The sequence below is a fragment of the Lytechinus pictus genome, chromosome 5 (assembly GCF_037042905.1).
Source record: "Lytechinus pictus isolate F3 Inbred chromosome 5, Lp3.0, whole genome shotgun sequence".
NCBI classification, from domain to species: Eukaryota; Metazoa; Echinodermata; class Echinoidea; order Temnopleuroida; family Toxopneustidae; genus Lytechinus; species Lytechinus pictus.
The window spans coordinates 22,463,583-22,535,671 of NC_087249.1; the positions used below are offsets into that span (position 1 = coordinate 22,463,583).

At 36.6% G+C, this 72,089-nt stretch overlaps 2 protein-coding genes across 2 annotated transcripts; one reads left to right on the top strand and one right to left on the bottom strand.

The window, feature by feature from the left end:
- The first annotated feature begins 373 nt into the window (after positions 1-373).
- On the top strand, positions 374-9,316 carry LOC129262266 (small ribosomal subunit protein eS6-like). Its single transcript, XM_064100044.1, has 5 exons — positions 374-482; positions 4,503-4,634; positions 5,175-5,385; positions 7,785-7,934; positions 8,896-9,316. The coding sequence occupies exons 1-5, from the start codon at positions 477-479 to the stop codon at positions 9,132-9,134; spliced, it is 738 nt and encodes a 245-aa protein (XP_063956114.1). The 5' UTR covers positions 374-476; the 3' UTR covers positions 9,135-9,316.
- A 3,363-nt stretch (positions 9,317-12,679) lies between these two features.
- On the bottom strand, positions 12,680-37,200 carry LOC129262265 (regulator of nonsense transcripts 1-like). The gene is made up of 21 exons (XM_054900353.2): positions 36,757-37,200; positions 35,125-35,258; positions 34,666-34,755; positions 33,810-34,019; positions 33,228-33,440; positions 32,416-32,585; positions 31,725-31,820; positions 30,828-30,936; positions 30,245-30,452; positions 29,877-29,947; positions 29,441-29,588; positions 27,965-28,096; positions 27,467-27,610; positions 26,841-27,054; positions 26,001-26,118; positions 25,433-25,732; positions 24,657-24,831; positions 24,260-24,350; positions 20,877-21,265; positions 20,270-20,419; positions 12,680-18,537 (listed from the first exon to the last, which is right to left on the bottom strand). The coding sequence occupies exons 1-21, from the start codon at positions 36,952-36,954 to the stop codon at positions 18,430-18,432; spliced, it is 3,468 nt and encodes a 1,155-aa protein (XP_054756328.1). The 5' UTR covers positions 36,955-37,200; the 3' UTR covers positions 12,680-18,429.
- Positions 37,201-72,089: the final 34,889 nt, after the last annotated feature.

Below are 72,089 nucleotides of genomic sequence, written 5' to 3' on the forward strand. Positions count from 1 at the left end.
CGGCCCCTGTTTTGGTTGCTTGCTTACAAACACTCGTGCTTTCTAAGCAATCAGGTAAAAAAAAATCTCCACCACCATCATTACAAAAATCAAATTTTGTGATAGATTTTGACATGATTTAGAGAATAATATTTCACCCTTCACTCTTCCTTTCCTTTTTCTTGGTCGTAATTTTTTTTTTTTTTTGGGGGGGAGGGGCGCCTCACGCTCCCCCTCTCCCATCTATACGTCACTGCGGGAAACTAACACAGAAAAGTGAGCGCCACAGAAAAGTGGTATGCGCTCAGCACATAGAGATGTATAACGTTATTAGTATATAATTATATCTCTATGCATGGCTCAGCATAACTTCGGTTCCAAGCCTAGCGTGCCTGAAAGATAGGCTAGTAACATACAAAATTTAATACGGCTAGGCTGTGTGCAAGACTAATCTTTCTTTTCATGCAATGTCTACGTTCTTGTAGGCAACAATCAAGATGAAGGTAAATGAAATGAACTCTAACATTCATACTTCTTTCCCAATCTGACAAATATATTTAATAACATAATCTTATGTCCTATATGATTCCCAAGAAATGAAGTAAAACTGTGATTTTGTACCTACAGTATCTAGATTAAATGGATTTTACACCCTATCGCAGTCGAATGAACAGACGTTTCGTACTGGGCGCACGATTGGACGTGTGCTGCATTGCATTTGCAGCGGGATATTGCTGTTCTTCCTGTTCATGATTCATGAAATCATAAACTCGGAGAATAGTCGCTCACGTTGATATACATGTAGATCTAATGATGATACTGATTCAAATCTGTGTCATTGCATTAATGTTGTAACCCGCACCCGTTGCCGTACGGGTTAACCTGCCGGTATGCCCCCGATCGCGGGTTGCGGGTTCATTCTCAAACCCGCAGACCGTCAATCATACGAAAAAAAGGGAGAAGTAACGACGCATAATAAAAACATTAACAATGAAAATTGAGTTAGGATCATGTGCTTCTCATGTGGCGGATTCTTTCAGAGACGTAGATATTTCCTTTAAAAAAATGCTGGCATATTTTTGTCTTGTGAACAGTGAACAGGACTGAGTCTGAGACAGTTCGACATAAAAAATACATTGAGACATTTTTAAAGAAGAATTCATTAAAAAAACGAGAAAAATGTTATGAAAAGATGGGAAGAGCTTACGGCCATGTTTACGTCGCCATCTTGATTTCTTTGTCTTCCGCTTGGCGAACATTTTTCTAGTTTTTTTAATGAATTCTTTAAAAATGAAATCGATATCGCAGAAATGTCGGAAATGAAGTTGAATCCCATGTAGGGCCTACATGATTTAGGGCTAGGTCCTAGATCTTTTAGAGGGAAAGTAGAAATCTCAGGGGCGAAAGTTTCAGGTTTTGTGGCCGTATGTGCATGACTATGCCTAAGCGTCCCAGGCTTCAATGGGGAGTAAGCCTAGGCTTATGTAGAGTAGATGACTTACTCCCCAGCAGCCTCCAAGCTAGGTGTGCAGTGAATCAAATGTGACTGAGTTGTGTGATGTGTGTGTGACTGAGTGAGTGACCTTCGTTGTGACTCTCTGAGTCTGACTCTGTCATGTTTGTGACTGGTGGATTCAATGTCTGACCTAACCCAGCAGTAGAGGCGCATGGCCAATATTGGAGACTGTCTCCAATGTGGGAGATTATCTCCAATATCAGAGACTTGTGTAAAGAATTTGGGTATCCAATTTCAGAGACAGTCTCCAGTTTTGGAGACCAATTTCCTTTGTTTACATTTGCTGCAAAAGGATTACCTTGGCGGCAAATAAAAATGTGATAAGCAGATTCCTCATGAAAAATTACCCCTTTTCACTGTCTACTTTAAAAATTCACCGTCTACTTTTGTTTTGATAAGGATTTTTGTTGTCAATCACACACAAAACAAATGGGCATCTGACCTCAGTGAGACAAAATTTTGGGTGGAAAAAATTGTGCTTTTGTTGGTGGTGTTTCTTTTGTCCTTTTGCAAAGCAAGTCTCCAATGTGGGAGATTGTCTCCCCTATTGGAGAGAGTCTCCCATATTGGCCGTGCGCCTCTACTGCCCAGGGTGCTCCGCCCGCACAGCGGTCGGGAGCCCAGGGGCTTACCGTGTATTTGACCATACTCACGGAACTAGTGTGATTTATGGTCTAAATATTTCTCCAAATGTATTGTGAAAACAGAAATTATACACTTACCACGATTATTTGGGTGAAGGTCTAACGAGTGGCAGTTTCCTGACATCGGGGCTCAGACTGGAACCTCAAAAAACGAAAAGTTCTCTCCTTCTACCCCAGTCTCGATCGGCCATTTTGTTACGATTCATAACAAAAATGGCCGATCGAGACGGGGGTAGGAGAGAACTTTTCATTTTTTTGAGGTTCCAGTCTGTGCCTCGATGTCAGGAAACTGCCACTCGTTAGACCTTCATCTATATAATCGTGGTAAGTGCATAACTTCTGTTTTCAAAATTTATTTGGAGAAATATTTAGACCATAAATCACGCTAGTCCCGTGAGTATGGTCAAATACACCGTAAGCCCCTGGGCTCCCGCCCGCTGACCATGTGTCCTGTGCCTGGTTCTATCAACGACAATGTTATTAATGCCAGACATGCCAGAAGTTAAGTGCAATGGCTCTGGCCAGAGCCATTGCACTTAACTTCTGGCATGTCTGGCCAAGTACAATGGCTCTGGCCAGAGCCATTGCACTTAACTTCTGGCATGTCTGGCATTAATGTAAACAGTAGAGGTGCTGGTCAGAAAATTGGGATCGTCCTTACAGGGACTGTCACAGACTTAGTTATCAAGTCAGAGCTCCACACAAGAATTCAAGTTGATTCACCTGTCAAATGCCGACTTTAATTGAGTGAGCTTGTCAATGTAAACATATCAGGTTTCATAACAAGATTATTGGAAGACGGCAAGTTATGAAAAATAGACTGAACTGTGGGAATGGAATTGAGGTCACTGAATCTATTTTTAGCACTCTCAATCCCGGTAATTTCTGTCTATGTCCCGCAGGGCCAGGGGTTAGTGAAAAAAAACACGTCCCCATAAACAAGGACAATCTCATATCCTTGTTTTCTGGGACAATCCCAATTTTTGTACCAGCGCTTCTAGTCTACTGGTAAAAGACAAAAAATGGCTCTCAATTTTTTTTTAAATGGCTCCAAAACAAAGTAATTTCAATGCTGACACAGCCTGACTAAGTGAGTAAGTCTGTGTAGCTCAGTCATGCCTCGCCCTCGCCTCGTGGCATGCATGGCAGTGCCCCTTCTCTGCGCGCACCGCATTGTAATGTGTATCTGTGGGGGTCGTTGAAAGAAGGATCTTGACTTGAAAATTTGAGAGAATCTGTCACCTAATAAGCAGGGAAGATCAGCTTGTTGTAAACGGTCAGGTAAGTTTTGGGTAAATTTGCTGGCTAGCTTCAGGAATTTACCCAAAATTTACACGGCACTTCCCCGACCGTGGGTAGAAGCGCATGGCCAAAATGGGAGACTCCAATTCGTTTTGCTGCAAATGTAAACAAAGGAAATCGGTCTTCCAAACTGGAGACTGTCTCTGAAATTGGATACCCAAATTCTTTACAAAAGTCTCTGATATTGGAGATAATCTGTCTCACGGGAGACGGTCTCCCATATTGGCCGTGCACCTCTACTGACCGTTTACAACAAGCTGGAAAGATCACCTGCCATCCCAAAATTTAAATTATGCCTGCAAGCAAAAATTGTACTATCTGAACAGATCTAGATCTACTGAAAAACAAATCGCCCACTCTTCTCCAAAATTGTATGTTTTCATGCGTTCAGGAAACGACTTCAGTCACTTAACTGTCGCACGCGCACTCAATATGTCCTAAATAAAATTCCTTCGTTCCTTTTCCATCTGCACATAAATAATCTCACCACGGTACCACCTGACTTTTCTCATCTTTTCTACTGGATGATCTTTACTTGTCGTCTTTACTTTTACATCTTTAATGGAAAAACATTAACATTATCCTGAAGAATTTCCCTTGCATTTGTCGCTTCTATTAAATGCAATTTTTGTATAATTGTAGCTATGTATGCATGTGATCTAGAACTCAATGCAATAGTAATATGCAAGTTCTATGTACTATTTTATTTGCCAATGACAAATATTTTTGCAAAAAACAGTAACATTAGGAATATCATAATATGAACCATATTATGAACATTGAATTGTTGAAATTTAGTCAGTGGTTTAAAATAAATAAAACTCACTTTATGGTGTTTGGTATTGCACATATTGCTCTAAATGAAATGAAATAAAATGTTGATGAATCCATAGAACAAGCCAAAACTCTAGGACTTGCTATAGATGATGATGTAGGCATCCTTAATGGGTTAAGAGAATTTGTACCTCAAAATATTATTGACTTTGAATGATTATAATGCATTTTATGTTGGTGGTTTGATATATATTGCATAAAGTTTTCTGAAAACTTATCATTTTCAGCTGAATATAAGCTATCCAGCTGTGGGCACCCAGAAGCTCATCGAGGTCGATGATGAGCACAAGCTGAGGGCATTCTATGACAAGCGTATGGCCCATGAGATGAGCGCTGAGTCTCTTGGAGATGAGTGGAAGGTGAGTTCCTTTCTTTTTACCTGTTTATATGATTTTATTTTTATGGCATTCTCAAGATCTGGACTATTTTTTCATGCAATGAGATATAGGTAATTCTGCCCAAGTAAATTCTTATATGGGAAGTATATAAACATACATTTTGAACAATCTGGTCTAAAAAAGAGCTTTGAATTAAGTGAACATTGCCTTGTGGAATGTCAACATCATTTTCTCAGGCCTGACATATTGTTTGCCTAGACCTTAAGGAGATTATGAAAAGCCAGATTGAAAATGTGATCTTGAAAAGGTGATCTCGTTTTGTTATTTCTTATTCTAACAGTTTATTCATTTCCGGGGGGGGGGGGGGGGGGGGGGGGGGGATACTTGAGCTCTTCACCGGTTCCGTGTTGATATTCTGAATCAAACTTGTATTGGTCTTCGTGTTCAGCTACATGTATGTTCATATGTTGTGCGAACATTTCCTCATCACATGACTATATAACTGTTTACACAGCCTTGTTGACCTTTAAATGTTGTGCATGATCGGTCACTGTCTTTCAGGGCTATATTGTGCGCATCAGTGGAGGAAATGACAAGCAAGGTTTCCCCATGAAGCAAGGTATCCTGACCAATGGACGTGTACGTCTTCTCCTCAGCAAGGGCCACTCCTGCTATCGTCCAAGGAGAAAGGGAGAGCGCAAGCGCAAGTCTGTCCGTGGCTGCATTGTAGATTCTAACCTCTCTGTTCTCAACTTGGTCGTCATCAAGAAGGGTAGGTAACCAAATCGTCTGTTAAATCCAAGCAAAGTATAATATACAGTGCGTCCCACAAAAAACGAAACCGAGATTTATCGATGATTTATCATAATTTAATCATAAATACAATAGACAAATGACCTACCATTGTAAAGCTTAGAATCTCCTCTTTCATCTGAAATTACTTAGATTATTTCTCATTCATGCATGAGTGAGCAAAAACAATTTGAAGAGGGGATACCAAAAAGTCATTTGGCGGGCTGTATCTGGGTTTCAAAAAGAAAACCACATTTCTAAAAGGTTCAATATCTGCTCTTTAATTTGATACCTCAATTACAGAAAATGGTCAAGAAAAAAGAAAGTTCGGGTTATTTGAAATAAGGCTTGAATTTCAATAAATTCATACAGGCTAGCGTTCAAACTCACTCGACACTCCGTTTTGTTGACGATCAGCCATGCATGAAGTCTTTTGTTAACCATGCGATAGCTTCTGTGGGAAACCGGTGAAAACACGTTTATTTAATGAAATTATGGAAATACAAGCATTGTTTCGAGGGAGCATAACTTTTTTACTTCTTGACCATTTTTTGTGATCAAGGTATCAAATTAAAGAGCAGATATTGAACTTTTTAGGCATGTGATTTTCTTTTTACAATTCAGATACCCCCCGCCAAATGAGTTTTTGGTATCCTTTCTTCAAATTGTTTTTGCTCACTCATTCGTGAATGAGGAATAATCTAAGTAATATCAGATGAAAGAGGAGATTCTAAGCTTTACATTGATAGGTCATTTGTCTATTGTATTTGTGATTAAGTGATGATAAATCATCGCTAAATCTCGGTTTCGTTTTTTCTGGGACGCACTGTATAGAAGTTGGAAACTTTAACTTAGATACCCTGTGTTTTTTTTCTTTGTATGTTCTATTGAAGTCAATCAACAGACCGAATTTGAAGTTCAGTACTCAAACACTTCTAATGACAAACACAAAATTAAAAGAGGAGTTTATCCCAAATCTAACTTGTGATGAAGCTTATTAGAAATGCTAACCTTGAATGCCATTTATATGACACAATGAGAGGATTGTTGGGAAGTGGCCTTGTGCTATGTTTTGTGCTCAGGTTAGGTTGGGTTGATTAAAAAATCAAAAGTTGAAGGTTAGTTTTTATTATATTAGCAGGCCTAAAAGACAAATACCAGTTGTGGTAACGATCTCAAAATGAGTTTGAACAGAATCCAATGAAATTACCACCAAAGTGTTTGTATGTATAAATAAAAAATATGTGGCAAACAGCTCAGGAAAAAAATGTGTAATTGTCGAGAAATGAACAAAATAAGCACGGAATTCCATCCAATGTTGGGTATTTTTCGAAGCAATAATAATACACTGACCCACATGTGCTTTTCTGTGTTAGTGATCAGAATTATCGATTTTGAGCTAAGATTTCACGATTTTACAAAGATAAGTTTACATCAATGTACCAGATCAAGATGTATAATAATAGTTTGACAATTAACCTTGAATTAAAAGACTTTCTCATGAAATAATTGTTTGCTGCAACTTCTGTCTTCTACCTTTTAAGGGGCACTCCGTGCTGAAAATATTTATATCTAAATAAATAGAGGAAAATCCACAGAGCAAAATGCTGAAAATTTCATCAAAATCGGATAACAAATAATGTTATTGAATTTTAAAGTTTACCATTTTGAAAATAGTTATATGCACGTCATCATGAATATTTATTAATTGGGCTGATGTCATCCCCACTTTGCTTTTTTTAATGTTATTACATGAAATCATAATTGTTTCATTTTTTCATACATATATGAATAATGTGTCTCCTCTATAATGAAATGAGTTGCAGCAATTAATGTCTAATGAACTAAATCAGTTGACAATCCAATTTTTTCAGTTCTTGGTAGAAAAAATTTGATTAAACCTAATTTCATATAATAAAATACAAAAGAACAAGTGGGGATATGACATCAATTTGCTCATTGAATATTCATGAAGACATGCCTAGAACTTATTTTACCAGAATAATGTGAATCTTTAAAATGCCATAACTTTGTTATTCGTTGTCCGATTTTGATCAAATTTTCAGTGTTTTTTTATATTTTTCTTTATCTGTTTAAATCATATTATTTCCAGCCCAGAGTATCCCTTTAAATATATATTTAGGGAAAAGCAACTTTTCCACAACTTGCCTTTCTATTAAAGCAGAATTGAAAAAGTAAAGGGTGCACCAAATCTTCAAGGCTAATGAAAGGGGCATTTGAGGCCAATCAATAGGCATTCATTGCCTTGGCCTTCGATGGGCTTGGATTAATTTAAGCTGTGCATTAGTTATACTGCTGGGTACAGTAAGGTATTAGATTTCCTAAATATTAAAGTATGACCATCAATTTGCTTTACAGGCGAGGGCGAGATCCCAGGACTTACCGACAAGTCCATCCCCCGAAGGTTGGGCCCCAAGCGTAGTGGCAAGATCCGCAAGCTCTTCAACCTCACCAAGGAAGATGATGTCAGACAATACGTTGTCAGGCGCCCACTCCCAATGAAGGAAGGTAAGTAATAAAACAAATAATAGTTGGTGAAAGTAATTGGCAAACTAACACTTCTGAGGTGAGTTACAGTGTAGATGAAGAATCTTTCCAAATTGAAGATGAGGAAAGAAGAAAATGAAAAATTCATATCTTATTCGAAACAGAAATCTGAAATAGAAATACACTGAAAATTAATTCTGCCCAACATGTTATTTGAACGAGACAAGAAAAATTAAATGGAGCTGATTGTGATATGACTTGCTTGTTATAGTAAAGCGCCCTCTGTGCCGACAAGTAGTGTAGTGCATGATATGGCAGCCTCCTTTGCAGGAGTTGGCGATATTGGATGGAAAAATGAGTTGTGACATGCTAATCCTGCTTATGATATCATTATGGTTCACAAATCAATCGTGTTTAAATTTGGCTCATTTGGGAACATGAGAATCCAGGATTCTTTTTAGTTTTCTGTCTTCCGTCCGTCAGAATTATGGACTCAGAATGGTAAGATTCAATGGGAATCTGGAAAGAGGAGTTTCTGACAGGCTTGGCCATTTTGCCTATGTGGTACTAATCTTTCAGACAAAGCCTATTCTAAGTCCAATTTCTCCTTGATGAAACAAGCTCATGTATTCCCCAAGAGTTGGACCAAGTCAGATTCACATTAGTGAAAAAATAGTGTGCACATCATTGGTTTCCTCATGTACATACTCTCTGGAGTTGTTTGAAGCGAAGCAATACTTCTTTTTTTGAAATATGAGGTTTCAATTTGAGATGCATGAATGATAAAAAAAAGAAAAACTTAAGGCTCTCTGTTGAATTTTATGCAGAATCATTTAGGGAAGTTGGCATTTAAATTGAGGGAAGTTGGTTTTAAAAGAGGAATGTGGATAATAAATGATGGCTGGATAATCAAGGTCTGGTTAGAAATGAATGGGATGCTCTATAATATCGATACGGTTTTATCTGTATTCTCTAAATCCAGGGCAAAAGACTACCAAGTACAAGGCCCCAAAGATCCAGCGTCTAATCACACCAGAGCGTCTTCAACGTAAGCGTCACAACGTTTCCATCAAACTCCGCCGTGCTAAGAGGAACAAGGTTGAAGCCGCCGAGTATGCCAAACTCCTCGCTCAAAGGCAGAAGGAAAAGAGGGATGCCGTTCTCAAGCGCAAGAGGTCTGCCTCTCTTCGCGAGAGTGCCCGCCAGTCCCAGAGCAAGTAGAGAACAGACCCGCCCTCACACCCACAAGCAGAAAGACCATCACAATTGAAATCAAACAACTTCAAATGAACTGCTGGAAAAATACCAACCACATATCAAATATTCAGCTGTCCTTCTTGTACATGGACATAGTGAAAGAAATAAACAACTTTCATCAGCCTACATAGGCAAGCAAAAAATCACTTCTGGCTGGTATCGTGTATTTGTATGCCTCATTGGTATAGGAAGTATGCATGCTGATGAATAGTTTAATGCGAGAAGAGAGAAATTATAGAGTAGAAGAGGTAATGTTAGTGTAATGTTATGGTATTGAGGGTAAGAGAAAGATGTGGGTGGAGATATTCTACTAGTTTGTAAGATGTACAAGAAATGTGTCCAGAAAAGTATTGTAATTCCCTTTTTAAAGTCCCAGACAGATGAATATTTACTAATTCCAATAGCTTTGATAATAGATGGGGTGAACAAAAACATGAAAGAGAAAGTCAACCTTGAAATAATTTCAAATTGTTTCAAAGAAGAAGAATAAAACTTGTTGAATCAGACGTGCATATCGATGAGGTTTTCATGAAAATTCTAAAGAAATTACAGATACCTGATTTTGTTTCTTTTTAGTTTTAAAGGTAAATGCTTCTTTTGGTAACGATATCAAAATGAGTTCGTACAGAATCCAATGAAATGACCACCAAAGTGTCTGTATAAATAAAGCGCATGTGCCAAAGGATTCTGGAAGAAATTGTGTAATTGCTGAGAAATCAGCAAATAAGCACAGGATTCGGGTAGAGAGTCGGGGCCCGACGCTCAAAGCAATAATTATACACTGTCCCACGTGCGCTTATCTGTGTTGGGGAAGTTCAGTCTGAACATTTTTCAGCGTAGATTTCAAGATTTCACAAAGTTCAGTTTATGTAACTGTACCAGATCTAGATCCTCGATGATATACTGATAATTAAGCCTGGTTTTACAGACTTTCTCATGAAATCAGTGTTTACTGCAACTACTGGAATTTCTCTTTAACTTTGCATCATTCTCTACCATCCTACAATTTTCGTTGTCACGCGATCCGAGGCCAAAATCTGAAGGGGGCTATGATGCTCCCCCTCCAGGGAGTGACAAGAATCAAAATTTTCTTTCTTTTTCTAGAATATTTTTCATGTCAGGAAGACTTGAATCGATATGCATTGTATTTTGATGACTGACCCAACAGCTCCCCTATAGATAGATAAGGCACAAAGGAAAACATAATTTTTTTTACAATTGTCACAATCTAATCTAATTTGGAATATGATTTTCATAGATTTGAATAGCGATCTCATTTTCAAATGTCCATTTCTTTCTTATTCCTTGTCTGATTTCCTCTAAATATTTAACATACACTATCTTTTCACTTGTTTTATTTTTTCACAAATCGTTATAATGCCATGTTAGATTCCCAGTGTGTGAAAGAAGGAAAAGAGATTCAAAATGGTATGCATTTGTGTGTTGTTGAGAGAAGTGTAAAAAAGGAAGATGTATATGGTTAAGGTTCCCAAGTCTGCACAATCCCCCTTCTCTGCGCACTTGCGTGATTCCAGTAAAAGATACGCAACAACCACAAACTTTACACTTGTAATACATAGAAACATATTCATTAAAAAATCTGACTAAAAATGGCAAAATAATGATAATTGGGCATTTCATGCGACGTCCTCAAAATTCAGCCTTTCTCATCAAAATCCCTGAATCGTGTGGAAAGTGAATGGGTATGCAGACATGGGGCACGATTTTATTGTTCAGTCTAAAAATGACTTGCCAAGATTTTTTTCAAAGAAAATATTATTTCTCAAAAAAAATTATGAGATTTTTGGCACACTCATAAGAATACAGGGAACATTACCAACCGAAATTTTTTGTGAAATAATTAAAAAAATTATTAATCTAAAGTTAGATTGTTAGGTGCACAGACATGGGGCACACCATTGTACATGTACCATCTGAGAGATGTACCATCGGTCAGAAGACCCTGTTTTGTACATGTTGAATAGTGATGGTCACCCCTTCCCAGTGATGTACGCAGGGCGGGGGGGGGGGGGGGGGGGGGGGTTACAGGTGTTCAAACCTCAACCCCCTTACTTTTTTTTAAAGCCCAAACCCCCTTCCCCTAAGAATCCATAACCCCCCCTTAAAAAAATGATGACTTTTTTTTTTCTTGCTTTGTCAAACTACCTAAAATTTATGGTGAAGAACTTTTCAAAAATTTTGCGTACGCCACTGCCCCTTCCTCACCCTTACCCTCTCCTTTGCCACATTCAGTGTAATCCTCAACTTAACTTTCCTATAAACTCACTAGCCCATGATATCCATGTCATTTTCACAAAATTTGGCACAGTGACTTCAAAACCAATACAAGCCAAAAATACAACAAAAAAATATACAGTATATATATATACAGGTTTATGTGCTTATTTTTTTCATCGACCTTTGAAATTTGCCCGTATCGAGAGTACAGGTAAAACGGTGGAATAAAGAGAGTTGGGCCTCAGACCTCGAGGGAAAATATTGTTGAATTTAAATCCCCATTTCACCTACAAAGCCAATGCATACATCATCTGATTTTCCACTTGAGGTCAGAAATATATAACAACTTTTTTTTTCCGCAGGAGGCTGCAGCCTAAAGACCCCCCACCCTTCCAACCGACCGAACTTGGCTTAAGCATAATTATGATTAAAGAATTAGGATAAATAAACAGTTAAATTTTCTGGAATTATATCACAATCACAAAATTAGATTTTCATTAAAAAAAAAAAAAAATTTGCTCACTCACTTTGCTTCTAAATGAAATCTTGCTATATGCCTATTGCTGTCCCCCTTTAGATTTTCAGCTCATGACACCACTGAGCGTAACTGTTGCTAGCAACAATTTTGCAATTTTCATAACAGAAGTTAAACTTTGTGACAGATTTTGACATGATATTCCAAAAATAATATATTTCACCCTTCTGTTTTTTCTTTCCCTTTTTTTTGGTGAAAAAATGGGGGGGGGGGGGGGTTCCATGGCCCAAACCCCTCCCCATCTGTACAGCACACATTTCATCATCTTTGTCTTCAACAAAGGACCATAATTACCTTTACTCCATAATTGTTATGTTACCAAATTGTGCATATTGTATAGGTGAATGTCCAGTGTTGGCAGTGTAGTAGGTACATCACGTTTTAACAGCACATTTTGGTAACAATATATCCTGTCAGACATAGTTGCACAGTCGGCACATGTTGGTTACAAACTTCTTATACCAAAACATACCGTAACAAGATTACAGCACATTTTGGTAAATTGTACATTTGGGAAATTTACCAAAATGTGCTGTAACACACCCTCCTCATCTTTCTGCATCTCTTATGGCACTCACAAAAATGCAACACAATTCTTGTATTTTTTTTCCCGAATTAGCATTTAATCCCTTACATATGACCAAAAAAAAAATGAGAGAGAAAAAGGAAAAATTAAAGGTAATCCCTCCCAGGAAGCCAAGAGGGTGTTGTTGGACATAAATACGCACTGCAGACGCTGCCCTCTGACACCAACGTTATTTGACGCTGCCACAGATGCTTTGTTCTGAATGCAGGGAATAATTTTCCTGGTATCGCATCGCAATTTGCTCCACATTTTTGAAAGACTGCTATGCATAAAGTATTTTGTATAGCATATTTTTACATAGGACTGTACATTACTTTAATAGTTGAGAGCTTTTCTCTTATGACCAAAAATGCTACTCAACTTTATAAAGCAAAATTATTCTTTGGAATGCCTGAACTCTGACAATTTTCAGTTTGCGTATGCTTTGGATGCTGTTCAAAGATCCTGGCATGTTGGCTCTGCCTCCTGCTTTATGAAGCAATGCCATCAGATGTTTGGGCCAGCACTGATGAAGCCAAAAGCAGTGCAGTGAGTGTGTACGGTGCATGTGCTCTGCGACTGGCTGGTGATCAAGAGCTGCATAAAAATTACGTTGATGATCTTCGTAATTAAGATGGCATCAAGTAAAACAGGTAACAAAACCGTCCAACAGCTCCCTCTTGAGTTCCCGAGAGGGATAACCTTTGATTGATTGAAATGCCTCACAGGTCACTCAATGCATGGACCAAAGATATGCTTCCTCTTAACACAATACTATAAGGTACTGAGAAAATATTTTATATTTTGAAAAGTGAAATGGAATACACAGTACACATGACATGGGTAACATTAAAGTACCGGTATATTTCTGTGTAGTCTGTTGTTTTAAACCATCATACATGTACCTGTACCTAACCTGGCCCCTAATAAACATTCATTGATTGCTCTGCAAAGATTTCTTAAACGAAAACACAAATATCAGGGGGGGGGGTGGTATTCTTTTTTTGTAACATTTATGCCATCTCAGCACAAAGAGCTTGCTAATATCATTTCAAATTGGTATTCTCTATGATAAATTCTCTATGATAAATTCTCTTCCGTAAACTCTTTAAAAGCATAATTGACAGGAAGCGTGATTTCCCTTACTCCCCTAATCTTATGCTTGTGCTACAACTACATGTGGTTGTTCTTGGCATATTTTCTTTGAAAATATTCATTATTTCGAATGAGTTCTGTAAAACGCTGGAAAGGCTGCCATTCTGTCTCTAATGTCTTCGGGATGTCTCCTCTTGTAAAACAAGACTTTCTTTCAGGATCCAGCAAGAAATAACTATTGTTGAATGTTGACCGAGAAATAATGCATATTATGTTACAATAGCCCATACCTCTTTTGTTCATTCCAAGGAAGTCAACATCAAAGAAAAAAAAAAGAATTTCAGAATACCTTTCATCTTGATATGTTATCTTGTGCACAGAGAAATTTATGTGCATATTAATAGCTTTATGCCAATTTTAGCTCTGACATCTTGCACGCTCATGCATGCAAGAAAAGACAAATAATTTTCAGAATACGGCCCCAGGGCTTTACCTAATGATGTAAATATATCTTAAGATTAATTGGTATATGGTACATATACTGTACGTAGTTCACAATTTAAACACCTGTTGGTGTACATGGAAATATAGCTTGTGTGCCACATTGTCTGAATTAGCAGATCAGGATTTCTGAGCTCTTTGTTAATTGTATATTTCATACAATGGAGTCCATGATAAGCATTGCAAAAAAAATCTGCTACCCATCACATTATAAACAAAATTGCAAATCCCTTGTTTAAAAAGTGACGTTGAGACCAATAGTGCAGGTTTGATAAAAATAGGAAGCTTGAATTTAAATATTTAGTCGTCTTTTTAAGTTGCACAACATCATCACTTCAGCTATATTCCTGACAATTACATTTGTCAATAATCTTAAGTGTCTGTGTTGATGGTGGTGTTATACAGAATGATTGCCTTCCCAAGCTCCACCATCCAATTGAGATTGCTAACCTATTCAAAATTGCATGATTGATAGCTCAATATTCAGTTAGATGTTTCCAATGACCAGTTTATTATTATTTTTTGTTTGGTGCTGTCAGTTGTGCCATGCCGGTGTCAAAATAAGCCCTGCTCCTTCCAGCAATATAGGGTTAAACAATCTTCAAGTCTTGTTTCCAAAATATTTATACAGATAAAACTAACAAGGATCAACAGGTGTCATGGAAACAGCATCTTGATATTATCGATGAAAATTAAGCACAACAAATGGTAAAAGGTTTAAAAACAAAACAACCAGCAAGGCATTATTTGTATGTCCTAGGTTCTTTAAACTTCCAATACAAATAAAATGCTAGTGTGAATTAGGGTGCAATGATTATGAAATGCACAATGACCCATACTGCGATTTCTAAATTGCTTTTATAATTTGCACATAATGACAAGTGAAGTTTTTAGTTTCATTACATTGTACCATTTGGAAAATAGTTGTATTCAGTAATTGAAGCTTTAATAATCAAGATAAAATTTCAGTCTAAAAAATACAGAAAAAAATATGTGAAATTCCTAAAAAAAATGGAATCCAAACCAAACCAAAACAATAATATATGAAACATGACATTATACATGTATACTATCATTTAAAATATGAATTAATATACAGTTTGATTCAAACAAGAATAAATTTAAAGGAAATTTGTGAATGAACACACAAGTGTACGTCTACATACATCTGATGATCTCTAAGAAAAATATATGACTCGAATTATTCTGAATGGTACACATCCATTTTGAGAGTCATGAAATTGATTTATTCATCTTCCCAAAGAAAATTCATAAATGTGAATTGATGAAACTGTGATGATGAAACTAAGGTAGGCTACATTTACTCCAAGTTTATGTTGACTCTTTACTTCATTTATAAAGCTGCATTTTGCCCAAAATATTTGAAGACTTCCAAGATCTTATCCACTTTGATAGTAGATTCATGGTTAATTAAAAGCCCTAAAAATTAAAGAGAAGAGGCCAATTGTATGTCCCTTATAAATGTTAACAGCAACATGGTCCTTTGAATTACAAGCTGAATATGAAAATTAGCTATAAGAGCTCCACATTTCAAAATATACCAGTTAGTAAAAATGAGTTATTAATAATTCCCATTCAATATCTATTCACCGTTTTTTTTAACCAAATAAAAAACAAACAACTCCAACGTACAGTTCCTAATGAAATCAGACTTGCAAAGTTCTGCATTTGATAAATTCCTTACAAATGTAAAAAAATACATATGAACAGCTGGATTCTTATTCGGATGAACACTACTATTACTTCCTAAAAAAATGTGTTGGCATATGAATAACAAAGTATTTTACTATGAAGGTCGTTCATTCAGCTCTCACAACAGTAAAGTCTTGTTCACATTTGTCGCAGTTGGGAACAAACCAATGTGCTTTTTACAATGTGTAAATGTGTGGCAATGCATGTAACTAATAATTTGCACATACTCAAGGAGCTTTGTATCATTAACACAAAAGTTTTAAGCACAAACCATTTACCATTATTTGTAAAATAGTGCTGCGATTTTCCGCATCATATTTGAACAAGCATCAAAATATTCTAAACAGACTTCTCAACCACTACTTTAATTCATGGAAGAAAAAAAGAAAAAAATGTAAGAAAATAAGGTTTAATTTCTAATATGTACAGCAGTCCTGCTGATGTTTTTTTAAGAAATAAAGACAGCTACAACCCGACGACCACTCACTCTAACATTCTCAGATTATTGAGGAATCCACAATACAAATGTGAGTGGGACACCTCATACAAACTTTCATTTATCTCTTTAAGAGAGCATTCCTTGACCATCAACTCTTTAAACCTTTATCATCGATTGGTGCGATATGGTCTATAGATGCTAAACACTAACCAATTGCAGTTTGAATATAGTATTTTACTATTCTCACAGATGTTTTTACATATACGAAGGGGGGGGGGGGGGGAGGGGGTTTAATACTCCTATTGAAACAGAGTGCAGTCGTATGTAATCACAGGCCAATCCCTATCAAGTTGGGGGAATATACATTGTAGATCTCCCATTTTGTGACATTCTGTTGAAGTACTGTACACAATCGATGCATTGTACAGTTGATAAAGTCAGAAGTTATTTCAGCAGGGGAAGATATCTGTCCCTCAAGTTGATACTCGCAGAAGAGTAATTCTTTTCTACTTTCCATATATTTGAAGTCTGAATGAAACTTACTGTTTGGCAAGAGATTATGGGGACACACCAACTTCTTATCCCAAGTTGAAATATTTTGATAGCTGAAACAGTAATTGATGGAAAAACGTTATCCTTACCTTTTCTGCAATGAACAATATACAGTACTCAAATTTCAGGAACACGTATAACTGCAAAAAACGCTGACATCTCTTGAATTGGGGATAATCGTCCATTATTTTTTTTTCAACAGATCTTACCTTGCTGTAATGTGTATACACTATAGACCAAATCACAACTTTACACAATGGGACAGACCTTCAACTTCAGAACTCATTTCTTCGTTGGAATCATATAGGGCTGCATGTTGAAAAGGACATGATGTGAACTCTTTTTTCATCAAATGATACACAGTCATTAGTGCAATACTTAGCCAATATTGCAGTTTACAACTTCACATGCCATACAGATGTTAAAAACACATGAGAAGGTAAACTGTTTCATTTGAAAAAAGGCCACTCCCACATGGATTTGAATCAGTTTTGATAGGACATGTTCATCATCCCTCACACAGGTAACAACTAAACAGGAGACTTCCAATGATACACCTTTGATACAGGTCAGGTTTCAGTACTGAGCACACGGTACGCTCATAGCCTGTTTACAGGTAATCACTGGAATGGTTGTCTACTGATCAGTGTTGCGCTACTGGAGGCCGGCCTCGAGGACAATTAGAGTCTAAAGTCCTTGAACTCAGGGGCCCTTGGCCTTGCCTTTGGCCTAAGACAATCTGGCCTCGGCCTTCTGACCTTGTGCACAACTCTGCTACCAGATACATCCTTTACGTTTAGACTGAACACTTCATGGCACAGACACATGCTCAGAATTTGACTGAGCGTATGGAGCCTGTTGGAATGTGAATATACTCATCTTCTTATATAGGATTTCTATCCACATATGCTATTATAGCTGATGAAACTTGAACTGCCCATCCTAATTTTTTTTTCTTAAAAATACTGCTTAAAGACCTTATTCCAGTAGGATAAACAAACCCAACCCATGATTCATAGAGTGGGTATTTTAATAAGGTACCTGAACAAAAGTTGTCTATCAGGTTCAAGCCATGTAGAAATTCTCCTGGTCCACCATTATTTCCTTTTTTCAATGAAGAAAACTGGAGGATTAATAAGCAACAACCTGAGCAGAATTCTTGCCGACAGCTGCGGCATACTATGGCATACTTTTGTTAAGGTACATAACCCTCATATTTATTGTGACTTTCCTTTTGCTCTTATAGTGCTGATATCTACTGAATGCAGCCCTATATGATTTTCTTAGAAATGGCTCAGAATTGTTTCTTCTTTTCTATCCATCTCACTTCTTTTCCCTTCTCTTTCCACCTTTTTTTTTTCCTGACTGCTTCATTACCTGTCGTCTCTTGTTTATCCGCTGCTTATTTCAATAATTTTTTTACATTACACCAGCGCTTCCACATTTGTAGAGAGTGGGCATGTCTTTCACAGACAATGATGTTGATTCCTGGTTGCCTCATACTCTCCTCCGATCTTACGGATGATGTTGGTAGGTGAGCGATGATTCCTTTGCCTCAGCTTGATGGTATACACCTCTCTCCGCTATTCTCCGGGGGGATTCCCCCCTCTCTCCCTAGGAACTAATAACCGAAGCCCTGCATGTAGTTACGGTCTCCCTGGTAGGTGGAGTCCTGGGAGAGGGCGGCATCCAGCTGAGACTTGAACTCAGACTCGCCCATGAAGCTTTCCTGTAAAACACAATGGAAGTTCAAATTCAAGAAACCTTATTTTCATTATTTCATCCTACTTTGGTTCATACATGTTAATGTAAATGACAAGAATAGGGATGAAAAAATGCATTTGTGCAGAAACCACAAAATCCCATAAAAAGTTCACTAGAAAAACAATTTCCAGATTTTATCTGAAAGAGAAGATTTCAAGCTTTCAGTTGATGTATAACTTCATACAATTGGATAAACCTAACCCACTTTACAAGGAAGAGAAAGGTCACTTCCACAGAATGTTACTTTTTTTATAAATAAGGGTTAAAGTTGGTCTATTGAAACACACTTACCCTCCCACTATTGTGTAAAGGTGACCGAACAAGAATTAGGAATCAATATAAAGGCTTAATGAATAGAATCGTTAAATTGCCACAAAGCTGGTACACTAATTGAGCACATCCTGTTCTCTTTAATGTGTACAAGAACCAATACAACAGCTTACACAGTTGTTAATTAACAGCATTGAGAGATTACATCAGAAAGAACACCAAACTGCAACATAATCCCCAAAGATTATATGGGTCCAATGGAAAATAAAAAATACCTTTCTTTTGGGTTGGTAGGCACATATTTTTTTTCAGTACGCAAGAAGAAAACAATAAAATCTAATATTTGACCATTCTCGTCAAAACTACTATTGGTGTAGACCTGCCAACCTCTGGGAATGAAAAAGTGTATTCTGTAATAAAAAAAAGTGTATTTTTCCCCCAAAAAGTGTATTTCATAATAAAATGAGTGGTGCACTCGCTCATCGCTGCACTCAAGCTGCATGCAAGCTAAAATGCGCACTGCTCTTGCAGATGAAAAAAAAAAACATTTAAACAAGTGTATATCTCACCCTGGTTTTAACAAAATGATTGAAAAAAAAGTTACCTGAAATTACATTGATCTAATAACCGTATTTGTGTAAGTTTTATGAAATAGATATAAAGAGATGATTTTTCTCAATAAATTACGATTTTGTCAAAAATGTTTAATTTTTGTTTTATTTAATTTTTTACAAAAACATATTTTTAAAAGAAAAAAAGTACTGCCGTATTTTGGTTACAAAAACGTACTAAATACGCCAAAAACGTACTGGTTGGCAGGTCTGTTGATGTACTCTAACTGAAAACCATACTGTGCTACTTTTGTGGGTTTTGTGGTACCTGGTCATATCTGGTGTTGAAACCTATGAAATGACCCTTGCTATATTTAATGTATGACAAAATAAATCCCTTCATTGCCCTTTCCTGAACCGACTAAAATTGTTAATTACAACTTTGCATGAAAAATATAACACTGAATTTCAACGGAAGACATCACAAGAAGTTAATTTCAATGAGAATAAGACAATGATGGCTGTGCCATCATGCGACGTCAACCTTCTATAAGTAACATATTTGCCAAAGTCATGGACTTTTCTAGACCAGGGTTCTGTTACACAAAGGTTAGCGATTAATCGTACGCTTGAGTTTCATGATTAATTGTACATTTTAGTCAATGCAATCAACTGTAAAAACATGTTCTATGATTATTAAGCCCTGTGTTACTGGCCCCTGAATATGCAAACATGATGTTTACATCTTCAAAGTCAAACTGATTTTGGGCAGCTTCACCAGTATCAATAATAATAACAATAATAAGCAAATGTGGAGGAAAACAATATCCTACACTAAAATGGCAGGAAAAGGGGAAAGAGGATAGTGAAGCATACCTGAGAAAGCTCTGGTTGAGATAGCCCTGGTTGAGAGAGACCCATTTGAGAGAAGCCTGGTTGAGATAGTCCTGGCTGACTCATGGGCTGAGACATGGACATGTTGCCCTGGGTTAGGACACCCTGTGAGAAGGACTGCGACACATCAGGCTGCAAAGAGATCAAATATTCACATTCCAATCATTCTTAGAATCTTGCTGACAAATATCGATTATAAGGTAGCATTTGCAGGATTTTACAAACTCTTTGACCCATGATATGGGAGTACAACCGTGAAAGTTCAAATGACTTTGGGATACAATTCTAGCACAAGGTAGAACTGGGTTTCAGCCACTGTTTATAAAAGAAAAGTTTGGTGAATGTTGCACTGATTTGGATGACAGGGCATTGCAAATTGTTCTGTCTAATAGCATAAATTAGCATCCATTTTCATAAACACACTTTTAGAAGAGAAACCACAGATTTTGACCTCAGTAAGGGCTTCGACTAGTAAGCTGGCTACTGAAATCATGGACTTTATAAATTGGGAGAAACATTGTTCGGAAGTTGTCGTAATAGACATGGTTCATGAAATAACGCTCTGGTGAGTATCAAGGTAGTTAGTTACCTGGCTGTTCTGGGTGCTGTTGAGAGAGAGGTTGTACTGCGACATGTTCTGACTCCCGCTGTTCCCACCGGCTTTACCCTGTCCATTGCTAGCTGCATTATTCTGCTGCTGCTGACGCGGATGCTGCGAACCTTGGTAACCACGCCCCTTCTTACGGCCTCCTCCTCCTGGGCTGCCGGAGAAATTGGGTCCTCTGTTGGGACCTGGGCCACGGGCATTGGGTGGAGGGGGCTGGTTGAAGAAGCCAGGGGCCCCTGGGGGGATGGGTGGGGGCATGAACATGTTGACGGGGATGGGGAAGTTGGCTGCAGCGATGCGGGACTGGTTTGGTTGGATGTAACCCATCTGGTCATGGACACGTCCATGGTTGGCTGGGAAGTGAGATGGACCTGATGAAAATCAAGAAAGAAAGGAGAATGGCATTCTTCACATTTTGTTTCAGTTCCATCAGTTAAACATTTACATGATCGATAAACAATTTTCAGTCTTTCTGGTGCTGAATAAAATATCATCAACATGTGCCTACATAGAATTTTTGTCAGATACATAAGTGTCCATAATCCTGATTGATTTGGATATGCACTGTGTGGTATGCACATATTTTGTTGCCAAGCAATTTATGCAATACAGTGCGTCCCAAAAAAAACTATACACTTTTGAAATGGCTGCCAAATAAAAAATATAGCACTTTGGGGGAAAAGACTTATATATATGGAAAGCCAATAAAGTCAACTTTCAGATGACACCAAAAAGTTGGAAAATTATTCATGCTTGAGCGTGCACTGCCCACTGAAACAAAGGGTATGAAAATTAGGGTGGGCCGGAATTAGCCTTCCAATTTCTTTCAGGTTTTTTGTTTGGTACATGCAAAGTTAACCCTAACTAGGCCGGGCTTTTTTGGCTGTTCTGTGGCCGGGGGGGGGTTGATTCAACCCCCCCCTGAGATCTCGGCCGCCGATCGCGCGAGCGCCGCAAAAATTTGCACGCTGGTAGTGTGCGATGTAATCTACAAGGCTGTATGGTAAAATTTTCAAAAATAATGAGATTTTATTTTATATGAATTAATTATTCTAATTTATGCATAAATCATACTTTTTTCTCTAATTCACTAAATAAAGCTCCTAGAATGCTAATTTTTGGTGAAAATATTCTTTGCAGCGTTCTTAACAATGGCAATGGAAAAAAACTTCGGTTTGGAAATCAATTTCTTATGTATTTTATTGTTTTATGAATTTCTTATGTATTTCTTTGTTTTTCAACCTTTTGTTTTTCTTTGTTTTTTTCACCAGATTTATTGCACAACCTTTTTGAAGCATAATTATGCTAAAATCAATTGCTTTCAGCTGTTTAAAGTAAAAATAATCATATCTTTATGAATAAGATGAGAAAACTCAATTTGCATTGACTTTGTACACAAAATCACGTTTTGGAACAATTTTTGGTCTGACATGCACTTACAAAATGTTGCGTAATTTCGGAACCGTGTACCCGGGCGTCGCAAATTTGGTCTCAAAAGATGCGCAAGACTTAAAAGTATAAACTCTGCGAGTGGCGCGGTCAAAAAATTTCGCGCGTCAGAATGATCGCAGAAAATGTTGAGGGGGGGGTTGATTCAACCCCCCCCCGGCCATTTTAGGGTTAAGGGTTATTTGGTAAATTAAAGATCAGTTGTGATCAGTTTATTGTTTGTGAAAATTTAATGCGTTATTAAATTGAAATTTAAAGCATGAGTGATTATGAATTGCAATTTTTAGTGCAGCATTTTGTCTTTATCATGTGGATCTCAACAATGTGTTCATGACAGTCAGGAGAAGAGGGGGCAATATGACTTAGGTCGGCGAAGTACGTTGATGGGATAAAGGTCAACAGAACATTTAGCAACCCCTCTCTCCATCTCAACCCCCCTCCCTCCACCCGCTTCTCTCCTGAGAGACCAAGCTCGGCTAGGCTGGGCAGGAATTAGCCTTACAGTTTTTTAGAGTGGTTAGTCCTTTGGAACTTGCTAAGCTAAATTAATGAGTGAGATAAGTTTTGGTTTCTTAGGCAAATTACTAAGTTACTAAATTGCATGAGTTACTAAATTGAAATTTAATCTTGAGTGAACAGCAATTGTAATTTTAGTGTAGCATATTCATCTTGTGGACCTCAGAAGTGTGTTCGTGAGAGTCAGAGTAATGCGATGGTACATGTTACAAGTAAGAGGGCGAGATATGCTAAGACTTGGTTAAAAGGGCATTCCTCTTCCTTTTGTCCTTTAAAAATTACAAATTAAAAGTCATATGTAACCTCCCCTCTCCACCATTTCCCAGCCCCCCCCCCCTCTCTCTCTGTCTCACTTCCTGGATTGTAGCGTATTCAAAACTTATAACTGCCAAGTGACCGGTGGCTGATGGTCAGTTTTGTTATTGAATGATTACCAAGAAATTTAATGATTATGATGATTAATGAAATAATTAATTGAAAAAAAATGAATGTTTGATTGATCACATTGCACATTGAATGAGTTGATTTACTGATAAATTGTTGATTAAATTATTGATAGGAACAAGTTGATGCCCCGATTCAGAATGAATCATTAAATCAACATTCTGCTCTGGACTTCACGCGTACATGACAAGAGCCATTGGTCTCTCAACAGGAGGGGAGGGCGGGAAAGAGGGAGGGGGCAGGGGCTGAATGTTCTGTTGAGCCTTATTCCATCAACCTACTTCTCCCACTTAAGTCCTATCTCACCCCCTATTCTCCCGACTCCCATGAACACATTGCTGAAATCCACATGATAAAGTTGATATGCTGCCCAAAAAGATATCCAAATAATAAAGTTGAAATGCTGCCCAAAAAGTGTAATTTGTGTTCACTCATGCATTAAAGTTCAATTTAATCATTCATAAAATTTGCTTATGCAACCAAAACTGGTCACGGTTGATCATTAATTTATCACAACGCCCTTAACTTTGCAAGTTCGAAAGGATTTGCTGCCTCTCAAAAACTGACATAAATTGGAAGGCTAATTCCAGCCCACCCTAATTTTCATACCCTTTGTTTCAGTGGGCAGTGCTCGCTCAAGCCTGAATAGTTTCCCAACTTTTTGGTGTCATTTGAAAGTTGACTTTATTGGCTTTCCATATATGTAAGTCTTTTTCCCGAAAGTGCTACAATTCTTTATTTGGCAGCCATTTCAAAAGTGTATAGTTTTTTTTGGGACGCACTGTATAAAAGACTTCTCTACAGCAATAACCCCGATACCAGAAAATCAATATATTCAATATGACCAGACATGACACTGGCTACAAAAAATTTCAGGAAATTAAAAAAGTAGTACATGTTCATTCCGAAAACTAGTGAAGAGGAAAAGAAGACCTGAGAAAGCATTGTAAACTAACCTCCATTAGACATCCTGGACCTGTCAAAGACACCACCAGGAGCTAGGGCTTCCCTGGCATCAAACATGGCCATACTCATATAACGACCTCCCTACACATGGATGAAAATAATGGTGAAAACAAATAATTGTGACATCATAACATTTATTACAACATAAGGTGGAGACGATTGGGAAACATAACAAATCTAATCTAAGAAACACACTCAACAACGTAAAATTATTTGGATCGTGGTTGCGAAAGAGGATTACTGTGTTGGCAATTTTAAGTCTCTATGGCTTTCAGCTAATTTTGATATCCAGTTCCACGGTGAAAGGAATATACTATCGTATATTAAAAAACATTAAAAACGATTGCTCACTACCTGAGTTTGGCTATACAATAATAACGGGCTTACCGGGTTGGATGGGTTGATGAGCTTGCGAGGTTTGCTGAACTGGATCAAGCTTTCCTTGAGATTGTTGAGTGGACCTTCCACCAAGACCTTCTGTTCCTTGTAGTATGTTAGGAGATGGTTCCACAGGGGATGACGTGACAATACCTTGGGGTTACCAACAATTATCACTCCATACCTAAAGGACAAATCAAAAATTGTTCGGGAGCGTATTCATCAACACTTGTCATCTGACAAGATATCTGATATAACAGCCTTCCTTTAGTTCCATTGGATGAGACGCAAAGGTGTCTGACTGCTATTATGGTCACTTTCAGATAAATCACAACTACATCGGATAAAACATCTGACTTTCATGAAATGTTCCCCTGGACTTCAATATGCAGGGGTGTGAGTGGTCACAAATAAAAAGATCTGAAAAAAGCTGAAGAGTGTTGAAAAAATCTGAAATAGAAAGAACTCCCATACTTTTTGTACAGAGGAAAGCCAAAAATAAGCTGAAAATCAAAACCAAAAAAATCTGATCTCTCACACCCCTGAATATGACTGCAAAGAATGTAGTATAAATCTAAACCCAACACAGGTGAAAAGACTTACAAAAAGTGTTCCTATACAGGTGAGGTTAAGAGATAGAAATATGTGGCAGTGTCTCATTTCTAGCCAGATTAATGGAACAATAAAGAGAGAAAGGACCAACGTGAAATGAACCAACGTCAGTTACCATCTTGTAAAATGTCCAACATAAACTGATAATCTCAAAAAGCTTTCAGGAAACTTACCTTCCACGAGTTAGGGCGACATTTAGACGTCTTGGATCGTTGAGGAATCCGATGCCTTGGTGATCATTGGCCCTGACGCAAGACAGGATAATGTAATCCTTCTCACGTCCCTGGAAGGCGTCAACACTGGCAATCTCCACCTCTTGGTAGAGCTTGACGTTGAGGGGACCGCTGTACTGCATGAACTGTACGATGAACGCACGCTGGCCCTCGTAAGGCGTGATAATCCCAATCTGTTCTGGCTTGACACCAGCACGCAGGAATCGGGTTGTCAGCTTCTCAACATTAGCCGCTTCAGTCCTACACAAATGAAGTTAAGAGATACAATTCATCTTCCAATATAAATTACTAGCAAAAAGAAAAATGGCTATACGTTAAAACCTCAAAAGTTGTATATTGATCATATGATACATATATATACAAGTTTAGACTATGACATAGGTTAACCCTTACCATCAGGCTATTTCTGGTCAGGTTATCAGCAGGGGGGAGGGGATTATGTTTCTCTTCAAAACAGAATTTACACGTGGTCCTGTGAGTTTAATTGATATGATATGGCCAAGTTTACCTGTTGAGGTAGGAGGTACCAGAACTGGCAATCTCTTCCTGCCCTGTGGTAGCATAGAAGAACATTGGCTTGTCAGGTTGAGGGAATGGGAAATCCACTGCACGGTTGATCCTCTCAGCTGTAACAGAACAAACAAAAAAAATGGGTGAATTTTAAAACTTTTTAGAGACTGAGCCCGCACATATATGTGGATCCTCTATCACACAGGGAATTTCAAAAATACAAATGTGTCAGCAGGCTCAATGAAGTATGCAAATGTGTGGCTATGAACCAGTGGAGTCGAACATGACCGGTGTTAAGCCAATGGCAAACCTCACTTCTAATCAATATGACAATGAAAAATAATATAAAAGATAGTTTTCAGAATATGGCCTGCGATTTTTAGGGGAAGATTGTCCTTATACAGTATTTTACTTCTTCTGATTTTTCTTTCTAAAGTATTTATCAATATATGGGCCACTGCAATACACATAGAATGATATGACTGACAGCAAGTGAGTTATACATTCATACACTAAATATTTATATAGTGCCTTACCATTAACACGCCCAAAGCACTTTACAATAATGACAGAAAAAAGTAAATTCTGCTCTCCAAGTGCTTACAAAGAATATAAAGGGGATATTATTGAGAAGACAGATATGGCTTTAGCTTATTTTTGAATATTCGTAATGAAGAACACGAACGGATATTGATATGGAGACTATTCCAGATATTGGGACCAGTGGAGCTAATACGTTGCTGACCTTTTTTAAAGTTTATTTTAGGGATTGCGAATCAAAAGGAACTGATGTAGAACTAATGAATTGAATGTTATTATTGTCATCTCTGACTGATACCTGCTGTTACTCCATTCTGAAGGGAGCCCTCATAGAAGATGTTTGATGGGAATGCACTGAGGGACGGGTGCATGCGGTACTGGACCTGAAGTCTGATTGGTCGGATTCCAAGGACAACTAGACGCTCAAAGAGAGATTGGCACAGGCCAGCGTTAGCTGCCTTCTTGCACATGACAACGGGACCAAGCTGGCAATGATCACCAACTAGAACAAGCTGAAAATGAAATGGCAATTAGAAATAGTGCTGGTCAAATAAAAGTATCATCATTCTTGCGATATACTGGATCAAATAAGAATTATCTGTATTAGAATCGAAAGCATGAACTCAAACTTACAATATATATTGATGCTGCATTGCAGCCAATACTGATATTGCATACTGCCAGTTATACAAATACAAACCAACTGTGTGAGACTGGTTAAGTGAAGTTAGTTCAATACATCCCTGTCTTTCTACGAAAGCTATGAAGGTGAGTTGCATTGCTCTCATTTCTTTAAATTCAGATGTGTACAAATGACATTTCGGAATTCAAGTAACTGCACTATTACCCAAGAATCCTACACTGCCGGCCACATTGTGAGTAAAATTTCAATTAAACTGACAAAAACGAAGATGAAATAAGTACCTGTCTAGATCCAAGAACAGCAGGGATGAGGCACTCTGGCTCAGTGGACTGAGTGCTCTCATCAATCAATACAGCACGGAACCTAAAACGAGCAAAGCGTGGGTCACCAGCTCCAACACAGGTGCAGCAGATCACATCAGCATTCTAGGGAGACAGAAAGATGGACCGATGAACAAAAGAAGGAAGAAGAAAGGAGGGAATAATTGCAAATGTAGTTAAATACATAATTACATACATACAAACAAATAAATAATAAAGTAGGAAGAAAAGAAGGCACAGAGGAAAGAAATTTAGAGAGAGATATAAAAAAAGAAAAAAAAAGGAAGAATGAAAAAAAAAAGAAATAGAAAGTTATACAAGCTACTGTTATTCACTACTGAAATATTTCCACTTAAATCAGCTACGAGCAAATACATGTATGTCAAGATTTCTTTTATTTGCTAGTCATTACAAATTCATGAAGGTTTGATGCAAATCTTGTGAAAGAGCAATGCATACCTGTAGTAGCTCTCGCTCACAGTTTCTCTTGAGAGTTCGGTACCTCTTCTCATCATTGCTTGACAGTTCTCCCATCTCGTCCTTCAGAGCTTGGAGCTTCTGCATCTCTTCTGCTCCCTCCATGTTACGCACCTGATGGTTAGTAACAAGATCAGCATTAAAAGTTCATCTCAATGAATGGTCAAAGCTACTCCATGGATTACAGTCTGCTTCTCATTGTCATTGTAATCAATTTAGCAATTCCATAAAATATGTACGTCCGACCGCTTCTATGTGGGACCTTCGTGCTATTTTCTGTCTCTGATTTCTTGTTCTTTGACAGTCTGTAATGTACACAAAGGACCATGACTTGGTCAGTTTATTAAGTGAAGTAAAACTTGAGAAAAATGGGGGTCGGACGTACAAAAAGGTTGATTATTTTATGGAATTGCCCTGTTGTAAACTACTGACATTGAATCATTTGCTTGGCAAAGAAAGGCTACATTACAGATATCAAGAATATCTTGCCGGCATGCATGAAGTTATACAATTGGTAACTCAAAAGTAACTACCAACACCAACAGAACAGCAAAATCAAATCAAGTTCTCCATGGCAATTATAGGTGATTAACTTTCAATGCATGTAAGTCTCATGAAGGTTGATATCCACAGACAGTTTCAGTGAAATCCTTTGATTTGATTGATGGACAATCGCTGATTTCTCACTAGCCGTTATAATGCTACTTGTCTGTGAATGGTAAATTGTTGAGAGCCTTATTGAAATCATTGCCCAGGTTAACTTTCATTAGTGAGATCAGGGAGGCATTTCACAAAGACTTGTCAACTGACAAGTTGTCAGGGGAGCATTTCATGGAGAGGTTTGTCATTGATTTTCATTGACTAATTTACTCTCAGCCAATCAGATGCAAGGCTTTCTAGTAGTAGCTTTGAGTGCATTCCAAATATTCGCGTCCATTCTTGTGTCCGGCCCGAATATTTTGCTCATGCTCAAAACTTTTGAGGGGCATTCAAACTGGAAAAATATCGAATGGCATGCAAAGTGCAGTCCAACAGCACTCTGACTGCATTCCAAATATTCTGACGACATTTCAACAACATTTGAAACATTCCGATCGCATTCATGGGAGAATCGAATCACATAAAAGCACGGCTAGCTGTTGCCGCAACGTCAGTCAGTACTGAGGAGTCATTGAGGAGCATTGAGGTCATCGAACGGCATTTTTACAAATTAAGATCAATTCGAAATTCCCTCCTGAATGTGGCTCGAATTTTGAAAAATTTTCATTCCAGCTGTTTCTGCTTGATTCCTGCTGATTCTGAATAAGTGTGACGGGGGCTTTACTATGGAACAGTCAGATAATAAAAACTTGTCAGTGCTGAAACAGTCTCCAGATAATCGGTTAGGATGAATTTCCAGTCTTCCGGGGGGGGGGGGGGGGGTGTGTGTGTGTGCGAAAACCCCCTTCATATATTTACCTGGTTGTGGAGGGAGAGGAAAGAGACAGGTGAATCGATAGCCTCCCTGCTCTTGGCACACAATCTGACGACCTTGAGACCAGTCTTATGAATCTTCTCAGTCAGCTGATCCACAGCAATGTTACTAGGAGCACACACCAGTACTTGCCTGAAAATAACAGCAAAATAAAAACAAATTTATAGCTTTGTGTCATAATTTCAAGTCAAAATTACATGAAATGAGTTCAGCAACAATCCTAGCTTTGGGTAAGAGTTAGCTGCAATATAATTTAATAATAATAGTAATAATAATAGCATCATAATTTACATTCCATGTTTTACATTCTCAAACAATTTTCTCCAAGTTTTATTGCAAGTGTATAGGACTTAGGACTTTAGAACAGTAAATTTTTATCTTTGTTTTCATCTTTACTGAATAATGAATGTGAATCCTCACCCAGTTCCCTGCTTAGCCAGATGATAGACAATAGAAGCAGATGTCACAGTCTTGCCAGTACCAGGTGGTCCCTAAAAAAGAAAAGAAATATTGTTACAGGTTGAAACTGAAATAAAGGATACAAATAAGTTGAGGTTTTCTCAGTGTTAGTCCCGATCAGTGGTCGATATTAAACACATTGGCCGAATTCACAAAAGAGGTTTAACCAGGAGGCCCCCTCATATGATATCCCTAAATACCCTGGCCTAGTTCAGGTTAAGTCTATGGTCTTTCCACATAGCTGATTAGCAAGGACGAGCTTTTCAAGACTACAATACATGCACTTAAGAAATCTACATTTTGTTGATTTGGGCAATAAACCAACTTACCTGAATGAGACTTAGTGGGCGTGTGAGCACAGTGCGTACAGCTGACACCTGGGAATGATTGAGCTCAGGGAGGCCCTGGGCCGAGAACCGCTTAGGTAGGTTACACTTGAGGACTAGGTTCTCAACGTCATGTCCCAAGAGACGGTGATACAGATAGCTGGACACGGCAGTGTCATCCACTGCTAGAGTCTTCAGGGCATTCTGCATTCTGTGAGAAGACAAAAAGATAACATTCACTTTCCTTGAGGAACGAACTAGTCATTATTCAAGGGGTAATACTGAATCTTATCAATTATAAAGCATATCAACATTTAATCATAATCAAACTTGCTTCTATAGCACAAATGAAATACATTATCAGAAGTTTTTAAGGCACTATACAATATTGCAGCATACAAGTAATCACCATCGCTTTGGCAGAGAGGTTAAATGCTCCTGCAGTTCAAGAAATATACATGTATTCCTGCCATTTACGATACCCATTTATCTCAATTGGGTTGAGTGAAGCACAATGAGAGATATTGTAGGTTACCTGGAATTGAACAAAAAAAGTCAGGCATGGCCTACAATATGATGAACTCACCTGTCAAATGATGTTGACTTCCAGACAAAGTCAACCGCAAAGTTGGTGGTGAACTTGACAGGGATGTTACTGCTGCTTTTCAGTTCCACACAGATCTCATCGCTGTAGTCTGTTAGGTTGTCGTTAAAGGATTACATGGAGAAAATATTTGCCACAAACTAACTGTGACGGCACATATTTACATGGATCAAAATGTGCATCATGTGTTTCAGAACATGTTTCAATGAACTATGTCATTTAAAGAAATTTATCTAAGCATTTATGAAATGGAAAAAAATGCAATGAGATCAGCATTTTTTCCTGCCAAAATTAAAAGGTTTAAACAAATCACAATCACAGCAAAGTATTTCATGATGTGATCGACAGAATAATACAAATTCTAATAAAACCCAACAAAGTGCCTACACGTGTTTGTATTGATAAACATTACGCCCCAAATAATTCCAATACAACAGAATAAGTTGCTCAGTAATTATCATTCACCATCAGACATTTATGTAAAGTTACATGGATTAGACAGAAAGACATGTATCTATTTAGTTAATCTTGTTCTTTTCCTTGATATTGAAGTGACTCTCAACCTATTGCTTGGAATAGTTTTTCTATGTTTGTTGATTATGCCAAATCAATGATTTTTCAGTGACTAGCCAATAAACAATGCATTCTGCCATGAGACAGGCCTTTTCTCCAAGCCATGATATAACACATGCCCACATGAACCTATTCATGTTGGCTTGCATAAACTACGTCACAACTTACCATGATGATATGATAACAGACACCTTGATCTTAACACACCCTTTTTATAAATTGTTTCTTACTGCAACTACTGCACTTGCAGTTGGCTTTAATTCACTTAAAGGCCATACTTTGTTAGCAATATCAATTCAAGGATACTGTCTGGAGTCTTGACCACATGAGCTAAACCAGACCAGGGCTCTCTTGGGTCAGTGTAGCGGACCCTCAGTTCATCACCATGCATCAGCTTCAGATCTGTGTGACAAGTCAAACGTCAATTTCACATCGTCAACCCAAAAGCATTGTTTTTGCCTTTAGAATACACAATGAATCAAATTTCATAACATACTGAAAAATAGACACTTGTTCTATCAAATATCACAATCTATAAGCTTGAATTCTGTACAGGTTGAATTGGTCACATTTATGGACTCCACCTACAAGTACCAGAATCTTCACTCTGATTACTGCTGTTCTATGAAATAATATAACATCCATGTATAAGCCCTCAATTTGGTAATGTTTCAAGTGTTGTCAAGTTTGAAAGTCTATCAATATCAATTTTTTTTACCCATGTATAAGGTTTTTGTGCCATAGAAAAGCAGAACAAAAATTTGAACTTTTAACAGTTTTAAAGAACACTTTAAGAAGAGAAGTGGGAAAATATGAAAAAATTTAGTCAACAGATAATGGGGAGAAATGAGGGAAGTTGACCTTTGAAAAAAGAAAAATCTTCAAAAAATTGAACCCAAAATATATTCTTGATTACAGATACACTGAACCCTTAAGCAAAAAAAAAAAAAAAAAAAATATCAGCAAGAAAATATCGCAGAGATCAATTTTTACTAACCTTCTTTCTTGGGGAAGTTAAAAGTGGCTCTTGTTTTGCGGTTGAGACCAATATCCCAACGTACAGTGACCCCTTCTTGGGTCTGGGTCTCCTTCAGCTTCCTGTCATAATCAGCTTCCATCTTGACAAGAGGTCCAAAGATATTCTGATACATGTACGCATCCTCATACCTAAAACAGAACATAGTATAACAATCTGTTTGAAAACTTAAAAAAGATGTGCTTCCTATTAAAACATTACACCATGCTCTAATATGTTGCAAGAATAAAAACTCTAATCTGCGCAAAACTTCAGTTACTAGATAAGCCACTATGCTCTAATATTTTGCCAGACTGCAGGTCCTAAGATATGGTTTCAGGGGGAGCAGTTGTCTTGAAAACCTGCCCTAATGGAATGGTGTCCTGTGCAGAGGTGTCCACAGGCTATGGTATAAGTCTGTGCTAAAATTATGGGAAGTAAAATATGTTAAGTCTTGTTTACTGTGTTATTTGCTTGTGCTTCCATGGTGAAAAAAACTATTTTTATCATTCCCAGACAATCATTAATGCTTTGATTACCATAGTTTTTAACCTCCACTGTTTGAGATTTGTGTTGCATTGGCTACCCCTAGTTAAACCACTGTTATAGAGCAGAGGTTAATTTAATCTGGAGTGGACCCCACTTTTTAATGTGATTTGCCATTACTGTAAATACCACGGAATCCTTTATTGTGATTGGCTGCGGAACCCCGTTACCGTGGTAGTTGCCATAATGAGTTGTAACTCTTTATGAACTGGGCCCCTGCGATACAGAATGAAGGTCAGTAAGGTCACCTAAGCATGACAGAGGCAGGCTCCTCATCTACTCCTGGTTTCTCCAGGTCCTCCAGGGTGGCCTCTGGGTTCTCCTTCCACAGCTCCTCCAGGCGGTTGAGCTGAGAGGCAGAGATCTGACGTGCCCTCAGCTGCTCCTGCTCAGTAGGGATCTTGACCAGCCACTTCAAGAAGCATCGATCCTGGATTAGAGGCTGCCACTGGCTTGGATCCCTGTGGAGACAGCACACAACATAAATCAATACTGGAGACATGTGAACTGTGGATTTATCAGTATATTAATAAAAACATAGATTGGGAACTTGTATACTCTTTGTGAAATTGAAAACCAAAAACATGAACCATGAAAAGCATGAATTTAAATCAAAACATAAATCAACAAAACAAGAAGCTGAATATTTTTCAACTCTTCTACAAATATATAGAAAATGATTAGTATACAAATAAATACAGGTTGTTGCAACAATATTTCACATTACTATGAAATTTACTAGATACCCCCCCCCCTCTATGATAATGCATCTAAAAGTACAAGCAAAATGAGAAATATCTTGAAAGGTTTCTTCTTGGCGCCATTCGTACCAATTCATATCCTTCAAGTTGCTCTGAGTGGCACAGGGTTGACGGCAGAGCAGAACGACCACAGAGTCGGCCTTGGCTGGGATGAACCCTAGCAAGAAGACATTGCGGCATCCGCAGTTGTAGCATTCCAGAACGGTTTCCCCAAGTGGACTGTCCTTGTGGAGGGTCACCTCCTTGCACTTGGCTCTCACAAGATGGTTAATGATATGGCTAGATAAAATCAAATGGGACAGACAAGAACAGAATCCATGACTCGGTTTGTAAAAAAAAAAAAGAAGAGAGGTTGCAAACCAAAACTTGCCAGCAATTATTCCAGGGGATTGTGTCATGGTTCTATATTTTACAAATAACTGGTACACATGTAATCTTGCACTTATTTTTCCCAGTGTCTCAATGAAGTGGGAGAGAATATACTTTTCTTTTAACCCTAAACAATTTGTTCAAATCATAAGCATTGCAAATTCTGATCTACAAATTCACATTTTAACATTAGCTGATAGGAATTTAAAATGACTGAGAATGTTATTTAGCATCCAAGAATATGAAACAGTAAACATAAATTATGAACACCCCCCCAAAAAAATAAAAGTGGGCAGCATAAAAAAAAGACAAATCAGATTATCTGATATAAAGTTGACTTGAATTGCACCAGATACAAGATGTAGAACTTGAGCTTAGGGGTTAAGGTAAGGTACATGTGAACACATAAAGGAAATTATTCATACTGGGAAGAAAGAATGTAAATTGCAAGAAAACTGAATCCCTACATGGTAATTTCCTTTGTGAAATACAAATTAAAATAATCTGGGGGGAATTAAACTACAGGCTATAAAGTATAAAGATTTGTAGAACTTACCTGCCAGAGGTGTTTCCTCGTCCATTGCAAAACCATTTCTTGGTTCCATTGCAGAGAACAACAGCAGCAGGGTCATGAATGCCACAGTACCTGATGAAATAAAGCAAAACCAGTGATAATTCATCCATGCCCAAGTTCCTAATGAAAGTGCAACTACAAACCCTTGGCCTTAAGGGTGGTTTATATTTTCAGAACTTATACTTCCTTCAGAATTGACTGAGGGAATTATCAAAATTGTAAGATAATCGCTGAAGCCTCTGAATTTTCTTCTTCAGATAAAACCATTTTAATTTTGAATGGAATCTTGACACAAGTGATTCAATCAAAAACATGTATGTCCAATAGTGTAAATACTCAAAGCAGACTAAGTGATAACATTTTGCAGACATTGTGAAGTTATAGTACTCATAGTGGAATTGGTTCAATGATGTGTAATGAGGACTTTGTTTCAATACTTACTTGCAGGCATGGTTGGGCAAATCTTTGGAGAGCACAGTCGCATCTTCTTCATCTTCCTCAAAGGTCAATTCTTTGACCTGTTGTCCTACAGCAGCCACAGACTCATCTATCCCATTGGTTTGACTAGCATCCACCTACATTGCAACAAAAAAATATAAAAAGTTGATCAAACGATGCATGCAAAACTTTGTTGTGTACCAGTACATATGTAGAAGCCTATAAAATGTCAATGATATTGGTAGCAGAACATGGTCAAGGTTCATTTACCCTATGTGAACTTTGACCTTTATCAAGTGACCTGCGAAGTGCGAACCGTACATGTTCCATGAAATAGGTCCTTATACAATCATACTTTTCAAAGTTATGAAATATGAAGACATTTCAGAAACTTTGTTTCATTAACAACTTTAACAAAATTAACGTTATTGGTTAATAAACATGATTAAAGTTCATTGCTCTACTTCTTAATGACCTTTGATCATGATTACATGTTAGTAGACTGAAACTCATGCAATCAGTGGACCCTTACTTGCATCGGCTGATAAATATCATGAATTACGATTCATGATATTTATCGGCCGATGCAAGTATTTTTTATCTCATGATATTGTCGCCATCTATACCCGTCTTTGTAGCTAGGCAACGATAACAAAGACGGCAAGATGGCGATATACTAACAGACTGTGAGTAAACGCTGCTCCACTTTTAATATTTTCATGTAGATTCTATTTTAAGCATAATTGTACTAAAAAAACAATGATTTTTGTTCAAAAGTTGCAAACCAATATTATACTGTAGCCCATTTACAGAAGTTTGGGCTCAAAACCCTAGAAAATTAGTATTATGGAGCAACATTATTGTTGCCCAATTCATCGGTGCGTGTAGAGCAATGACATCCCCTCCCTGGCTCCATGGAGATTCAGCACGTCAGTGATATGACATTCATCTCCAGGCACCCAAGGGTTCATTACACGCCGCCGCGCACAGAAAAATCAAGCCATAGAAGTCGTGTGTTGTGGACCCAAGAAGTGAGATCCCAGCACGCGTGACCCACTAGTTAGAAATCCACTGCCAAATGCGGTTCGTGGTGCGAGGTTAGTATACTAATAATAATACTAACCTCGCAATACGTGTGAGTGATCTCCAGGAGCCTCCTCGCTACATTGGATGGCAAAATTACTAAACTGTCATTCATGCACAGTACTTAGCTGCAACAGAACCAGAGCACTCACACGTAATGCGAGGTTAGTAAGTATTAGTATTAGTAATAGTAGACTATACTAACCAGAGAACATGATTAAACAAAGTTTATTTGAATTTAAAGTCGTTTGGAAATTCTCGACTTTAGCTTTATTTAGTTAATTTATTACTACTAAATATTAGGTCCTAGTAGTACTAGACTCTAACGTTAGATCTAGTCTAGAGTACTAGACTACTCTAAGTTAGGCCTCTAGATAGTAGATTTCCAATTCTAGATCTCTCTTGATGACGTTGACCATGTTGTCATTGTTGACGGAGTCATTAAGGCAGCGATCAACGTCCCAACGACGGTCGACTCGAGGCCGAGGTGATGCCATAGCCCATCATGCCATGAATGACAATGACAACTTTGTTGAAGGTTAGTGATATTACCTGACTCTGAGATTGTGAAGCCAAATCCAACTGGGATGCTTGGCTTTGAGAAGCTTGTGTCTGTGAAGGCAATGTAAAATCCCCCACATTGTAGTCAAAGTCTGTGCCTTGTGTGTCGGCTCCCAGCAGGTCATGTTCTTCCGCATCCAAAAACGTGAGCAAGCTCTGCGAGCTGGGTCCGTAGGCATCTACGCTCATTTTCTCTCCGTTCTCCTTTGTATCAACAATTCAATCAAAGTACAATGAACACATATGGTACGAATGAGACTGCCTCTTTAAATTAATTAATGTAAAATGACTATTCAGCCGTAATATTTTAGATTTCACAGTCCGGTACCAGCATCAAAATCCAGGTAGGCAAAAGGATCTCCACGGTGTCTGTCGCAATGCAATTCCATATACCAAACGCGCGCGCGCACTGGACAGGTACAGTATTTGATTTGCATGCATTTATACACAGAAAATTATAGAAACCAAACGTGTACTTGAAAATGCGTGATGATTTGCGCGCGAGCAACGCAACTTGGCATTTTTAGCCTCAATCAAGTCCATTATTGAAAATAGTGCATTCCTTTGATGAAATAAACAGACGTCTTAAATAATATATATATACTGTAATATATCATCATATAAGGTGTAGGCAGATTCTATATGAACGGTTATGGACTCGTGTTATACAAAAAATAGGTTTATTTTTAAGGATATTGGTTTTAAATATGTACATAAAATTCACATGAGTAAGCACATGACACGTGAATTCTCGCGATCACATACACTTATTATTATGTACATATTTAAAACCAATATCCTTAAAAATAAACCTATTTTTTGTATAATACGAGTCCATAACCGTTCATATAGAATCTGCCTACACATATATAATGATATTCTTTAAGACGTCTTTTTATAGATTTTCATAAGGCGGCTGCCAATTCTTATTGACTTCAACGACTTAAATTACGACATAACTTAGCCTATACTTAAGTTGCAGTAACCTTCTTCTGTGTATACATAGAAGAAGGCCCCAAAAATGACTGAAAGCTTGTGAATAAACTTGATGAACTGAACCCCGGCTACGTTTGATTGCTTTATTCTCGCTGTATCTACATAATTATAGCATCCTCTCAAATATATACTAGAAAGCACCTCGCAATGTATAGGTCCCTGCTCTTCACAATTATATATATATATATATCATATATGCATATTTATGTATAATTCATAACGATGTTAAATTTCTAATATAATGATTAAAAGTTGATCAATGTTTTTTTTCTCTAAACGAGCAGCTGTAAATTAATTAACTTAACCAAGTGCATAATAAATATAGGTTGATTTCAATCTCGCTTTTACTGTCTACACATTTTATCTTGCGAAAAAACTGTTAACTATTATCTCCGCAGATCCTGCCTGCTACTAAATAGGTTCATTATTGCGGATTGAAATAATCGCTAGAGGGTATTCATTTGTCTCGCAATCTACTACCAATATGGTCAACAAGGAAATATTTTCGTCACTTGATAAAGAGTTGCAGCGGCACTCAAAGCTCGTGAACTTGTAAGCTAGTGAACACTTTTTGCGAGAGTGATCACGAATTTCCTAGAAAGCTAGTGAACACTTTTTGCGAGAGTGATCACGAATTTCCTTGTTGACCATAGTAGATTGCGAGACAAATGAATACCCTATAGCGATTATTATCATTATTCTTTTTTTATTATTATTATTATTACAGATGATGTGAGACAAGACTAATTCATCTTCCATGGGCTAGTTGAATGACTGATTGATGAGCTTGGAATGCCTTCATTTGCTCGTGTTATAGATTGTAGATTATGTTTTTAATTTCAGCCCGAATTGAGAGGAAAAACCCAACCACAGTCCCATACACTAGGACCTATACCTCATCATCATCCTATAGACAGAGAAAAGCATTTTCGAAACTTGGACTAAATATTTGCTCGCCAGCATTTCTCTTTAGCGCCAGCTATAGGCTCGGTATTCTGCATTGTATATTTGTTTTGCTAAATCTTATAGTAGACTTGTTAACTGCAAAAAAAGGGTGAACGCTGCATTTTTTAGTACAAATGTGTGCCTCTTGGCATGTATATTCCTTGAACCCATTGGAAAATTTTTATTCAAAGAGACACTCTGTATCTATGCAAATTAACCCTAATTTGCATAAATTATGTAAATTAGCCTCTAAAATGAGTAATTTACTAAAAATGTAAAGCTACTTCATAGAAATGTCAAATTTGATGCAAAGCCTGTGTGGAGGTAGCAAAAGAAAACTAATAAAAAAAAATGCGGTAACCATACATTTCATTACCTAATTTGCATAAATTATACACATTTTCAATAAAAAGTGCCTCTTTTTCAAATGATTCTGGATAATCTAATTTGAATAAAAGTATCAATAAATGTGGTATGTAAATAATAAATCGAGAAATGTGTCTTAGGGTTTGGGAAAGACATTGAACAAACAAACTTTTTGAAATATGCAAATAATCCCTAATTACCATAATTCATGCATAAAGCTGCAAAATGCTCTGAACATTAGAAAAACCGCATTAATAATAAAACATGTCTTACTCGGGACAATCTTATGATGATGAAAGGAAAAGAAACTATACATCATAAAACTGTATCTTTGTAATATTCAATATTTGCGTTAAATTCATTTGTTTGTGATATTCAGTGCATAATTTGCATAAATTATTCAAATTAGTACTGTATGAAGCTTTTGTGTGATTTTGAATGATTTAAACTTAATAAATAATGATATATGTGTTAAAAAGGGTTGTTATAAAGTATTCGGGCACAAGGAATTAACTACATCTATGCAAATGACCACTTATTACCATAAATACATACTAATGAGTTTACTTATACTAATTCCATGAATAGTGTAAAACACTTCAATTACCAAAAATTAGGCATTTTATTCAAATGGCAGTACTAACGTTCTATGGATGGAGGAAAAGAAAACATTTATCCATCAATATTGTCGTCTAATTTGCATAAATTATGTATGAATTATGCATAAATTGTCATACATTATGCAAATTCGAATATAAATGGCTAATTTTCGCAGTTTATATCTGATTCCCAATTATCATTGTGGCACAATGAAAACTAACGTTCATTATGACATGAAAGAGAAAAGTAAATACAGATAGAACAGTTTGTTGGGTATATAACTACGCAACTTTTCATATTATGCTAATCACAGTTGATATAATTATATAGTTCCAGACAATATTATTTAATTGCTTGTATAAACTAAATTGATTCTCTTCTAACATATACATAGGGGTTATATTTACAAAAGTTGGTCCCACAGTTAAGAAACTTTTAGAGTTTTAGAGTTCACGGTCTAAAACTTTTAAATGCTGCCACAGTTAGCAAAACAAGTTTTTATATTTATGAAACCTCCTCTGCTCTTGGTAAAATTAGAGAAAGACGGAAAAGGGCATTATTGCAGTTTTTGTACTTAATTTTATTCTGGTTTCTGTTAATGCGTATTTTGAGCCGTTTTAGTCAAATGAATTACCTACATACGATGTCATTTATAGGGAACTCTGCACTTCAAACATTTTCTTATTTATGCTTATTATTTTGTATTATGTAACATTATATTCTGTCAATTTATTTCTTGTTATGTATGGAGAAAAGTAAAACATTGCTTTGCATTTTACATGCAATGACGTTCTGGTATCCAAAGCCTAACCCCATTGGGAGCCTCTAGAAGGTACTCCCCACCCCTTTCTCAATATCAAGAGTTATATAATTTTTATTCGAAATTATCGCTATCATTTCCACTAATCTTTTGACAGAGGACTAAAGGTTGCATTAAAAGACGTCCTGGTACATTGAAGCCTGTACCATATACTATTTCTTGTTGCTTGTCAAAGTAGCCCCATCACTTTCCTTTGACTATATAAGTCTATTTTAAGTATCCTTTTAATAACGCCCCTTCTGTGAAAGGGGCGCTTTTTCTGAATATTAAATCAGCTTATATTTTCATCAACGTCCTAAGAAGATAAAGGAGGCATAAAGATTGAATGAAGAGAAATCCTGACAAATTACAGCCTATCCCCATCGAAACCTATATATAAGAAGTTACACGACTAATTATCTTATTGATTACATTTCTGCAAATTCTGCTACACTGTAAAACCACTTCAATACTCATTGTTCTCTTGGATAAGAAATAGAAGACCCTACTCTAGTGGTTACATTAGCATTTGGAACATCAAAGCATTTCCCAATGGGAGCCCCCATGGCATTTCTAGTACACGAGCACACATTGTTCGTAACATAGACATATTCTTTCAATTAGATGGGTATTGGTACATTTTCCACTATCTTCTTGTAATGTAATACTAAATATGAGGTTCCATTGGAAAATGTGCTTTTACTATACATAAGCTAGCCATGGTAACTATTAAAAAGTAAGAGGAATGCTTTTGGCCCCAAAGGGGATTTAAAAAGTGTAGTATGGAAAGGAGTGGGGAACCATGAAGGTACGCTCTGTACCATGAATTTTCTACATGCTACCTGTGAAATGATGCCTCCTATATTTATCTATAATATGTAATATAATATGTAGAATTGTGGGGGGGGGGGGGTACTTCGACAGGCACACGATGTTGGATATGTTTCAATGTGCCGGATTTTCTCTACCTGTAACTTGCAGACAGGCAGAGTGTCCCCTCTATGTTTTTAAAAATCAATTAAAAAAAAATGGAAGTGACTTTTCCATGTAGAAAAAAATGACGGTTGTCCCAATTGAGAGTTCCAAAAGGACGCTGGTTCAAACATAGAGTCAAATTCGGAATGAGATGTAATACTTTCGACAGGCAGGCTCCTTTGTAGAATAGGATGTAATTAACTTATAACATGAAATCGACAGAGCAACGCCACCTCTATCTATTAAACAGAGGTTCGATAAAACTAAAATTTGCTTTATTAGGTGTTAAAGATGCCTTTTTGCCACCGTGGGGGCTACAAAAAACATGAAATATTTCAATATAGTCAAAGTATAGAAAGAGATGGGGAACTAGCTCCCTTAGAAGTAGGCTTTAATTTGCCAGAATTTCTTATTTTCATATAGCCTGTGCACTAGAACAATGCCTCCTCCAAGGCACTGTGAACGATTTTAACAGGGGGTGCTGATGTAAATTTGAAAAGCAAAAAAGGTTCAATGTAAAATTTTGGTCCCAAGAAATTTAACAAGCAAATAAACAAAAAGGAATGCACTACAAAATGAAGGTTATTTTGGTAACGTTTTTTTTTCGTTTTGTCACATCTGCCGGAATTCCAGGGGGTGCTGTCTATGGAGGATAATACACGCAGCAACCCCCCCCCCCGAAAATCTTGCGGGTGCTTCAGCCCCCGCTTCCCAGGGCCAGGGCCTCTATATAATGTAGATGCTGCCTTTAATAAGTGCCCTTTTCAAGATGAGGGCTTCATTTAGACGATATTCTAAATATATATTGTCAAAACAAAATAAAGGGTTGGGCAACTTCGACAGGCCACCGTCATCATGGTCATGTACACGAACTTATTTTATGCGATATAAAACAATGCCTTCTATGTTGTTTTTTCCAAGAGGAGAATGTAAAGCGGCTTTACTGTGTAGTAGAAATGCATCTTTCTTCCGACTGGGCTCTAAAAATATTTAAATTCAACATAGAGTGGAATCAATAAAGGGGTTTCAGCAGTTAAGAGTTTACGTGTGGCTGTTCTTCAATGTACCACAGCTCCTCTACATGTCACTTGTAGAGTATTTTCTCCTTAATCTATTCCAAGATATCAATACAAACAAAAATAATCTTTTGAGAGTTCTAAAGACAATAAATTATTTTTTGATACATAAAACCAAAAGGGAAGGGGTATCCTAGGCATGCTCCTGTTGGGTTATAGCCTTTACTATAATAATAATAAATATTAATATAAAAATATGAATATAAAAGTTGCTTTATTATACCAAAAAACGCCATTTGCCTTGCCGGTGGATCTAAAACACGATATTTTTTTATTTAGTGTCGAAATATGGAGGGGATGGGGTAAATTCGGAGGGCTCCCGTTGGCGTAGGCTGAAATAAACCAAAAACTTTCTTCAGGAAACATGTTGACTGATGTCTCATACATCTGTCTTTTCCAAGTCGATAATACAAGTCAAACTGGTTTTGTAAAGTAGCAGGAATGCCGGGGGAATGCAGTTTTGCCACTTCGGGGTCTCCAAAAGATAGATATTTTAATACAGTTAAAATATGGATTGAGCTGGGGGTACATTCGTCATGATACATTTTTGAAGTGCCAGAGCTTCATTAAAGCAGTAACCTGCAAAGAAATGTCTCCTGTAAATTTTCCAAGAGAAACAAATTAGAAACAAATAAAACAAATGGTGTTTTACCGATACCGAAATGCATTTTGCCCGTATATACCATAGATTAAGATTACGGTGTGGCAGACACACCAACAAAAGCGATACGAGAAGCCGATGCAAGCTATTGTGTTAGGATTGTGTTATCTCAAATGACATACCATTGATCGCTTTATTGTCGGATTCGTTAGTGTGACTGGATATAGAGGTTTGTTTTGGTCTCGTTTTAGCGCAATATCACGTAATACATTTTGACATATTTTCCCTCTTTCTAAGCAAATTAAGACACTAATACTGTCATGGAGCATATCGATGTTTTCGCTAATATATTCTCTTTCATGCAGAATGTTGATATTGTGCATTAATTGCTGTTATTTATAAAAACAGTTCAGGATTCATGAAAAAATACTCTGTTTTAAATCATAATTTGCATAATTCATGTAAATTAGGTAATAATAAACAAGGATATCCCAATCATTTTATGACAATTTACTTCCCTTTCTTACCCTTAGTCTTTATTTCCAATTTTAGGGCAGTTCTGGTTAAATATATATTCTTAAATACCTGTTTTCACTATATCGACATAATATGTAAATTTATGCAAATTACTTGCTTATTTGCATAGATACAGCGTGTCTCTTTGGATGAATCTTTTTCTTTTGACTCAAGGAACATTTGTGCCAAGTGGGACATTTGTACTAAAAAATGCAGCGTTCAACCTCTTAACAAGTCTACTATTATGCATGATGACCAAAACGATTCGAATGAGTCAATCATTGGATGTGTGATGGGAAAGGGTTCCAAGCTAATTTATCGAAGTCCAACTCGGTGAAACTATTTAGAATGGTGTATTTAAATCAATAAAGTCCCACCGCATAAGCGCACCCTTTCGGCAAAACCGGGGGGGGGGGGGCTTTGGTATATAGAAGGGTTGGATTCCTCTTAACGCCATGAACGCGACGCACCCTCACCCACCCTTTCGTTACAAGAGTATTTACCCCCTAGATAAAAATTATTACCATCACTTCAATCTAATCGTATCCAGCTTATTTTCTTATACATTTGTACCGAATAAAAAAGAAAATGCAATTTGGCGTTTCCGAGTCATCGTACAGGCCTGCATTATCTTACGGGAACACCCACACGATAAGGAGATATTTAAAAGTCACATCACGGCGGAAGTTGGACAAATAAAATCTTTCACGCGTTCTTAGTTAGGTGTCCAATTTGCGACGGGAAATGAGAGGCATATTAGGGTTTGAATGAATATTTCATGACATTCGTCGGCCATATCTTGTTTAACCGAAACCCCAAATGAAGCGATCGTTAATACAAAAAGGTCGGTTCCTAGAACTATCCTTTCGATGGTAAGGAACTTCTATAACTTTCACTTTGCATAAATCGATAAGTTGCTGGGGACGAGACCCGTTGCAAATGCTAATTGAAACCAGAATGCTTGTATTTTTCCTCAGCCAAAGAATGTTTATATGTATGGAGAAGTATATAGGTGATGCAATGGAAAGATCGCATTTTTCACTGTTTGGTGGACGATAGGACGGGTTTTTTTTTTTCCCGAATGCTCTTGGTTATTTTTCATGGTTTTTAATGAAAATTATGAAATTGTCCTGGTGTTGGCGTACACATATATTGCTAAGATTATTATTTCAACGTGAAGAAATAATACTAAATTCCCCATCACATGTAAAAAAGTACTGGTACAACAATGTCCAAAACAGTATCAATTTCCCAATGTACCTAATATAAAGTGATATTAATATAATTGTGTAAAGTCTACTCCACTGGGATGCTGAGTTTGAAAAACATTTGAAAATTTCATCAAAATCGGATTATATATAAGGTTTTCATGACTTTTCGACATTTGCATATTTCACGAAACAATGATATACACATCATTGGTTGAAGTATGAAAATAAGGGAGTCGAGGAAGACACACTCTCAAAATACACATCTTATTTTGTTATTTGATATGTAAAATATTAAATTTTCCTCCAATAATCTAAAAATTGGTTCATCACAAACAATGTACAATGATTGTTATTGTAAGCATAATTTATTATGAATCAGTGAAGTACGGAGCCTTTAAAGTGCCATCGACTTGACTTGGCGAGATACTTTATCTTGCCATGTCGACATAATAACCTTACTATGTCGGCATGGCGAGATACGTTATCTAGCCAAGTCGACTTATAAAAAGTTATATGTCGACATGGCGCGATACGTTATCTTGCCAAGTCGACTTATAGAACATGATATGTCGACATGGCGAGATATGAAGTGTCCGAGGCCCGGCGAGAGTCCAAATATCTCGCCAAGTTGACATATAACTTTTTACAAGTCGACTTGGCGAGATAACGTATCTCGCCATGTCGACATAATAAGGTTATTATGTCGACATGGCAAGATAAAGTACCTTATCTTGCCATGTCGTCAAGTCGATGGCACTTTAAAGGCTCCTTAGTGAAGAATTTCTTTATCGTTAAAGCTATAAAATGTAACTATATGAGATATCACAAAATAAGAACGAAATATTGAATGTGTGACATCCTCGTCTCTCTCATAATTTCTGTTGCCTAATTCTTTTTTTACAGTAAACGTAACTAAAAAATGCAATACCTTTCTTATTTCATAATCGATTTTAATGTTATTTAGGTGGAATTGATATTTCTAACTAATTCACTCGTCAGAAATTAAATTTATCAAAATTCGCCGTTGGGTTATAACAATATAGTAACAAATATGTTTTATTATGATTGATATATAAACATTTTTGTAAATTTATCAGGAGAAAAAGAATAGGAGACTTAAAAAAAAAGTTATCTATAATATTAATTTGTAAATTGTATATCTTTTCCTGATAGCCCTAGCCAATTTATTTGACAATGAAGCAAAATACACGGAAAACTATTCACGTTAACAATCTTAAGGATATGCACCTCTCAGACTGTAAAAAGTATTGTGTAAAATTTTAACCAGCACCAGGGTAATTATGTGTCCAACCAATTTGGGGCAGTATTTTACCCAATAAGGAAGCATATTGTCCAGTAAGGTTAAAAAATAAGCAGCAATTACTTTAGAATGGGCAAAATTTTCACCACACTGGATAAATAAAAATGCCCAAAAAGAAATGCCCAATGTTGGTTGGACAAATAATTACCCACATGGAGCACTTTTACCCAATATTTTTTAGAGTGCAAAGACATCCCCATTCACAAAAACCAAGTGCACAATAAAATGTAGGTATACCGACCATGCTTTTAACATTGTTAAAATAATTATATAGGCCTAGAGAAATATAAAATTCTTCACTCAAAAGTGCCACGCTGGAAATATACACTAACCCACAAGCGTACTCACCCACCCCGCATACACATTGCACACATCCCATCCTCTTATACATATACACACACACCCTCACACACATACACACCCTCACCCACACACACTTGTAAACGAAGACATAGAAACGTCTATCTATTATCTCTCATCCAGAGACCTTCACCTACAAATTAATGTCATTATTTATTTAGATAACAGCAAACCGCTTAAGCAACAAAATGCTTGTTTTGATGTGGCCACAAGTACCCTCTCGAATAATGCTCTTCATATTTCATCTGCTAAGATCACGGTTATTATCGCTCTCTCATAACGACGACAGAACATTTTTGAGAAAAGCACCATCTCAGATAAATGCTTAATACGCTCTCTTAAAAAAAAATAAGGAGCGAAATGCATACGCTCCCAAGCAGATCTGAAGTCTGCACTTCCGCCGTTTTTGACCGACTTCAATTTCCCGCCAAAGAGTAGATATTCGATATTTAACCTAAATATGCCAGGAGACCTTTATGTATGGATGGCCGCCATCTCCGAAAAAATGGGATTTAGTGTCTTCGGATATTCTATCCAACAATATCTCACTCTTAAAAATGTTTGAAATGAACAGTTAACTTAGAGCAACCGCAATGCTGAGTTCATTATATTTACCAAGTATGAAACAACCTGTCAAAATTTACACAATACATTACATCATCTTGTTTGATTGATATTAAAAAACGGAAAGAAACATTTGTTTTTTTAATATTAAGTATTCATTATTTATGGCGACAACTTACAAAAAATACGCTCAGCATTTCGTAATAAATTTGAGCAACAATATTTCGACACCAGTTCCACCATGGAAATACTACATTTTATTGATTTTTGCTCGCTTGCATGATGTATTGCAGAAATAATTTCTCAAAATTTAAAAATTTCATTATTAGCATGGACAAGATGTACGTGATCACTCCCTTTATAATGTTTCACACGCCCCCCCCCCCCCCCCTTATAAACAGTAAAGTGCATATATGCTCTATATTGTCATGATTGTGTGTTCACTTACCCATCGGGGCGCCAATGTTAGATTTGATTGATTTTTAGTGTATTTAATATCATAGTTTAAAATACATAATGTGGAAGAAATAAATCATGGTATATGGATTCAAATATCGAATAGACTGACAACTAGGACGTAAAATCAACCCAAACAATAAGCTGACGTTAACACTAGAAACACAAACATCAAACAAGCATGGCCTAATCAAAGCTGGATATGAAATAGGAACGTTATGATATTTTATTTTTTCTCTTCATTTTTGATTAAAAAAAAGATTATATGCAAACCCTTTGTAATATGCAAAATAAAAGAGTTGGTTATGTCACACTTCGAGTATTCTTTATTATTGTATGAATCATGTGTTCATTTCTGAAGATTTAATGATCAGGAATTGAATCAATAGGTAGTTATGATATTAGTCAAGGCGGCGTCATACCATTTTAAAAAAATCTAAAGGAATTATTGAAGTACCTCCATTGAAGTATTGGCAAAATACTCCATGTGATATAGCAGTGATTCTGCATAACAAATACTGCTAATACCAGTGATTGTATTTGTGTACTCTTGTATTTTATTAAAATCAAATATGATTATCATGTCACGTACACTTTTCCATCTCTTTCGTTTTCCTGTTGATCAGCGAGGTCCGTCTGTGAGTGCTGGGGCTGGATTCTGGAGACCTTTAATCTCTCCTTTTCTTATTTCCTTTTCTATTTTAATTTCCCCTATTTCCTTTTAATTTAACTGGTTCATGCTCAAGTTGTTATTTTGATTTTTATATGCTATGCAACTACAAAAATATTTATTAGGAGGCTGCACTCTACAAGTTCCGCTTTTTAGCAGCCTCCTCCATTTCCAACCTGATATGTAATAATCTTGAATATGATTTTTGTACAGGAATACTTGAAATATGTTTTGTTATTTATATGTTAAAATGTACAAAATAAACTGTAATTGTTGAAAATGGAAATAAACGAAATGAAATGAAATGATTAAAGACTTAGCATGCACTAGTCCAATCGTTAGTAAAATCGTGTTTTATTATTACTGAAATGTTATTAAAAACTTTTTTGATGGGGAGGGAATAGAAGAACACCTTCAAGCTATTCATAATTTAATCATAAAGACTACCTCAGGTGAACTTTACAACCTTCTTCATTTATTAAATAAAAATGCATTCGCTGACATTTTACTCATCATAAAAGCTGAATGTACTATGGATAGGGGCGCAGGAATGATCCAATCTACATATCAGATTATCCCTTCTCTACCGAGATCTGCGGTTGGATCTAGTTAAAGCTCGGTCGCAAGTCGTTTAATCTCACGCCCTATTAGGTGACCATGTTACGCCAATTTTGCTCCTGTCATTGCGATCTGTCGTGGAGTTTGGTGAACACCAGACGAAAGTTAATCATGGGATGGTTCATGATTTTACGTGGAGCTCCCGGATGTTTAGGGTAGAGGCGTCTTGGGGTATATTAGCGCGGGGGGGGGGGGTAACATAATAAAACAAAATCAGATTATTTTTTAAGTTAAAGACAAACATGGGGGCAGGCCTAGTGTAAAATCACACTGTATATTCTCTCTCCCTTTAGTCCCTTATTTTCCGTTCTTCCTCCTTCCATTGGTCGCCCTCTCCCCCCCCCCCCTTTGCACGCCGCCCTTGTTCAGGGGAACTTATATGATTTGGGCAGCGCGGAAAAAGGCGGAGTAATAGGGCAAGGGATGAAGTCTACAAAGAACAAGCGTTTCATCACATTCTTTCTACATCAGGAGCTTGGTGACCCTCTATACCTCACTTGACAACGTCTTTAAGCATGTTATTCTCCATGATTTTGTTAACGATATCTTACCCCAAAAAATCAATAACGATTTAATAATAATGTATAGTACTGATATGAAACAAAACTAGACGATATCCTTCATACAGTATGACAATACAGCAATACTCCTATCGAATTTCCACAAATGACACTTTCTAATCATGAATATTTAGGAAAAGAAATCTGTGTTACACTATTATGATATCACATTTACGCTTGAAACAGGTAAGATGTTATTGAAAAAAGCTTATCAAACTAACGCATGGACGAATGCACAAACATTCTTCAATTCGAAAAAATACTTTTTTTCGTATATTATTATACTTGAACAGAATGTTTGCCTGTTTCACCATAAGAATATTTCATGAATATTAAACCGTGGTGGGGTTGTAAAGCGATTTTACCTGTTACATGCTACATTTAATTTCTCAACTTAAATATGTCTTGTTGCTAAGTATATTAGAATGTTGGAGACATCTATATTGGCTTATTACGATCCTTTATCGGATTCCCGGGATAATCTACGCGTTCATTGAATAAATGGATTAGCAGTCATATCACGTGATATCAAATCAGATCTTCCAAGAGATAGAACACGGGTAAAAAATAAGTGAAAGTATCTAATCTGTCCATTGACGTACTATCAACTACAACCATGCCTTGTAATTTTGGGATACTTGGCATCCCTGGAATTTGATGATATATGATATTTTCCTATATTACCCAACACACAGGAATTAAACAAAAATTAGCAACATTATAAAGTGCGCGAGTGATATCGTTGAAATAAAACTACCATATCCCGATGTTTTGTAAATATTCAAAGGTTACATGCTTTATTCTACCATCTTGGGAAGAAAACACGTTTGCGAATTCACCTTTAAAAATCATGCCGGTTCTCCTGTGTGTATTCTTCTTTCGCTGTTCGATTAACTCGGTATAACCTTAAAGGACAAGTCCACCCCAACCAATAGTTGATTTGAATAAAAAGAGAAAAAAAATCCAACAAGCATATAACACTGAAAATTTCATCAAAATCGGAGGTAAAAAAAGAAATTTATGACATTTTAACGATTCGCCTAATTTCTCAAAATAGTTATAAGCACATCCCGGTCAGTATGCAAACGAGGGAATTGATGACATCACTCACTCACTATTTCTTTTGTACTTTATTATATGAAATATGAAATATTCAAATTTTCTCCTCATTGTCCTGTGAAACAAAGTTTTATTTCTCCCTGAACATGTGAAATTACCATTGTTGAACATTTTTTTATGGTTAAGTCAAGTTGGTCCTTATTGTCAAATATGTAAACATTGAAATATTGTAAAATTAAAACAATAAAAAACAAAAGAAATAGTGAGTCAGGGACATCATCGATTCTCAGAAATTGCATGTGATAAATTGTGCATTTAACTATTTTTGTGAAAAATAACCGAAACTTTAAAATGTAATAACCTTTTTATTTTACATCCGATTTTGATGATATTTTCAGCAATACGCTTGTCTGATTTTTCTCTATTGATTCATATCATCAATTTTCTGAGGTGGACTTGACCTTTAATCATTATATTCAGCCAATACGTTAATGCGAAATACGTTGTTGCTGATTATAATGAAGAGAATTTCTTAAGGCAAAATATCGGCAGGATAAAAGCCCCTTTTTAGGAAAACAAGCACATCAAAAGATGGTTCACATTAATTGAAAGGGGGCTACATCTGCAGCTAATAAATGTAAAATCATTTCGCGTTATAGCCGAAATTTCATAAGGTGAGGGACGAGTCGAGAGAGCGATGTAATTAACTGGTGAAATAATGACAAAAGGGTATAGTTAGGGAGATTTTAACTTCTGAATGAAGTTCTGTAGAATAAAATTTAAAGTTGAGGTTAGTTTTTCGGTTTATAATGTAATGAGAATTAATAGCAACCTGAATGGAGGTCTGGGACTTCATCTAAGAAAACGTGCAATTTTCATCTATTTTATCTTAGATTCATTTCTAAATCCATGAAATGAAAAAGAAAATTATGTGTTTGTGTTTGAGTGTGTGTGTGTATGTGGGGGGGGGGGGTGTTCATATCTTGACTTATAATCTCACATCCAAGCGTTGCAACTCTACTATTATCCAAATGTCGACAAACAATCGAATCATAAATAAGATACAAACGGAATCTATACGTCGTTAATAACACTGATATTGCACATTAAGATTTTTTCCGTGTTTATTGATTGTTACATACTTTTTGTAATTTACGGCCCGCTTAAAAGGGACACAGACGGGGCAGTTAAAAAGTCTTCTTCTATCCAGCACGCACAAAGAGGTACTTGAAGGTCGCTTCAGTCCTGAGGAAGGTTTCCGGCCATTTCGAAACCATTAATAATGCTGATACAAAATGGCCATCTCGGGAAGCGGATCCTTTTACGAAGATTTTAATGTGATAGTCTTTTAAGCAAGATTTGATGGGAGTCTTTATCTTCTTCAAGTGTGGAAGGTTATTGAGAATCAATTGAAGAGTAGATAACCGGGCGGAAAACACACTTTCCGATATATATATATATATATACGGTATATAGTTTGCGTAGATAGTGGTATGTCCATGCGGCTGCCGCATTAGACGTTTATAGACGGTAAGTATAGGCCCTTGTTTCATTAAAATGGTATCGTTCTTCCCATTTTAATTTCTACAGAAGCATAGTTGTTTATAAAGTTGTTCAATTATTCATGGGTATTTAAAGATTTATCCCTTAATTATTCCTTCGGCCAGTACACCTGACATATCTTACGAAGGGGTTTTCCTGTGATGGAGGGGGAGGGGGCTGCTGGAAATACCAGTGTCACACAGTGTGATCACACAATGTACTATGTGAGAACATTATTCTCACTGTTAAATGCTAAAATGCAATAGTGTGATGACATTTTTCACACTGTGGACACCTCGACTGTTTACAGTGTATTCACATGGTCGACTATGTGAATATGTAATGCACACTGTTGAAATGCTCAAATTTAACAGTGTGAAGGTGATTTCACATTGTGTTCCACACTGTGTCAAACAGTGTTGGACACTGTGTTCTTTCAATGACTGCTGCACTTATGAAGTTAGACAATAATTTTCAATGTTGCGAAATGCGAGATTTGTAACATGGCCTTCAGAGTGGAAGAGGTGATCAGACAAATCTGTTGATCGAAAATGGATAGGTATAGGCTTAGAAACACAACAAGATTATTTTTTTTTGAAAAAAAAAATGTTCGGCCTTTAGAATCTGATGTAATTCAAGGAATGCTTTTAAACAAAGAATCATGCAGAGCCATAAGTATTGTCGGTTGCTCTGTGCATCTGGTTAACATGGTTAAGTGTACTCAGCCCACTTAAAAATCATTTTGAAGATTTTACGTCCATTAAAAGAGCGAACATTAGGTACGAAATGGTAGGATTGAGTTAAACGTACTCTCTTTTGTGTTTAGGAGAATCCCGTTTTTTTTTCTCGGAATATGTTTGACAATAACCTTCGATCTATCAGCAATTAGGTATGAATATTTTACACTGTCTCATCAACTGTATGTAGTAACCCTCATGGGCGGAAATCTCTCCTTGAAGGTAGGGGGGACACAATTGAGTTTTCCGTTTTTATGTTCTACAGAAATACTAACTCAAACACACACACACATAAACATATATATTTCGAAGAGGGGAGGTATTCCTAACTAAAGATGAAAGGCCTCAATAAATAATGCGAGCGCGAAGCACGAGCCCAAATATGTTATTTCATAAACTGTGACCTGGAAATTGAACATTCTGAACATTTTATGTGATCATGAACTAGATTCGAACCTATTTAAACCATTAATGCGCTTCGCGCTGAAAGTTTTTGATTTTTCAACCTAAAAGCTAGACATTCGTAACACTTTTTCAAATCATGAACAGGATAGGAATTACCTAAAAACTGGACATTCGTAACACTTTTTCAAATCATGAACAGGATAGGAATTTAACTAAATAATAGATGCGAGCGCGAGCTGAAATTTTTTTATTTTCCAACCTAAATACTGGACATTCATATCACTTTAAAAAGAATATGAACAGGATATGAATCTAAACAAATAATGCGAGCTTGAAGCACGAGCTGAAAGTTTTTGATTTTCCAACCCAAAATTGTACATTCTTAACAACTTTATAAAGATCATGAACAGGATAGGAATCTAATAAAATAATGCTAGCGCGAAGCGCGAGCTGAAAGTTTTGATTTCCCAACCTAAAAACTGGACATTCGTAACACTTAATAATGAACGTAATAGGAATCGAAACAATGAATGCGAGCGCGAAGCGCGAGCTGAATGTTATTTTATCTTCCAACCTAAAAACTGGACATTCATAGCACCTTAAAAAGAATATGAACAGGATAGGAATATAATTAATTTATGCGAGCACGAGCTGAAGGTTTTTCGATTTTCCAACCTAAATACTAGACATTCTTAGTACTTAAAAAAAATATGAACAGGATAGGAATCTAAACAATTAATGCGAGTGCAAAGCAAGAGGTGAAAGTTTATGATTTTCCAACCTAAATACTGGACATTCTTAGTTTCTTTTTTTTTTGTTAATTATGAACAGGATAGGAATCTAAACAATTAATGCCGGCGCGAAGCGCGAGCTGAAAGTTTGTATTTTCCAACCTAAAAACTGGACAATCGTAACACTTTTTCAAATCATGAACAGGATAGGAATTTAACTAAACAATATTAGATTCGAGCGCGAAGTGTGTGCTGAAGATATGTCATTCCCAGCCTAAAAATTGGTATTATTATCATATTTTAAAATCAAGGACAGGGTAGCTATCTAACAAAAGTTTAATTAATGTGACCGCGTAGCGTATCCTGATTTTTTTTTGTATTTTCCGACCAAAGGAGTCATCTTCTTTTCACCTTATAGCAATAAACAGGATAGTATCTGACTCAACCATATTACTGATGCGAGCGCGAAGCGCGAAATTATTTTTTATATTCAGATCTGAAAACTGGATCTATCAAGCACTTTTGAAATAAAGAACATAAGCAGTTTATCTCAATAAGCAATGCGAGCGCAAAGTGCGAGCTAATTTTTTTTAAAGATTTAAACCTACAAATTATGAAAAAGATGGATATCTTCCTAAATAAATGATTTGATTCTATATATTTCGATCTAAAAAGTGAAAAAATTTAAGCAGGTTTTGAAATAAAGAGATGACTGTGTATTAATGCAAAGCGCGAGCGAATTTTTTAATTTATACTATGACCTGAAAGTTTTTTTTCTCCAATAATTCCCCTCCCCTTACATCATTTAAGATTTTTCCTCGTCCTATCTTTCTTCTTATTTTTCTCCTCACCTTCCTATTTTGCGCCGCCAATAGGGGGCGGGCCGCCGCTTCGCCCCCTTGATCTACCTATGGTGACCCCTCCCACGGCAGGAATTTTGTGTAAAAATGGAATATAAAAGTTTCGTTAATAGAGTATTTAAAAACAAAGTTTGGGGGATTAAACATAGTTAAAATTCACTGTGAAGGATTAATCATAACTCATGAAAGCTATTCTTTTTACTGAGTACGCGAACAATGAAAATATTCTTATATTCCAAGTAAATTTGGAATAAAGGGAAAATGAATTGGTTTAACAAAGGTATGTTTTTACTGGGTATGGAACATTCTCGTCTACCATCTATGCATTAAATTTACTTATAAGTATCCAGAGGCGATTTTCCATTTTCGTCATTTTTATTAGTTATGAAATTGACAATGGCCATCGATGTCATCAATGTCATCACTCTTTGGCTGGCATATAGGGCTAGAGGCGAGTTCGAGAATAGACGGGCCGGTATGCCTTTTCTTTTCCTATCCAAGTTCTTAACAAAAACTATCTGTTTTATATATATTTCAACATTCGAGGATACATGTGTGTAATTTCGATTTTGAATTGTGTATTTTTTCCATAATAAAAGACCACAAATAGTAGGGGGGACATTTGATATTATGTCCCCCCTTTCCAAAATGGTAGGGGGGACGCGTCCCCCCTGTCCCCCCCTCCCCTGGGATTTCCGCCCATGGTAACTCTAATTATGAATATCTTGTACATGACTCTTTAGAAATAGAAAGGTAAAAAGCATTCCGTATTACTTTCTAAGAAGCGTCAGTCCCATTCTTCCTTTGAGTTGGAACAAGATATCAGGACAGAGTATTATGTACCGAGTAAAATAGTATGCAATCAAGACAAATAGACCATAATGTAAAATATATTTCAATCCACGAGTCCGATGATATCAGCTGTGTCGAAGGTGACCAAATGAATCATGTTTTGTTTGGAAAACCGCATTATGAAAATGAAATGCCTTACCGGTCAGATCTAGATCAGTCTTATTTCGCACTCCAGATGTGTTTTGGTTGCCCCATAAACACCGGCCTCAAATATTAATACGACCAATGAAATAATCCAATCCCAGGATTAAATTACAATCACTTTCATTTCTCATTTATCCCACGATCTTAAAGCATATACTGTTTCCAAACATCTACTATTTCCATGAGAACAAGTTTCTGTACATCAGACTGTGACTTTTTGGGACATTGAAACACTTATATGCTTTTCACACTGCATTTCCTTAACCCCATGCTATCTTTTTTTCGATTCACACTGTCTTTCTTAACCCCGTACTATTTGCTTAGCCGGGGTTAACGCCTTAACCCCGGGCAATCACACAGCTCATAAATATTGATGATTTTACCATACAGAGCGCGATTAACGTGCAATTTCGACTTCTGTGATTGGCTAATGCTTAGCCCCGCTTTTGCTTAGCCCTGTTTCGTTTCACACTGCATCTCTTAGCACCGCAATTGTGGTGCTAGCACCACAATAAGCCGGCTAACCCTGCTTTTTTGCAGGGCCAGATAGTACCGTACTATTTACCGTGCTAGCCCACTTTGCTAAAACAGTGTGAAAACGAAGTGGGCTAAGCTTAACCCGGGAAATTGGTGGGGCTAAGACCCCCCCCCCCTTAGCTCCACCAATTTCCTGGGGTTAAGGGAAAAAGTGCAGTGTGAAAAGCATATTAAAAAGATGCCATCATAATATTTATTTATGAATACATGCATTTGATGTTTGGAATAATGCAATTTGTCCCCTTTTCTCCTTATGTTAGTTGATCAATCAGTTTTGTCCGTAATGTTTTAAATTAATCATGTAAATAAAACCTTGTTCAAATATTCTAGAAACCTCCAAACTTAGTTCAAGGAGAGGAGCTAGGTCTTCGGTTTATTAGGATAATCAAAATAAGCTTCCTGGAAATCTAGTTCCAATCTAATTTATTTACAATACCTGATTTAGGACATCATCTCTCAAGGGAAATTCTGATAGATGATTTCAAAACTTGCTAGAACGACACACACAGAACCTTAACTCAAGAATAATTAATTGAGCAGAAAATTTTGTACGACATAAATACAGTTTTAACCTATAGAATACTTATACAGATTTTTTGTTTTTTTAAATGGAAAGGACACTGCCATGACGGCAGTAAGGCAGAAATAAGGATAAACGAAAGAGAATGGCTTGTGAGTAAGGGTGTGTGTACGGATGTGTGCGTGTTTTCAAAATCAAATTCATTTATTTATTTCCACAGAAAATAAAAAAAAATAAGATAGCATACATTCATTGCGATAGCACAACCGAGAATACACAAGGTGAACAAATCATCTATTATGTTGACTTCTCGAAAAAAGTTTTAATGCACAATATGATATAAAAGTCGATGTATATTAATTTCCGTGAAAAAAAAGATATTCCATGTGTGGGTATGTGTGTGTGCGAGAGGGAGAGAGGGGAGGGGGAAAAGTGCGGGGAACAGGAGGGGAAGAAGAGGAGAGACAGAGAAAAAGAGAGATACACTCACTTCCACAAAGACACTGAAAGACAGAAAGATACTGTAAGACACAGTGAGAGGGAGGGAGTGAGAGACAGAGGGGGGGGGGGGGGAGGAAGAGAGAGAGAGAGAAGGGGGGGGGGCGAAGAAAAGAAGATACGGGGTGTGTATATGGTGAATAACATGTTTTTACATTTTCACACATATTTTTTTAACATGACCTAGAAGACAAGCAACCCCTTCTCCGTGCCTTGTACAAAAGAAAAAAAATGATTATACCCTGATTTAAATAAAGATCTACGACATTTGAGATATCTATGTCGGGAGAAAAAATGTTTTGAAAAGCAATCTCTTTCAAATTTGCTTTGAAATGAAGCTGTTGTTTGTTATTGGAGAAACGTGTGGGTTTGTAATTCTTTAGAAGCCATATTTACCATGTTGATAAAGGAATTCGAAACTTTGTTAATTTGCAATTGTTGAATTAGACTTGTCTGGAGTACTTTTCACATGGAACATTTTAGCAAAAGCATTAGGTAAACTAGGGAAATAAGCCCCGTATATAGATTCCAACCTGTCTGAAAAACCACGAACCTAACATAGCATTGCACAGAGCACCTACGTTCTAACTTACAATATTATATGTATAAAAGATATGCTAAGCAATACAGGTTTGTATATTTAGTATGTGAGGAAGCTAATAGCGACTCAGTGAGGAAATTCTCAGGTTTTGAAGAGTGGAACGGATATTTTATATTCGAGATTGAATGAGATGTGTACGGCAGTTGTATTTACAAATTACTATGCATTTTCTAGTCGATATTTGGAGGGGGTGGTAATGCCTTTATGCCGCTCCTGGTGCTGCCATTGCAAAATTACAAAATCGTCTGTAATTAATGCAACTTCATGAGAATACAACACACAGAGAATTTTTTTTTTTTCGTTTTCTCCTTGAAATATCTGTTCAGCATAATGTTTGATGTACTAGTTGTCCCGTACCTTTGTTTTGGTGTTACCGAGAAGAATACACAACACCAATTTCACGAAGTATGCTCCTCTAACCAAGGAGGTTATGATTTCCAATGCAACCCAACGCCACGTTATACTTGAACCCGGAGCCCTCGAAGAACGCCGCCCGAAGCCGAATAGAATTGGCGCTTTCCCGCTCGCTCCGGGCGAATCAACATTCTCTTCTTATCCTTCTCTCGACAACTCTACGACCATCATTTTCCATTCCTGCCTGTCTCTCCATCTCATTTTCTCCATATTTCACATCCTTATCTCTTTTCTCTCTACGGTTTCTTTACCTTCTCCAACATATTTGATGTATTCTCTTGATTGATTGCTTTATTCATAATAGCAGGTGTAAAATAAAGAAAAACAGATGTAATGTTTGGAAAATCGAAATACCTTGACATGATAGCCCGTGAGAGCTTATGGCTTGTGTCAAATAGGGTTCAACGGGATCCCTTGATTTTTTTTTAAAGTATACAGAAATCGAATGCAACGTTAATTATACACAAACAAATCCAGGAAAGGGACGGTGCATTTGCTGGGGACGCCGAGTGGGCGGAAATTTCTTCTCCCGACTGGCCAGAGTGCCTGTGACGTCGCTAAAACTAAATTTCAATCATTATTTTGTGCGCGAGAAAGTTTGGCGACCGAGCGAGAATTTCAAATTAAAAGAGTGATCTTTTAAACATTATCATGCTCCTGCTATTCATTGCATGAAATTAAGATCAAGATGTCTGTATGTGGAAGGGGGAGGGGCAACTGGTAAGCACTAACTACCCATGACTCCCGTTTGTGCCATTACAAAAAAGAAAATCATTATTCTAATTAATCAAGTAATATTCATATGCACCAAAATATCAAATCATTCAATAAACGTACAAACTAGGCTAAACCCAACATGCGGGAGACATATTGCTTCACAAGAGGATGTTTGAATTTCACCGACAACAAAAGATGACGGGTTATCAGTCCCCGGTTTGAGTGTGGCATGAGAGAATGCGAGCACATGCATGGTCGGTGCGAATTTCAAATCCCTTTTGAAAACCCGCCAAATCAGGGGCAAAGAGAGACAGCTGAAATTCACGTGACGTATATGCGATAACAGTGATATCGATATTTCATATTGATTTACCGGGAGTATGGTGGAAGATGATATAAATTAATTTCTATTCTTTTTCATCATGATTCTGCTAGATACCTATATATTTCGCTTTGTTGGTTAATTGCACCGTCTGTAATGATATTTCTCTGAGAAGAAACATTTTTTGTGGTGGACTACCGAGTATTTCACCCTTCAGCAATACATTAAAAAATAAAAATAAAAAACTTTCAAACATTCGAAAACTTCACTTGTATGCCAAGTAATCTGGTTTATGTGTGTGGGTATGTGCACGAGCGCACGTGCGTCGGGGTGTGTGTGTGCGTGTGGATGTGCCTACATGTCTGAGTTTTTGCCAAAGTGTATCAATTCGATATGACTATATACATTTGGGAAGCAATTTTTATTGTCTCATGCCGAAAGTAAACTAGGTTGCTGCTCGAACGGCGGATCTCGGATTCTATAAAAAATATTATAAAGTTTGTTACTTCATCCTGAACATGCTGAAGGTGGCACACAGGCGCACGTCAATACGCATGTTATTATGTAATTCCTGAGTTCTTGAATTCAAACTAATGTACACTCAACTAATAATAATAATAATAATAATACTCAACATTTATAACGCGCTTTTCCCACATGGCCCAAAGCGCTCACAATTTCATTTAACTTATTTGTACAAACAAAAATCAGAATGACATATTAAATGAAGGCAGTTGCCTAGAACAAAAAGAACAACTAAATTAATCATCTACCAAATTTATCTTAATCAGTAATGGTATATGTACTTTACCCTTATTTTGAAGAAAAAAGATTCCATACAATCTTGACATATTCCACCAAGGGTATCATTCCAATAAAGTGTGGCTCTGTCTTTAGGCTGTCATCTACCTTCACTGGCGCATCCTTATAATACGTATTATTGATTGATCACATAGCCTTATCCGATTGTTACATGAAACCTTGATTAAAGACACCATCTATTTCTTTGTAGGAGCCAACAAGGACTTCGCTTCAAATTGAGGTTACCTTCGTTGCAATCAATCGGATGATTTTATATCCATTCCAACATTGAAACTGTAGATGGATAAGGTTAAATGTAATATCTATGGTGATAAAATGTTATTTCGTATGGGGCAGAAGTAGATAATTATTATAAAACACAAAGGTGAGGTTTTCATTTCAATAGCATACTCATAGCGTATATCCCCCTTCATTCAGACAACCATGAAAATTCTTATATTGTACGACGTTGAAATCGGAAGGCATCTAAAACGATGGATGTAGAAAATTTGCGTGTCTGATTTTTTTGAACGATGATGTTTGCCTCATTTTGTACGATTATCCTCTACTTTAAAAAATGTTGGAAAAAAACGATAAAAGAGAGCGTTAATACGAAACAAAGGCCCTTCATCAATATCGTATTTTAAAGGGGTACTCCAGGCTAAAAATATTTATATCTAAACAAATAGAGTAAAATTTACAGAGCAAAATGCTGAAAATTCCATCAAAATCGGATAAGAAATAACAAAGTTATTGAATTTCAAAGTTTAGCAATACTTTGTGAAAAAGTTATTTGCACATCATCATGAATATTCATAAGGTAAGCTGAATATGTCACATCCCCACTTTCCTTTTTCTTATGTTATTACATGATATCATAATTTCATGTTATAACATGAAATCGTTCATTTTTTCGTGTGTGAATAATATGTCTCCTTAATAATGAAATAAGTTGCAGCAATGAATATCTAATGCACTAAATCAGTTGTCAATCCAATTTTATCAGTTCTTGTGAGAAAAAATTCGAATAAACCTAATTTCATATAATAAAATACAAAAGAACAAGTGGGGATATGACATCACCAAGTTGCTCATTGAATATTCATGAAGACATACCTAGAACTGCATGTTTCACCGGAATAATGCAAATCTTTTAAATGCCATAATTTTGTTATTCCTAGTCAAAATTTGATCAAATTGTCAGTGTTCTGTTTGTTTGGTTTTTCTTTATCTGTTTAAATCACATTATTCTCAGCACGGAGCATCCCTTAACGATATGGGAACCTAGAGTGTGCAGTCACACCAAAGAAACCGTCTCCAAAGCGACCGATGGTATGTCATTGAAACAACGTAAAACTTTGGTCAGTTCGACGGTGTGGCAGTAGCAAAAGCGGTAATAATTTTAACTGAAATGTGAATAATAAACTATCCATGAACATTATTTAAAAAAATACGCACTCAAACATTTAGAGAAATGAGTATTGATCACTTCGTCATGTAGCAGTTGTACACTATCAGATGACAATCATTTAACCGCTATGGATACGGACACACGTGAATCCGACCCATGTAATGCTTCGATCTGATTCGATCACTTTGTGCTGGGAAGAAAGGCTGTGAGTTGAAAGATTTCACGGTAATGAAAACTATCTGTCGTCCAGGTATTGATTAACATGCTCCAAAGAGAACGATGAAATAAAAGTAAAAAAAATATTAACTTGAGTAATAATTATCGAGGACCTTGTTCCCAGGGTAATGGAGGATAATATGTTGACCATCTTAACAGTGTAAATGGTTCAATAATATCTAAATTTCAAAATAATTTAAAAACATTTTCCTGGTTGATTTATATTTGTTTAACTGCAAGCGTGGATATATGTGATCCTCCCAGCAATGAAAGAAAAAGAGATAAGGGTTATGTACACTAATGTAAGTTATATAAAGTGGCCAATACCCTCTTCTCTCTCTCTCTCTCTCTCTCTCCTTCTCTGATACCCTTTTTCTTACTTACATGTATCTTGTCTCTTTACCTAAAAATCCAGAGGAGGAGGTTACCTTTATTGCGTAAATCCTGCCGTGTCTGTTGTTTTACACCACTTCGGTTTTATTTGCGTCTTCCTCACTTATATCACTTCGCATTTGTACCACTTATATTGTATTAAAATTAAAAGAGTAAAAATTACAGATTTGTGCAACTTTTGTTTCGTAAAGAACTTTGTTATGACTTAGTATATTGTGTATTTTTTTTACATACACGTCTAGGAAGACACCATTAACAAAGTTACGCTAAATAATTATGCTACCGATATCTATTTCTTTATTTGGAATTTAGAAATTATTGAAATATCATATTATGTTGAAATATACTTATTCCGTTCATACATTACAAGTAGAATGTTCCCATGTTTTTAAAGGAGCCTCACCCCATCGCGTGAGTCGACTCTGCGGAGTGCTCCTAGTAATTTGATAATATTATTGATGTAGAATTTCAGGCAACACGAAGAAAGAAAAAAGAGTCAGCCATTGCCTTAGCAAATATGATTTCTTGGATTTTTTGCTGGGACTGAATTTCTCGGCTCGTTTTGCTCAGGTACCCTCTTCTCTACCTTTTAATAAAATATAATGAACATTTTAAGGTCGTACGGGAACCTGGAGAGGCTGTTTGTTATCCAAGGGAGAGAAAAGTTTAGGTTGATATCCAAGGTCCTCATCTTTATCGGCGTTTCTCAAATCTCTCTTTTATTTTCGAGGCTCATTTGAGCATAGCTCCTCAATAGAGTTTATCGATTTATTTGACGTGCATTTTTTATTTCATGCAAGACAGTAGCATTGATTTCTTAGCGCTCCGTTTATCCAATCTTTGGGCAGCCAGGCTAACTCGATGATTTTCGCACTTTTACGAAGTCACCATTCCGAAAAGTAATTTATTAATTGGTTGATAAACTGCTTCCTCTTTCTTTTTCGATGTTTGCTAAATTACATTACACACTCTGGTAGCTCGCATCGATTGCTGGCATGAGGGCAAAAGATGGGAAAGGATTGAGAGACGATGAAAAAAGGAGAAAAAAGAAAGATGGCTGTTGTAAAAGAAAGACAAGATGAAAAGGAGATGACGGGGAGGAGAAAGAGTGAGAGAGAATACGACATACTGTAGATATGCTGTGTGCGATCGTTTCTTTGTGCGTGTGTGGGTGTGTGTGAGAGAGAATGGAAGAAATGGTAGATGTTTCGATATGTGAAGTGTGAAAGAGATAAACTACTAGATCCGAGAGAGAAACAAGAGAACAAAAGATGCACATATACGAGATTAAGAGCTAGAGTAAGAGCTAGAGTAAGAGAAAATGAGGAGGGAGGAAGATAAGTAGACTGAGAAAATTAAAAGAGAAGAAGAGCACGTTCTTAATGAAAAGTCTGAAAGAGAGAGAGTAGGGGAAAGAGAGATCTATATAAAAAAATGGCATTGTGTGACAGCTTTTATTATTTAACCATCACTCTGCACGAAAGCATTATGAATTAAAATATATAAAGAATTTTGAAATAAATGTCACAACTCTTATAACGGAAACAAGAGGAGAATCGAAATGAATCTAGTCAAACTCATGCATGGGGTAGTGGTAAATTACTAGATGTATGTTTTAATTGGTTTTTATCTACGAAAGGCCGTTTAAACTATTTACCGAGCGAAGAAATTTACACAATGATCAGCAATTGGTGGGAGGACTGATTTGAGGATTGATGGTTTCGTAACTCACCTGTACGATCAATCGCTCTTCCATAAGATTCCTGTTACGTGATCCAAGGAAGAACCACTGTGATTATTATTGGTCAGTCTTTTGAATAAAGCGTGCATGCAACAACGATCTTGATTGGGCTTAGGTATTTAACGATTTATTGCAAACCTTTATGTTATGGAGCCCAGATATATATCGTTTGGACCTGACGAGAGGATGGTTACTCCAAGCCGTCAGGTAGCAGTCTTATATGGCTTTTTTTAAGGTGCACGGGACTTTATATCCATCCGGTTTGATTGCATGGTGACCATATCTGGGGCCCATTTATAACTAAATATTCATATTTTCCGCTTTAACAACAAATAAAGAAATAATGTTTTCCTACAATCCTGATCAATGTTTGATATATATATATATATATATATATATATAATATCAATGCACATTGATTGGATTCCTCATACATATAGTTTGGTGTGACTCAAAATGCATTTTTTTGTCTGATATGTTGACAGATCTGACAACTGCTGAGGAGCACTTTTACTACGGTAACTGTCAGATAAAACAGGACCTGTCGGTTGGGCGTAAGGTCGTGCTTTATGAAACACAGCTCTGATTCACCGGTGGATATACCTACTACCCACACCGTGGATGCGCCATGTATGCTTAACCCCATACCAATGACGCAGAAAATATATATGTATATACTAACCAGAAAAGAAAATCGAAATTAGATTTTATGATATTACTTCGAGTTTGACAACTATGCAACAGGCAAAAATTGAAGAAAATTTAAGGACAATGTGTGAAGCGTTACACTTATTATCTGGGCTTAGGTTCAGAATCGTTAAAGACTTTATTAAAAGGTCAAGTCCACCCCAGAAAAATGTTGATTTGAATAAATAGAGAAAAATCAAACGAGCAAAACACTGAAAATTTCATCGAAATCGGATGTAAAAAATGATAGTTATGACATTTTAAAGTTTTGCTTATTTTTCACAAACCAGTGATATGCACAACTCAAATGAGACAGTCGATGATGTCCCTCACTCACTTTTTTTTGTTTTTTTATTGTTTGAATTATATAATATTTCATTTTTTATAGATTTGACAATAAGGTCCAGATTGACTGAATCATATAGTATAAAACAATGCTCATTCCACATGTTCAGGGAGGAATTAATCGTTGTTTCACTTGACAATGAGGAGAAAAATAGAATATTCCCTATTTCATATAATTAAAATAAAAAAAAATAGTGAGTGGATGACGTCATCAGTCTCCTCATTTGCATACCCACTAGGATGTGCATATAACTGTTTTGTGAAATTAAGCAAAACTTTAAAATGTCATAACTTTCTTATTTTACATCCGATTTTGATGAAATTTTCAGCGTTATGCTAATTGGATCTTTCTCTTTTTATTCAAATCAACTTTTTGTTGGGGTGGACTTCATCAACATGTACAAAAGAGCCCCCCTCCCCCAAAATGAAAATCATAATATGCCGCATTCTCAGATTCAATAGCATAGATGAGATTGCCATGAACAACAATTTCCTCAGCACCGGTATTATATCTGGAGTTGATCCAAAACTAATGAACACGAGCTCTTTATTTTTCCCCCTTGGTAATTCATAAGATCACGATGACGTTATCTTTGTAATTTTATCTCTTTGCCTCTTCCCTTAGTAACCAACATTACAATATTTAACGAGGGGGAAACAAGGGGGAATTTATCGTTTTGATTGATGAAATTGCCTAAGCTAATACATATAATCTTTCTTATGAATTCTTGAGGGTCTTTCCTGCCCGTCTTCGAGCACCTTACTATTTGAAGACCAAAGAAAATAAAGTTAGTAAAAATGTGTGTGTGTGTGGGGGTGTGTGTGTGTGTGTGTGTGTGTGTGTGTGTGAGGGTTTGGGTTGGGTGGGTGTGAGAGAGAGAGAGAGAGAGAGAAAGAAGGGGAGAAGGAGAGAAAGGTAGAGAGAGTTAAGAGCAGAGGGACAGAGGGATGGGGCTCCCTTGTTAAGTATAATTCACTATCATCTGAAGATGTATACTTGCTGATGTAGCCATACGTGTATAATGTAACAAAATAAATTCCTCATCATAAAAAGCTAAACAACACGACAAAAAAAAAAAAAGGTGAAATGAACATGAATAATATGTTCGATGAAGATTGTGTTTGTTAGTGTGTGAGGGGATAGGGTTGTTTGAGTGAGAAAGAGAGGGTGGGAGGAAGCGAGAGAAAACCAGAGAAAGAGAGGGAGCATTGGAGAGAAGAGGGGGGGGGGGAGGGGTAGAAAGAGGGAGATGGAGGATGTGCTATACTGGGGTCTTTATGGGGTTTCTATTTTTAATCGGCGAGGGGGTGGGTGGGCACTGACATTACCAGGTAGACATCGCGGCCATACAAATAATTCACATAAAAATTGTGGTTTTTGTTTCGGTCGGGCATTGTACCAAATCGCTCTATTGTTTAAGGTGGTACATGGTACATGTATTTTATAAATGTCTATATCTATGTTTGTTCTTAACCCCTTTATATACGTTAATAAAAGCAAAAAATAAAACAAAATCACCAAAATCGGAGGAAAGGGAATATTTTGGTGTTTCACACTTCCTTGACAATGAAATATATTTGGCATTATTAAGGGTGGGTAAACATTACAAAATACTTTACAAGATACATTTTAAAGTCCATAAGAGCATGATTTGTCCACCTTGTAATGGCAGTCCTCGGGGCTTTAATCCTGCTTTTGATTTTGCTTAGCTCATTTTTCATTTTCATTTTCATTTTCATTTATTGGTTTCTGCAACACTTTTCATGAACACATTAACATAGAAAATACAATAATAATATACGTATAACTGACGAGCAAAACGTTGACAAAAATTGCATTTTCTATTAATACATATCGATTTTAGAAGGTTGCAGGGGTTGCCACTACAAGCTAAGCTTGACTGCGTGGCAACCCCAGAAAACAATGACAATTATTATTCATCCTACATATCTTAACGTAAGGGTGCAGGTGCATAATGGGGGGGGGGGCGTTTGGTCCTCATAATGTATGTTTTATTTTGATTCTTGGTTGTTGTTGTTGTTTTCTGTTTTTGAAATTATGTGTTTCATAAGATATAGAGAAAGAACAATTTCCCATTTAACTTTGTGATAATGATTTAATACCTTTCTTTGAAAAGAGAAATGAATCTTAACTGTTTGAGTGAATTTGGCAATGTATTCCATATGTCAGGCCCATGGTGTCTAAGTGTTTTATGTGCTAATAGTGTTCTAGGATTGTCTAAGTGAATATTCTGACAAGTCCGTGTTGGATATGAATGTAAGTTATCTAATAGCCCTGCTCACTACTACTACTACTACTACTACTACTACTAATTATCATAATAATAATGATATCACACTAACACACACATTGAAGAGCAATTATTACATTCATTGATCAATTTTGTAGAAATATAGATACCTTTTAGCATCTTTTACAGTAATCAGATTACTAGATTACTTTAATAAGAGTAATTAATACCATACATGCGAGATTGTAGCAAATATTGATATTTATTCGCAGCCTCACTCAATTATGTTTGAACCTTCAGGAAATACTGATCAGAAAAACAAAAGGGGACTAAGATGCGTTAACTTACAACATGAAAATTAGGCAAAATTATTGCTTCATTGTTGGTTATTGTAACTTTGTTATATTTTGTCATGCACTCTCGGAATGAAAAGGCCATTTGTATTTTGACTAGCAACAATGAAACCTTTTAATATAAATTATGTAAGACTGTATTTAGAAAAGATTCCTTGGCGGAGTGACAGACAATATCACCTAAAGCTGCTAGAATAACATCATTCAAGGATTCTTACCGGACGAAAGGCAATATACCAACACAAGCATCAAAGAGACTAGTACATACCTGAAAAACTACATATAGACCCAATGAACCTGGGGAATTGTATTGGAGAAACACAAATTAAGGGCTTTAGTACCCTCTTTTCCTCAAGCAAAAACTCATCTGTTTTCACAATTTCTTACCTTGAATTCTATACGGGCTTACTCCCTACCTGGCTCATTGCTTACATCTATCACTTGGGTGCAAATATGATCTTGCAGTACTTCAAATTTGCAACTTTACTGCGATGTCATTTTTACCAGTGGATTGAAAAGAGAGATCTAAATGTTTTCAGAGACAATTATAGTACATTATATCCTCAATCATTCAAACTGTTTTGATTTTGAAAGCACAATGAGCTTGACTGTTCAAATTTGTTAGCAATTTCAAAGCTTATATCTTATTTTATGTCTTTGTAGAATAGCTACACAGATTTCAGCCCTTGAGACAAACTTAATAATACGGAACAAGCGTCCTGATTATACTCTTATTACAACGACTTTAGACAAATTTAAATCAATCTATAATGCGATTGATTTAAATTTGTGTAGTTATGAGTGTTATATCGATCACAATTTGAGTTGGATTAAATTCCATCACTTTGGTTAATCGACTTCTTAGTAAACTGGAATTATTAATTTGGATAGAATTGTGCTAAAATTGTGAGCCTGATATGGCTTAAGAATAGATAAAACTTTGTCTGTCTTGACGATGGTGTCATCCATTTGAATTCAAGTAGCAGCATAAATAAACGTAACATGCAGAGTATGATACTACTTTCAACAGAATTTATTCGCAATGATCACTAGTATTCTCCCTTTAAGTGCCGTATTCTTTAACTTTTTAGGCTATTATTGAAGTTAAGGTTATTCTGGTACACCCAGGATGGAATTCATCAACAATAAAACAACTGGAGTAGCATTTCTGAAAGTCATGTAACACTGTATTTTTCGAACATTCACCATTTCCAAATTTCATACAATTTACCCTTATTTCTTGAGAACATAATATCCGCACCCTAGATCGTTTATCCTACTAGTACTTGATAAATCTCATGGAATTTGAAACTTTTATTACTTAAGTTTCCTTTCCCACTCACGATGAATCTCAAATTTCATTCAAAAGAGTGTAAACAGTCTCTGCATGAGCGCCAGATCGTTTTTGTCCCTACTTCTTTCTGTCTATGTATCTATCTTTGACTTACAAAATTTCGCATCTGGGTTTGTACACGTGGGCGCGTAATTGTTTCTATAAAAAATGTTACATAAAAATGTCTCATTATAGGCACACCTGTTTATATACACTTGATGCACAAGCAGACTATCTACTGCTCAGACAGTCCAATACCTCATGGGCTCGACCATTATTTTTGGTCTGCTATCGATTTGGTCTAGTTTCCTTTGGTATACACTACACTTGGCCTAAAACTAGTTTAGTCCATTTCCAATTTAGTCTAATGCAGAACTGACGAGGGGTCCGTAACACAAAGCTTAGCAATGATCGTAGAATATTAATTTTTCTACGATTGATTGTACATTGTGGCCAATGGAATCAATCGTAGACATCAAGCGTACGATTAATCGCTTACCTTTGTGTTACGGGACCCTGGTATCATTACTTTGCCAAATAAAAATCTGGTTCAAATTTTGGTTCACCAAGTAGAAATTAGAGGGAATGGATATGGCCTAGACAGATGGGTAAATGTACTAAATGACATTTAGACCAGTAGACTAAATAGTTGTCGATGTGGAGTGGAACGAAATGCAAATGAGATGAAGCGGGGTAATTGCTAATTTACCGGCACACTGATATTAACACACACTCACAACCCTCCACACGCCCTCACACTACGCTCACATTACCTTTGCGTTCTTCTACACGTAAAGGGGAAATCCATACCTTTCGTACCTTTTTCAACTCCTATATCCGAAGTGTTTTAAGGAAAGCGCTAGCGATCAAGAAGTATCGTCAAAGACCCTGTGATAGTCTTGAACATGGAAAACTAGTCAATATTTCGTTACGAGGATTACAGCGCATCAGAATTAAATCAAAGTTAATATGAATACAATGCTCATCTTTACCACAATGATATTACCATGAACTACACAGATCCCAAGCATGCCAAGTGGATAAAAGCGATTTGGAGAAAAGATGAAATACTCTGCGTTCCTTTCTCCTTTTCATTTTTAAATCCCTAAAAACATGTTGAAGCCCACCACCAAATCTTAGATTTCAAACCAATTAAAATCCCACATGTAATATTTGAAAGACAGTGAATATAATTCTTCAGCCGATAATGCGAACATTGTACTTTTGAAAACAGGTTATGGCTTTAAGTAAAAAAAATCCTCCATACACATCAAAATGACTTTGATGAGTATTTATATTGTAAACACAATTCCCTATATGCATTAAAGCGCATCCAGGAATGGTGAGACTGGTAAAAAAAAAGGATATCAAAAATATGATTTTAATCTCGACATATATCGTTACCACCCCAAATAAAGAACTTGATTGAGATACCTAACTTAAAGCGTATTCCGGGCTGAATATAATTTGATCTAATTACTAAGAGTAAAATTCACAGAGCAAAATGCAAAAAAAAAATCATAAAAATCTGATAATAATAATAATGATAGTAATAATAATAATAATAATAACAATAATCCTCTTTTATATAGCGCTTACATCGGAACGACGTCTCTAAGCGCTTTACAAGTATATTATTACCCCGGTCATCGGATCATGGAATATCCGCACACAGCGTTGTGCTCTTTCTCCACTGCCTGGGGAGCATTCCAACGAGAGTTCAAAGTCTCATTTGCTAGACATACTACATAGGTTTTCGCATTCTATTCTACCGGGTACCAATTTAACATCTGGGTAGAGAGTGACAAAGTGTGGATTGATGCCTTGCCAAAGAACGCTAGTCCATGGTGGGATTCGAACACACGACCATCTGATTACAAGGCGAGTGTCAGAACATCTACACCACGACGCTTCCACATAATTCTGATAAAAAAAAACCGAAGGTAATTAATTTAAAATTTTAGCAATATTTGTAAAAAAAGATATATGCACATCTTCATGAATATTCATTAGGTGGGGTGATAATGTCAAATCCCACTTTCATGATTTCTTATGTTATTACATGAAATAATAATTATTTCATATTTTCATACTTATGTGTATGATGATTATGTCTCCCTTATAATATATTAAATTGCAGCAATGAATTTCTAATTCATTAAAGGACAAGTCCACCCCAACTTAAAGTTGATTTGAATGAAAAGAGAAAAATCCAAAAAGCATAACACTGAAAATTTCTTCAAAACCGGATGTAAAATTTTGATGAAATTTTCAGCGTTATTCTAGTTTGATTTTTCTCTATTTATTCAAATCAACAGTTCCCGGGGTGGACTTGACCTTGAAATCAGTTTTTAATCCAAGATTTTAGGTCTTGGAGGACAAAATTTCAATAAACATAATTTCATGTGATAAAATACAAAGGAACAGGTGGGGATGTGACATCAGTTAACTCATTGAATACAAATAAATAGATGCACAGACCTGTTTGACCGAAATAATGCAAATCTTTATAATGTCATAACTTTGTTATTCCTTGTCCAATTTTGATCAAAGTTTCAGTGTTCGGTTTGTCTTTTTCGTTGAATTTTCTTTATCTGTTTAAATGATATTATCATCAGCCTCGAGTACCCCTTTAGCTAAAGTAATAAGAGTAGATTGGAGCTATTTTTATTTGGTTATTTGACACAGAGCAATTTAATTCATTTTATTTCCTTCATATAACTAAAAAGGGTGTAGTAGGGTTGTTCTCGCCACGTATGAATGCAGTATGATGAAATCAGTATTTTTCAGTTTTGAATTGAAAAAATGCTAAAACATTTATCCGCTGATCGATAACATGTACGATGAGACGAAATGAAAAGAAGATGGAGCGAGGGACCAATTGACAATTTACTAATTGATATATACTAATTTCAGAGGGCGTCTTGTTATCCCCACCCCCAATTCGAAGGGTACTTATGACGGGTTTGACACATCTCTATCACGTGACAGCATGAAGGTGTCATGCTGCATCACGTGACCATCACGTGCTCTGCACGATAGAGGGCACATCAGATTCTTGTGGCTCATTTAGCATATGTGCTAACAAAAAATATGCAAAGTTATAGTGTAAATATAATTGTCAAAAGGCATGGTTGAATGCAAGTGTGTATTGCTTTTTTTCTAGCATTATGCTATAGGCTTTTGCTTGCGTTGCTATCCATGTAAATACTTTAAATT

Coding starts and splice junctions, on each gene's coding strand:
- LOC129262266 (XM_064100044.1), top strand. Junction 5,386..7,784: donor CTTGGTCGTCATCAAGAAGG/GTAGGTAACCAA, acceptor TTTGCTTTACAG/GCGAGGGCGAGATCCCAGGA. Junction 7,935..8,895: donor CCCACTCCCAATGAAGGAAG/GTAAGTAATAAA, acceptor CTCTAAATCCAG/GGCAAAAGACTACCAAGTAC.
- LOC129262265 (XM_054900353.2), bottom strand. CDS start 36,954: ATGAGCGTAGATGCCTACGGACCCAGCTCGCAGAGCTTGCTCACGTTT. Junction 29,948..30,244: donor GCCCACTAAGTCTCATTCAG/GTAAGTTGGTTT, acceptor TTTCTTTTTTAG/GGACCACCTGGTACTGGCAA. Junction 20,420..20,876: donor ACAGCACCCAGAACAGCCAG/GTAACTAACTAC, acceptor ATCTCTTTGCAG/CCTGATGTGTCGCAGTCCTT.